The 71,942-nt window shown below is 46.9% G+C and overlaps 2 protein-coding genes and 1 non-coding gene across 3 annotated transcripts; all 3 read left to right on the top strand.

Annotated features, from left to right (window-relative positions):
• Window positions 1–17,856: 17,856 nt before the first annotated feature.
• LOC149351450 (uncharacterized) lies at window positions 17,857–43,532 on the top strand. The gene is made up of 3 exons (XM_089577026.1): window positions 17,857–17,973; window positions 20,225–20,427; window positions 43,250–43,532. The coding sequence occupies exons 1-3, from the start codon at window positions 17,872–17,874 to the stop codon at window positions 43,530–43,532; spliced, it is 588 nt and encodes a 195-aa protein (XP_089433152.1). The 5' UTR covers window positions 17,857–17,871.
• Window positions 29,572–31,475, top strand: LOC149351451 (uncharacterized). Its single transcript, XM_089583802.1, has 4 exons — window positions 29,572–29,598; window positions 29,706–29,873; window positions 30,247–30,424; window positions 31,303–31,475. Exons 1-4 carry the CDS (start codon window positions 29,572–29,574, stop codon window positions 31,473–31,475), a joined length of 546 nt encoding a protein of 181 aa, XP_089439928.1.
• A 5,923-nt stretch (window positions 43,533–49,455) lies between the features above and the next one.
• On the top strand, window positions 49,456–49,528 carry TRNAS-CGA (transfer RNA serine (anticodon CGA)). Its single transcript has one exon. It is a non-coding gene; the product is annotated as a tRNA-Ser (tRNA).
• The last annotated feature ends 22,414 nt before the right edge of the window (window positions 49,529–71,942 follow it).

The raw sequence follows: 71,942 nt of genomic DNA on the forward strand, positions 1-71,942 counted from the left end.
GAGGCTTCGCCATTCGCCCCGCCTGCTAACAGCGCAGCCTTGCGCCGAACAGTCCGTGCGCCCCCAAGTTCCCGAGCCGAAGAGGGCTGTTGTCCCCCCCCCCCCCCCCCGCGTGCGCGCAGCAATCACACCATCCGTGGCGCTCATGTCGCTGCGACACTGGCGCCCTTCCTTGTTAGCTGAGGCAACTAACTATGCGCGGAAGGATGCATCGCGGGGAAGCGAACCACAGGGGGCTGGCGGAAGCAAATCCCCACAGGATTACGATAATGTTAACGTTCTGCCATGCTGCTGGTACGCTCGAGGTCATAAGGCGTTGTGTATACAGAGTGGCTATTTTTTCTAGCACAACCTACCCTCCGTCCTTCAATAGATATGCCGTTACCTGATTCTCACCAGCTGCTTTGCCCCTTTGCATTGCTCCTAAGGCTCTTTTTACTTCCTCTTTCGTCACTGGCTGGATGTCCCGCTGCTGTGCTCTACTGCCTCTCTCATTAACGTTCTGATTACATTGGCTACTGTATAAATTTGTGTAGAACTAATCGGGTACTTTAACTATCTTATCAATATTGCTAATGACATTGTCCTCTATGTCTCTTAGCGCATAGATCTGGTTTTTAGCTAAGCCTAGTTTTCTCTTCACTGCTTTTAGGCTACCTCCGTTTTTTAGAGCATGCTCGATTTTCTCCATGTTAAACTTCCTTCTGTCGGCTACCTTGCTCTTATTCATTATTTATTATTATTATTATTATTATTATTATTATTATTATTATTATTATTATTATTATTATTATTATTATTATTATTATTATTATTATGGTTTCCGTGGTCATTTCCATGACTTTTTGAAGAGTTACTTGTGTCATCGTACTCAACTTGTTTGTATAGGAAAAAAGAGGAGCTCCCCCGTAGAACTTAGGTGTGGTGTTCCGCAGGGGTCTATTCTATCACCTTTGTTAGTCAATATTTTTGTCAATGACTTGAAACAAAGCATTACTTCATCTAACCTGTACCAATATGCAGACGACACACTTCTTATTTCTCGCCACATAGACTATTACGCCTGTGTTGAGCTGCTCCAAAAAGATGCGACTGCCGTATTAGACTGGTATGACTCAAACCTAATCAGCATAAATAACACAAAGACCCAACTAGTACCTATGTTTTAGAAGCCCTCTGAAGATTCTCAACTTAGATGCTCCTCTAAGGCTACATTCCTCTAACTGCTGTTCCTGTCAATGTTCGCCGGTTCCCTATGAAGAAATGGTAAAGTACATGGGTATTTATCTAGACTGTGACTTAAGTTGGCGCTCTCACCTATCTTATGTTTGTAAACAGCTGAGAAGTGTGTCTTGCCTTTTATACAATGTCAAATTATACACGCCTGTCTCGGTTAGAAGGGTGATACTACACTCATTAGGCTACTCAGTGTTGCGATATGGTATTTGCTGTTTTTTTAACTGTGCGGAATTTTGGAAAACGCGGGTAAATAATTTGTTAAAGAGTGCGTTAAAAAGTGTAGCGCACAACACTTCTGTGCCTAAGGAGGATTTGTTTCCTAGCTTTAGTTTCCCAAAATTTAACAATGTCTTTCTTCAGTATGCTGCCGTCAGACATATGTGGACTAACGAATTCAAAGTTGCACGGTCATCCGGTCATAACCTCCGTTCTGTCTCCACCTATGAACTACCAATTACTAGAACTAAATACGGAGAAAGCCAGCGCTGCTTTTATATCCCCGCAATATTTAACAGTCTACCTAATGAAATAAAGGTACTGAAGAATAAGAAGGCAATAAGGAAAGCCCTCATAACCTACACTGTCTTAAAGGAAAAGACAGTATAAAGGAAGAAGCGCTCCAGATGTGTTTTCTTGTGTTCTTAGGGAATAACGCTCTCATCACCTTCTTTTTTTCTCGGTTTTAGTGAGTAACGCAAAGCAAACCACTTGATCATTTCCTGTTGTTAATGACTTTTTTTGTGTTTCTTTGAAGTGTTTTTTTCTTTTCCTTGTACATTGTCAATTTGAAATGTTTTTCCTGAGTAGGTAAAAAAGAGATTTGCCGCCTGCTGCCGGGTTTTGCCCAACAAGCCACTGATGGCTTTGGCATGCCCGGAAATGTACTGTATTGCCTGACGGGAAATAAAATTATTATTATTATTATTATTATTATTATTATTATTATTATTATTATTATTATTATTATTATTATTATTATTATTATTATTATTATTATTATTATTATTATTATTATTGTTGTTATTATTATTACGTATTATCTTCCCACTTCCAGCACTTCGCTGCCAATTGTAAACTGCTGCTCCCTTCCGAGGCTGTTCAACATTACTTTGGTTTTTTGCACATAGATTCCTAGACCAACCGTTCAACTCTGCCTGTCTAAGTCACTGATCATGCTTTGAAATTAATCTCCTGAATGACTTAGCAAGACAATGTCATCAGCGAATCACAGATTACTAAGGAATTCTCAATTAACTCTTATCCCCTACTGTTCCCAGTCCAGGCCCCTGAATACCTCTTGTAAACAGACAAATACTTAGCAGCAATTCACGCCCACCTTTAGCACTCATGAGGTATAAAGAACACATATAAAGTGAAAAGTGTATCCTCATCTGGGTAAGGTGTTGAAGGTCGTAAGCGGTGGATTAGAGTTTCTAGACTTCTGTCGATTGACATTGGGATTGTAGACCGTGAGTGGGGGTCAATTTAGTAAAGCTTAGAAGTTATAAAATTTCGCTGGATCCCCATTTTTTCGCTCATACTGACTCGAATGTCTCTTAAAATACGGCGAATTTCACATCCTGATAATGGCAGGTCTGAAGCTGAAGCCTTAGCATAAGCTTGCCTGGCCGCTGCATATGTTTATCATTGGATAAGGCAATGTCCGGGTATTCCTTGAAAGACTGCTAAATGACGCATCGTTGATGCCTTAGTGAATTTTTAAGACGTTTCATAAACCAAACTTCTCTTCCACGCTGCTGTATAATTTGGGCTGTCTAGGAAGTTTAATGCAGTTTGCGAGTCACTGAAAATCACCCACATACGTGGATATCCAACGAATACTGTGAACTGTAATGCCAACTAAATTGCTTATATCGCAGTTGTCGTTGACACTGTCGCGTGAGCCAGTTTATGTGCTTGTCGCTAATTCAGCTCTGGAATTACGAATGCAGATGTCGATGAACATATAAGACTTGACCTATCAGTACAGACATGAATGTGACCAGGATACCGCATGTATATTTGGTACATGGTTAACTGGTTAGCAGCAAGTACCATCATGTCGCTTTTTTATCCCTTTGAGAGACAACTCGATCTTAGAGGTCAACAGGGGCCAAGGGGGTACGTTCAATCCCCCGTCCAATATTCATAACTCGGTGTTCTGAAACACTTAGTGAATTTCGCTTCCATCACGATCCTGCAGCGCGGAAAATGAGGGGTGTTTTTCCTGTTGTGACATTGGACGGAAAATGTGTCGGAAATCTCAGTTGCGCGCAAGAGTTTAAATGGAGGCTGCCATGCCTCTGTAATCACCAGAGAGCTAGCAGTCGCTGGCGGCACGCTTAAACACACCCGAAAACCTCTAGCTATCAGCCTCTGTAAGCACTCTTCTGTGGTTCGCGAAAGGCCGTGGAGTATCGGTGCAGAGTACGCAATCGTTTGTCGTATGAGAGCGTTGTGCATTTTGTGCAGAGATGGCGTTGAGCTGCCCCAAGACGAAGCAAAAAATCTGCGAAGCACATTTACCACTGAGTTCACCTGATCTTCTAGAGTTGGACGTGTGCGGTACAAGACAGTTGTCGGTCGAATACTACTCCCAGGAAACGGTGCTGCTTAACAGAGATCAATGGTTGCCCATCCAGACAGAGGCAAAAATCCTTTAGATCCTTTCGGGTGAAAGGCAGCAGTGCTGTTTTCGAATGCGAAAGCATCATCCCTCTTTCTTGCAAAAAATTGTCTATTGCGTCTCGGCCATTTTGTAATGGATGAAACTCGCAGCTGAGCCAGAAGCCCAAATGCAGACATCATCAGCGTACAGAGAACACTGCAAACCAGGTGGGAGCCATCGTGGTAAATCCGCCAAAACACAGTTGAAAAGAAAAGGGCTCGGTACACTGCCTGAGGAACTACGTGCATCAGGCGGTGATCTTCACTTTTCCCTTCAGTTGTCTCCATGTAAATTTTTATATCACTCAGGAAGTTTGAAATACATCGCAGCGCCTTCAACTCACACCGGTGTCTAGTAAGCTGAAGAGTACATGAACATGACTGAGAGTGTCGAATGCCCGCTTTGTATCCAAAAATACTGCAATGGTGACATTACCGCGACTTCGCTGATGCTCAACGCATGTCAGTGTTCATGATCGCATCCTTGCTGTTGGAGCTCCAATATGTCCATCTGGTATAAATGACTCAAACAATCCACACTAAAAACTACACCTCAAGTATAAATTATTGGTTTATTGGGGTTTAACGTCCCGAAGCGACTCAGGCTATGAGGGACGCCGTAGTGAAGGGCTCCGGAAATATCGACCACCTGGAGTTCCTTAACGTGCACTGACATCGCACAGCACACTGGCCTCCAGAATTTCGCCTCCATCTAAATTCGGCCGGGGTCGAACCCGCGTCATTCGGGTCAGCAGCCGAGTGCCGTAACCACTGAGCCACCGCGGTGGGGCAAGTATAAATTATGGGAATTATTTGAAACTCATGCAAGTTTCGGAATGTTGTCAGGGCTGGCAAATGACGCTGAACCTAGATAACACAGTCTGTATGACAATGACTAGAAAGAAAAACCCTCTGATTTACACCTACAGAGTGAAACATCAGACACTAAAAAGAGTTGGCGAGCACAAACACTTGGGTATTGTAATATCATGAAACCTAAAATAGAACAGACAAACTAGTTATGTAACACCCAAAGCACAATCCGCACTTATTCCTATTAAACGTTCCCCCAAATCTGCATCACCTGGCACCATGTTATTACCTTACCTCTCACTCGTTGGCCCTGTGCTTGAATACAGTATCATATTTGTTGATTTCCGTCTGCTAAAAATTGCATTGCTGAACTGGAAAGCGTGCAGCGGAAAGCGATAAGATTCATTTGCAACAAATACCGTCGTTGCAATTCCCCTAGCTCTTCTGCAAAGCCGGTCTTCAGACCATTCAAAGTCGCGCTAAATTCCTGTGTCTTAAATTTCTTTTTCTTCTTATAAACGATGCATTCAGTATTGATAAATATATATACGTGACCTTTTCGAAAGCTAAAAATTCAAGAACTAAATATAGTAAGCCCTTGAATGAATGCAGATTTCACAGTAACACGCTACAACTTTCCTTCTTTCCTCAAGCCATCCGAGATTGGAACCTGTTGCCGAATGATGTTGTCACCTGCACATCTTTAGATGCCTTTCTATACGGCTTGCCTAACCTACATTGGGTGTGCCATGATGTACTTGTTTGCTTTTAAGCAAACAAGGGAAGAGGAATGAGGGGCTCGTTATAAATATGACAGAAGCCAACAGCCACAGAAACCAAGGGGCACAGGGGATTTTTTTAAATTTATTTATTTATTTTGTGGTGTCGATCAATTTCGAATATTACTGAATATGTTATCGCTTAAAGCTAATTGATTAGAAAAGCAGAAGAAAAAACAACCACATGCCGCCGGTGGGATCCGAACCCACGACCTCCGAATTACGCGTCCGATGCTCTACCTCTGAGCTACGGCGACGGCTGTCGAACCTTCTGCTTTCGGGGGTATTTATGTTTACAAGTAACCTAACCTTGAGAGTGTTCATCAGCGCCACCCACGTTCATAAGCGGCGGACGTAGAACGTCCTGAGTTACCGCAGGTGTGACGTAGGACGTCATCGAACGGAGAGGGTGAAAGCTGCGTGAGGACCCTCTTATGCTTCCTATGGCGTCAAGGCTGCCAGAACCGAGGCCCTCGCTAAGCAATTAAGCAAACAAGGGAAGAGGAATGAGGGGCTCGTTATAAATATTACAGAAGCCAACAGCCGCAGAAACCAAGGGGCACAGGGGATCTTTTTTAATTAATTTATTTATTTTGTGGTGTTGATCAATTTCGAATATTACTGAATATGTTATCGCTTAAAGCTAATTGATTAGAAAAGCAAAAGAAAAAACAACCACATGCCGCCGGTGGGATCCGAACCCACGACCTCCGAATTACGCGTCCGATGCTCTACCTCTGAGCTACGGCGACGGCTGTCGAACCTTCTGCTTTCGGGGGTATTTATGTTTACAAGTATCCTAACCTTGAGAGTGTTCATCAGCGCCACCCACGTTCATAAGCGGCAGACGTAGAACGTCCTGAGTTACCGCAGGTGTGACGTAGAACGTCATCGAACGTAGAACGAGCCCCTCATTCCTCTTCCCTTGTTTGCTTAATTGCTTAGCGAGGGCCTCGGTTCTGGCAGCCTTGACGCCATAGGAAGCATAAGAGGGTCCTCACGCAGCTTTCACCCTCTCCGTTCTATGACGTTCTACGTCACACCTGCGGTAACTCAGGACGTTCTACGTCCGCCGCTTATTAACGTGGGTGGCGCTGATGAACACTCTCAAGGTTAGGTTACTTGTAAACATAAATACCCCCGAAAGCAGAAGGTTCGACAGCCGTCGCCGTAGCTCAGAGGTAGAGCACCGGACGCGTAATTCGGAGGTCGTGGGTTCGGATCCCACCGGCGGCATGTGGTTGTTTTTTCTTGTCCTTTTCTAATCAACTAGCTTTAAGCGATAACATATTCAGTAATATTCGAAATTGATCAACACCACAAAATAAATAAATTAATTTAAAAAAATCCCCTGTGCCCCTTGGTTTCTGTGGCTGTTGGCTTCTGTCATATTTGTAACGAGCCCCTCATTCCTCTTCCCTTGTTTGCTTAATTGCTTAGCGAGGGCCTCGGTTCTGGCAGCCTTGACGCCATAGGAAGCATAAGAGGGTCCTCACGCAGCTTTCACCCTCTCCGTTCGATGACGTTCTACGTCACACCTGCGGTAACTCAGGACGTTCTACGTCCGCCGCTTATGAACGTGGGTGGCGCTGATGAACACTCTCAAGGTTAGGTTACTTGTAAACATAAATACCCCCGAAAGCAGAAGGTTTCAGAGGTAGAGCACCGGACGCGTAATTCGGAGGTCGTGGGTTCGGATCCCACCGGCGGCATGTGGTTGTTTTTTCTTCTGCTTTTCTAATCAATTAGCTTTAAGCGATAACATATTCAGTAATATTCGAAATTGATCAACACCACAAAATAAATAAATTAATTTTAAAAAATCCCCTGTGCCCCTTGGTTTCTGTGGCTGTTGGCTTCTGTCACATTGTTTGCTTTTCGTTACTTTTAATGTTTGAGCGATTGTAAAGGTTTTGTTGTTGTTCTGTTTCATACCCTCTATGCTAACCAGAATGTGCGCATTTTTTTAGTCCATTTCCTGCAACAGCGCCCTGCGTGAGGCTAGCAGTATGTTGAAATAAATAAATAAATAAATAAATAAATAAATAAATAAAATATTGATGGGAGTACTTAATGCCGCGCTAAGCGGAGAGCGTGGCACCCATGACAAAGCGCTTTACCCTATTATCATTGTGGAGTTTTAGAATAAAGGGACCCTATCTATAAGAGGGACAAGGGAATAGCGTGGCACCATTGCGCATGAGCAGGGCAATAAACCAAGGCGCGTTATTGTTCTGCGCATGCGCACTGGCGCTCCACTGTCCCCCTAACCAATAGGATCGCCTCAGGTCTCAATTATACACCAAGCCTGACTGAAGCCATGAAAGACGGGACTCAAAACAAGGCATTCACTGCTAAAAACAATTAGAAACCCCGCCTCCTCGGAGTCGCCTAATGTTTTTGAAGTTAGGAATCATTAAATGGTATTATCCTTGTTTTTTTTCTGCGTCAGTGGAACGCTACCAACATTGTTGAAGCGCTGTATCTAGAGCGCGTGCCGCTGGTGCGTCATTTCTCCCGTGTACTTTTCAAGGTCCTTTTGGCTAGAACGTATACACGCTTAACCGACACATGGCATAATACAGCTTCATAGGTTCAAGCAGTGAAAAAGTTAGGGGTGAAATCGACGTCAGTCATATCTATGGATTCCAGCAAATCCCCACAGAGTGCAGTTCCGTTCAAGAGCCGCAATTATCAGGGATGCAAAGTTAAGCATATCCAGGCGAACAATTCAGAAAACTATTTATTTCCGAATTTACCCTAACCAGACCGCTTACTTCTTCAATAAGTTAAAAGGTCCTTGCTCACGTATAGTGTCGTGTGCGCCAGTTGAAAGTGCGCCCAACATTGGCACATATTGACAATAATGGCTTCATGTTTGTCCACGCTGCTCATTCGTTCATACTGCTCAATTTTGTAATTAGCACCTCCGTGCTAGCTTCAGGAAAAGATTAGGAGAGTAGACGTGCGAGAGCATGTGCGTGCATGCGTGTGGGAACGTGTGTGTGCGTCATCAATGAAGTCTTCAACCAGTATTTCGTAAGTCAGTAGGAAAGTGAGTTAACTTCTTTCCTACAATCGATATTTAACAGCAGGACAGCGTTTGGCACACGCTACGGACATTTTCACGGCGTGTCGTTTGTTGGCGAAATCATTTTCGATGATGTCGCTGCCTTTCGGTTACCGCAAAAATGATACCCTCTCTTTGAGTTTCGTTGCGGTCATCGCTTTTTTTTTAATATTTCTCATGATTTTTTTTTTTTTTAGCGAGATATGTTTAGCCGCTCCAGAGCTTACTTACTGAAGAATTTCTTTCGAATCACAAAGGGCACTCGGGACCTTTTCCCAATATGTTCATGATCTTAAAAATGTACCGTTAAGCCACACTGCACACATCCAATCCAGATGTGCCTGCTTAGAGAAATCAGCATCCTCTTGCCTTTCCACCACACAACCAGTTCTCATTCAGCTTCGTTTTCAATTATAACATGTTTTGAGGGCGAAACACGTCGCCGAAGTTTTCGCAGAGCTCAGCAGCAGAAAAACCTCCGAAACATTTCTTGCTAACCACCGCAATAAGAGGCCATATTCCCCTGCTGTGTTATTATTTAGGGTTAAACATCCTTCTCTGAGTCCAAGTCAGGGCGGTCACGCCCACGAATCGGCGCCGAAGAGCCACAAATAAGAAACGGGGAAGAGGGAGCTTGCTCTTTCTCTCTCGTTTTTGCAGTAGAGAGTCCCGCTAAGCCTGAGTGAGCACCAGGAGGTAGCGAGAGAGAAGGGCGCCGGAAGATGTTTTTCACTCGGCTCCCAACAAAATCATGGGGAATGCAAGCTCACGAGGGCTAGCTATACCGACGAACGCTTTTAGGCCGCCGGACAGGGCTTCGTCGTCGTCACGGCAAATAAATCATTCCACAAGGGAAAAGCGGCTCAGTTTCTCCATCCTAAGAATGTGGATAGATTTCGCCATTACACAAACGTGATTCGATTTGGGTGATTCGGATGCTGCTCGCGATTTCCCAGAATCGGATGCCTCTACGGTCATCTGCTAGACGTGGTGTACGAGGTAGCGAGGGGAAAAGCAATGCCGCATTTTTTATATACGCCTTTGCCCGTCAGATTCGCGGCACAAGAAGAATGAAGCCGAATAAGAGGCGAAAGTGTTGGGTGAACCTCTTCAAGACGAAGTACCGTCTCCCACGCTCTCTCGCGTGCACTGTACGGCTTCCTTGGCAGTAGAGCGCAACTACTTTGATGTGGTCGTTGAATCATGATCACACAAAAATTATGACCCAGGGCCAGGCTTTGGAGGGGTCGACGCAAGGTCACATCGGGGCAGCTTGGCTTCGCCTAAGCCTGCGGTGTACATTTTGTAAATTGAGGTTGGCACATGCCACCATTTGACCTTGTAATCTACTTTTGGGCCATTGAAGGTACCGCAATCATTAGAAGCTATTATTGGATTCTGCAATGCGTTTAAATCGGCTATGCTTTCACCTCACGAGACAGCTATCTTTTTGATGCACCCTCATTTGATGGGCACGAAGTTCCTTGGCTATACCCGAGGAACTTCATGTTCATGAAGTGAAGATCTCAGACGTGAGCCAGCGCATAAAGCCTATAAACGGCGAACTCATCATCAGCATCGTCATCATATTTTATTTCCATCGTGCGATACAGATACATACATAGATATCGGTATTAGTGGAGGAGGTCCCGAAGTAAACACTGTACGGGGGACCTGCAATGAGAAAATGCATAAGTTTTTAGTTAACTTACAAGACAGTTAAACAGCAATCAGGAGTGCAAAACCGAAAACTTATAATGCAGTGCTAACGAGAAAAAAGACAACAGACTAAAAATTCTAAATACACAAACAACGTCAAAGCGAAAAAAAAATAAAGGCCAGAAAAATTACGATAGTCGGTGGAACGACACATGGTATAAAATAAGTAAGTTTTTAAGGAGTGGTGGAATGAGTGCAAATTATAGCGTGATTTGAATTTTGATGGCAATGAATTACATACTGAGGTGCCTGAGAAGTATGCAGTTTCTTTTCCGCAGTTAGTCTCGGCCTTCGGTAATAGCAGGTTACGTTGTTCAGCAAATGTAGTGTTATTATTGTTAAACGGCTTTAAGGACTGAAATCTGCTAATATGATTATTACGTGCTCTAAAGATAATTGATGCCAACCAAGCATGAAGCTGTAACGACAACGGGAGAATGGTAAAAGTGCAATACGACTTAAGAACAGGTGTGCGATAATGGCTGAAGGTAATTATACGTAGGGCTTAATTTTGAAGGTGACGAATGCATGAAAGATATGTGTTGTATGTCTAGCCCCAAGAAGATATGCAATACGTGAGGTGGCTAAGTATGAAGGGAAAATGCAACATTCCAAGGGTAGGTATAGGTCAAAGCAATGCCGGGCTTTATCACGTGACTACAAAGAGCTGTTTTAGATTTAATAAGTTTGGTATGATGATGAAATTTTAATATAATATCTAAAACAACACCAAGAAATGTTGTGGAATACGACGGTTATACAAAGTTAGTGTCTAAGTACAAATGAGGGACAGGAATTAGTTCTTTGTTGTGGGAACGAAAACCCATAAAGGTGGTTTTTTGGGGTTAATTTGCAGATTGTTGTTTTGGCACCAGTCATGAATATTCGGAAGGTTGGTACCTAAACTGGCAATCAGCGAAGATAAATCAGTACCGGAGGCAGAAATGGTCTCGTCTGCATAAAGAATTGCTTATGCCTTAGTTAAGAAAGGTATTTTGGCAAAAAAATAATAAAAATAAGAAACAGGAAAGGGCCTAAAACGAATTCCTGTGGGACTCCATTTTCTATTAATTTTAGGTCATACAAAATGTTCCACCGAATTCAACAACTTGCTACCTCTCGGTAAGATAGCCACAAATTGGGTTAAGTGCAGGACCACAAACGCCCCCAGACATTCTAATTTTTGAAAGACAGTGTTACGGTTAATTGTGTCGAACGCTTTTGTTAAATAAATAAAGAGGGCACCAACAAGGAAACCATGATCAAGAGAAGCTTAATTTGGTCCGTGAATTCCATTAGTGCAAGTTTGATGGAATAGGTAGGTTCAAATCCGAACTGGTTCGGTGTTAAGAGGTTGAATTTGAAAAGATAATTTATTAGATATATGACAATTACTTTTTCAATCACTTTACTGAAAATAGATAGTATAGTAATGTGACGATAGTTCATTATACTACTTTGATCACCTCTCTTGAAAACCGGTACCAGTAGCGCGAGTCGGATTCCGCATGCCCTTTTTTTACTAATGCTTAAGTGACATTGGAGAGGCTTCCACATGCTGAACGGGAACCAGTTATGAAGGCTGTTTGTTTCCCTTGTAGCAGAACCAGCGCCCGTGGCATCCACATCTGATAGCTGTGTTTAGTTTCCTAACCAAACGCTAAAGATGGCTTCCACATAAAGGCTTTGGTCCGTGGTACCTCTTGATGCCTACCACGGTCGGATAAAGCGGGCAGACATCTCGCTCTGTACACAAGAACGTTGCGGTTTCCTCAGTAGCCTTGATATGACGACGCAGGTAACGTATGAAGCGCTGAACTGTCTAAAATACAGGCAAACGGTGCTTTTCTTAACGTGGGAAACCTGTCATCGCCTGTTTGCTCTACAAAGACCCGGATTTAGCCACAGCTCGGGATACCGCCTCCTAACGAATTAAGATTTTATTTTTGTTTTTCCGAATAAACGTTCAGTTGCGAGTGAGCGCTTGTGTCGTGTTGTCATCTTCTTCTTTTTTTTTTGGTACCTGCATCGCCTTTCAGCATTACAGCAGGGGGGCACTTTCACATTCAAAAAACAAGAAATCATGCACTTAACGCGTGAAAAAAGGCATCATTAGGTAGAACATTAACAATATGTGGCGGCAAAGCATTCCATTCGCGAACTGTTCGCAGAAAAAACGAATAACGGAGTACGTCACCTTTAAAATGTAATTCATGGAGCTGTAAATTGTGGTCCCTTCGCTTCGAGACATAGAATCTCTGCCGTCTTCGTCCTTTTTGTGCTCGTTAATCATGGATTTTCTTTTTGCCTCTTCCTTGCAGGTGTATAGTTTGTAAACTGAATTTTTTTTATTGTATGTCCTCAGCGGGGCATTTCGACGGCGCTTTTTTTGCGTTTTCACATTGTTAGTCTTCGCGAAATTCTTTGTATATTCTTTGGTTTTTCAAAAGTTTGAACGCACACATTTTCTCGGTCAAGCACATTTTTTTTTTTTTTTGCGCTGACGACCTTCAGTTCTCGCAAGTGGCGAAAAAAAAAAGAAGCCCGAAGTAATACTACGAGACCTGTCTGAGCTCAGGTAAACAACGTATCACTGACAAAGCACGTAGTTAGAATGCTTTTGCTCCAGCACCGAGCAAAGGTTCTATGCGTGGGCCCGTTTGTCCGCGATATTTACACTCGGCGAAATTGATCCTGAAGTGTCACCGCTGAAGAGGTGCCGCTCAGCATGTACCGGTGTTCACTGCCGAGAGCGCCGGCATTAATTAAGCAATATTTTTTGAGTAGGCCTATAGCTCCAAAAAATGCGTTTACCAAATTCCCAGTACCACCGTAGCTTCCATTGCTCCATGCGCTTAGGCGCAATGAGGGCCGACTCGCCGATGCAGCGAGTTTCTCGCCGATGCAGCCATGCATGCCGAAATACCATCAGGTGGCGGTCTGAGGTAGGCGTCCGGCAGTGTAAGAGGCTCAGTGCATGCGCAAGCGAACGACTACAATGTGAGAAATGTGCACTAATGCACGGCATTGTTTAAATCTCAATATTTCTTTGATTTATTCTATTGCTATGGCCTTACATTAATTTCGTTTCTCAATATGACAGCAATCTACAGGATTGGGCATACAAGAGGCTGCATTTCATTTGTTTTTCTGTTGTTTTGGTTAACGGCTGAAAACTGCAAGATCATAACCCGCCCCAGCCACGACATCCAGGCAGGAAGGATATTGGAAAATGCAGGCTTCCGTACCCTAATCAGCGGTACCGAGCGCCAGATAACAACGCCCGCATGATCTACACGCAGAGAATGAACCTGAATTCCAAATTATTCACCCCGAGCAGAATGTGTATAGATTTATACTCACAGGGTATATGGTCGCGTGTGCGAAACGCAAGTGTTTCCTCACGTCAACGTTTACCTGTATGCGCGCACTCAAAAAATAGTGAATGAGCAAATAGCATGCTTGGAAAAGGTTCGTTAAAATAACAGGGTCTGCGGTTAAGAGTGTCCTAAAGATCCGTGCAAACTATGCCTAATCGAATAACCTGATATTATCAACAGCCAGCTCCTTCCATAATCGCCAGTCTACATGACTTCCAATCTAAATGTAAGCACTCCGACAGTAAACCGAAATGAATCTTGTATACGAACGACAATTTAAAATGTCTATTTCAACGCAACGCACTAACTCGACCTTCAGCCCTCCCTGCCCTGCCTTATTACGCCCTCAATTAAAGAAAAAAAAAAGGTGCAGAATCTATGCATCCGCTTCAATCTCAAATAATTTGGTCTGAAGTGAAAGTTACGTTCAAAATCAGTTGGTAAAAATATATCTGGTGTTCATCAGACACTCTATTGCAGGCATAGGGCAACTGAAGAAATAATGCCAACACTGCGCTTTTCGCATGAAGGCATTGGGCGTATCTGCCATTAGGGCTACATTAAGCAATCTTAGTCTAAGCATGATATCACAGAGTTAGCGGAGAACAGACAGCCCGAACACTCGCGTCATTGGCACACAGAAGTGGTCACCCGGGTACGGCCCGAGCGCACGTAGGGACACCTTGTACATTGTTTGAGGGAAGTATCCGTAGCGAACTATACGAGCATACTTAGATTCAATGCGCCCACTTTCAATGCCTCTCATTTTCGAAGAAAAATGAAGACGAAGAGTGTTTATGATTGAGTTAATGCGACAGACATCATGCAAAGGAATCCATGGCAGTTAAATCAGCACCGCAAATGGAAAACTCTGTCACATAAAATACGAGTAAAAATAAACACCGTTTCTCATCACGGCATACACAAATCGAACGAATTTGCTGCCGATATTTGTACCTCCGCCTTTGTGCAGCCTGATTTCGAAACTCAAAATTCAATTAGTGCTTTGCTGTTTTTCTATTATTTCACATCATACCAACGTCACCTCTGCACCACTTGCCACAAAAAAAAGAAAAAATCAACTGCGCGTGCTCTTATAACACATAAGATAATAATTACTTGCTCTTTAAATTGCGGTGCTTGATTTTTCGCGATAGGCATTGATTTCTCTAAAGTCGTTTTTATTCATTGGCCACTTCGCTTGTGCTAGTACACATTCCAAGAAAGGAGTGCGAAGCAGCGAAATTGCTCATTTAATATCGTCAATGAAAGGTTTCCTTCTAGAATTCAAATTTTTTTGTTATGCGTTCAGTACGGCAGTTATTTTTTTTTTTACCTTTCCACTGCTCATCTACAGTCATACCCGGAAATTCTGGACAACAACAATTTGCACGGGAAAGAGTTTATGAAAGCAATTTTTTTCATATATTGTAATATTTTACTATAACAATAAATATATCCACAAATCGCCTCTCGGAAGGCCTTCATTTTTTTGCTGTTAACGCTTTTGCTATCATCAAAAACTTTCCCAATTTGTTTTCTATGACTGTTTTAACTCCTCGAAACAAGTGATGAAAAAACTTTTAAAGAAATATTCCGGTTCGCATCGTAAGAATGAACCATTGCTTTCCATATTTCCATGGCAGTTCCTTACAATTTTTGCAATATTCAAAATTTTTTACTAGAAATGCTGGACTTGTAAAGATCTGGCATATGAATGCCACATTTTATACCGAAGGCGGGAGACTTTTCAACTGCAAAACAAGTACAGCCGAGGACTCACAATGCGCAAGAATTCTTCAGTGAATAAAGCCAAGGGCAATTCCGTAGCAAAAAGTTTATTTCAACCGTATTCGCAAATAAATTATCATCATGTTTTTCCATCTAGTGCATGCTTCACTAATTTGCAGCAGTACCCACGACATGACGTCAACATCGGCGACGCCAAGTTCAACACCCGCCCTCACAGGCGCCACCGAAGACAACAAGCCGGGGAAAGTGCAAGTTTGTGCCAGCTGGAGGTTCATTTCTAAATGTTCAACAGTTCAAAAGGCCACATGCATCACAAAAAAAAAGTGTGCTAATGCAAGCACTTGCTTTTTCTCGAAGCCGTAGTTGTGTCGCCATTGAATGCAACAGTTGTTTTTGTAAAGTCTGGGCAGCACTACTTTTTTCTATCCTTGCGGGTCCCATAGGTGCAGTTCTCAAGCGTTTGGAGCAGTCGTTTTCTGGCGTGCTCTAACGCTCTATGGTGACCTCCATCGTGCAGTGGTCGCGCAAAAGCATGCCCGCATATGCGAAATCAGTCATGCTCTACTTTACGTTCATAGACCGCTGGGAGTCCTCCACTCCAGGCTGCACCACTCCTGGCGCAGTGGTGCAACGGTTAAGCGATATGCCGCTGTCCTGCGATGGATGATAGCTGCCATCAGCGGGGCTTGTGAGACCCAGGTTGTTCTGTACGATTAACTTGTCGCGACCAGTCACTAATTTAACTGCCAGTTGCCATTGTGGGCTCTTTGCGCACAATTCAGTGGGCAGATTGTGATGACGTCAAAAAGCCATGTGGCCTAGCTGGCATACCTAGGTGGCCCGTCTAGGTTGCTTCTCTGGGGAATTTTCGCTCACGCGGCCACCGCCACCGACGACGACGACGACGACGACGATTCCAGGTTTTTCGCTGAATGGGACTCTTAACGGCAACGCGTTGAACTGCGCAGACGAATGCGATCGCCTCCCGTTATTACGCGCAGCTAGCCCCGTCATAAAAGAACGCGCTTCCTCCTCAAGCCCACTCTGAATTTATACGCCGGTCCTTGACACATCGCTGCACTAAGTTTCACGTTGTGATCTCATGAGATAAAGTTGGGGTAAAAACTCAATTTCTTCATACTGGTGAACAGCGCAAAAAGGCCCAGATCTCAGCTGTACTCAATTTCTTCGTTTCGTAAACTGAATTTCTTCATGGTCACAGTTTAAAGAAAGAACGCTGCCTCGAGAAAGAATTGTACACAAAGCGGTCCGAGTGAATGATGCTCATTTTATTCTCTTTCTTTCTCTCTCTCTCGCATTTGTTGCTTCGTTGACAACGCAAGCTTAGATCAGCAGCTGCAAAACAAACGGACAGTTATCAGTGCGTCTGTCATTCAAGCGCGCGCCCCTCACCAAGCGCCCATCCTTTCATATATGCGCATTCGGAGCGTCGGAAGCACGAGCCTAGACTGACAACGGGTTTTCCCTCACAAAGTCCGGAACTAACGAGAGTGTGTACTCGGACGTAAATATAAAACCTAGCCATCAACTCAGTGCCTCGCGGAGGCAAAAAGAAACGAATGGCGAGGTAACGCCTACGGCACGCGTGGGACATCCCGTGTCCCTGCGCTCAGTCCTTGTCGGAATGAGCGTACACTGTCCGACGCGGAAGCGGCATACGTGAGGCCCCGTCGAGGATAAAAAGCGAACATCCACTGGCAATCACACGAGCACCGATAAATGGCACAAGTATGCGTTACGGTTGCCATCATACGACTCTTTGGCGGACCGATTGCTCCAGCAGCCAGAAACGCGGAGCGATGAACTTTTTTAACACGTATTTTAGGCATTTATATTCCAGAATGCGCATTATCCGCTCCCCTCACCACCTGAATGCGGTTGCCAAGCTGCACGTGGAACGAGCGCCATGTGGAGAGGGCGCGGTCGAAGCAGCCCAGCGATGGCATCGTGCACGCGACAGTGACGGCGGAGAGGGAAAGGCACGGGAAACGGCGCTCAAGCAAAAACGGGAAGCCAAACAGAAGAACGACAATCCCGCTGCGTTCGCGGTCGAACCGCATTCAACGCCGAAGGTAATAAACAAGGCCAACGAGTCAGCGACTAGTCGTGGCAGCGAGAAAAGCAGACAGCGACAAGCCCAACAAGAGGAGCCAACGACCACCGCGGTGGCCTCACAAAAGGCTGCGCCGGGGGGGGGGGGGGGGGGGGGGGGGGGGGGGGGGGGACATTGAGTGCGCTGATGCGACGAGCGAGTGCGGATGCGACTCGCCTGAATGCGCTTCGAACGCGCGTCCGGGACTTTCATCGCGCGGCACAACGCGGCTTCGAATGCAGAAGCGACCGCCACGGCCCAAAAATGGGGCCACCACTTTTATGAGCGTGGCCGTGTCCGGGACGCGGGTGGCCGCCAACCGAGGACAACGTCCGCCAAATGCATTTCTGCGGACCCGACGCCGGACGGCCGCCACAGTATCAGGAACAGCCCGGGAGTGCGGCCGACCGCCGGACGATCCAGCCTCCGACCGCCATGCAGGTGAGTGTCACGCGCCTCTGGGTTCTGACGAGCATCTGGCTAGATCAGGGCTAGCCAGCGGCCGCTGAAACAGCCTAAGCTTCCCGGTTGTAGTCGCTGAGTGCACTACGCGCAGTTTTTCAAGTGAAGAAATGTTCATTTGAACAGCTGCATGTAAGAAAACACCGTGAACACCGGGTACTGGTACTCCATTGGCGCCAATACAATTCAGTAGACCTCTAGTGTCAATACAGTTCTAGGAGACGGTAACTACAGAAATGGAGGCAGTTCTCCGACTCGGTAGCGCTAGTGCGAACAACCCTAAAACAGGGGAAAAAAATTGTCACCGAACACCTCTACGCTTCAACTGAGTTGACGTCTAGCTGTGTTCCGTGAAACCTCTTCTTCTAGTCCTTTTTGTTTTTCGCACTAGTTACCACGTCTGAGCTATTAAACAAGCCTCACCGAGTCCAACTTTGTTCTTTAGTCAAGTGGAAGCCCGCTTTGAACTGTCTTTGCGAGCCCCTTAATTTTTTTTTTTTCCTTGGTGCGAAACAAAAGCACTGTCATCAGAGTTCGCTGCTTCGTTCGTCGAAAGTAGCGAACGCAGCAGCTCACTAGCATGAAGTTCGGTGGTTTGAATCTACTACGTTTTACATTCAACAGCTGCGTTTTTAACGCCGTCTCCTGCAGCGCATTCCTGCCTTTTGAACAAAAAGCATCTATGCTGAGTAGTCCTACCGGCTTCTAGCGGTCATATTATACTCCTGAAAAAGGGCAATTTATGCACATCCTTCAGCCCAGTCCATGAGTTCTTAGCGCCGGCTCGCATCGAGGTAATTAAAAGGAGACCGATGGTATCACGCACTTCTTTACATGCTTTTGCATTTACGGGGCTAACCCTTAGCACTTCCGTGAGGGCGTCCTGACGGCACTGCTGGCGATGTTCATATTAATCATGAGACATGGCTCCGCTTTCGTACGTGGCCTTCCAGTCATAAGTTCTATTCTTTTGTTAGCATTCACCATAAAACCATCATGAAACGCATGGTGAATGCGTTTTGTAACGTATGCTTTAGACAATTGCTGCAGTGTCAACATTTTCCGTTTTAGCGTCTATTGTATGATCTGCGACTAAATCGACTCAAGAAACTGTTCTTAGTTGCGCAGCGATGCCGCAGCAACAAATGCAACAAGTGCCAGCAGATGTGGCATTCACCGACGATCTCGTCCATTTTAAGAAATAGTTTAGTGCCTGCTTTTCCTGCTCATGACATGTGTGCCGTTCGGTTAGTAGTGCCACATGAACTCTGTGTTTCTGATTTGTAATTATTTTGTTGGTTTTTGTTCTCTTTTCTCGTTTTTTTTTTCTTCTTCGTCTAGGTTTCCATGAATTGTTGAAATCTGTAATACTCAGTGCAGTGAGCAATATGTAGTGCTGTAACCCGTGAATTTATTCTCATTTTTTGTCATCTGTACTTGTTCCACTCCCCTCAATAATGTCCGCAGGGCCATGAGGGTACTTTAAATAAATAATACCGGACTATGCGACCCGGCCTATGTCGCTGCGGTTGGTCGCATTCTGTCAGTCTTAGAGGAACGCAAAGCTCTCCGGGCCTGCAACGTGTCCCCCTACGGGCTCTACGGGCTCGGGCTGGAGACCTTATATATGCTCCGTGCTTAGGCCTTTGGGAATTATCAAAGTGGCTGCCAAGATTCATTTTTAGCTGCAGTGGAGGTTCTCTGTGGCACAGCAACACTGCTGCTAAAAGCTAAAACCACAAATCTGAAACTACTGAGAGATTAAATATATGCAACCGATAGATCGAAGCCGGCGACAGGCGAACAAGAGTTGGTTAATACCCCAAAAAGTAGTCGCGTGTTTCTGGATGCTGCACTAGTTTTTTTTTTGTTACTTACATTATACTTTATAATGCACTTTGGTCTCAGCTAAGTCGACCCATGTGAAGCTTTAAGTAATGGCCGCCTACGGTGGCCATTATCGTCAACCGAGATGGATCAGGAGCAAGAGGGCGAAATGCTCCGAACTATATACTTTAGAATAAAAAGACCAGCTCCCTGCGGAAAATCTACCTCAGCAATGATGCTGTTACGCGTGATTGTGTGGGCTTTAACGACGTTATAGGATCGGCAGTGCACTCAGAGGCCGTTGGCGGAAGGGGACGCCGTGCGAAGCAGGCTACTTTCGGCCGCCAAAGCCCCGCCGCGAATGTAGCGGCTGCAGGAAATCGAGTTGTGCCGCTGTCCGCAGCGTGCCCTCTCTCTGGGAGCCCTGAGCTTGGTCCTGTTGCACTGGCTGCCAGCCGGCGGTGCCTGGCCGCCTCCACCCGCGGATTTCTGGACGGCGTACCGACGTTTCTACCCGGTGGACGGAGGCGCCCCCTGGACAGCCCAGTCCAGCCCTACCAGCGTCATATTCCCGCAGGGCAATCTTCAGCGTTACGCGCCCGACAGGTACGCAGTTTTGAAGTCAGCTTCGCATCTATGTGTCTGTTTCTTTTGTCGCTTCCCTTCTCGAAGCGACCAAGTCGAACCAGATGACTATGTAACATGGCGCTTTTTGTACTCTCTTTCTCTGCGCGGTCTCTCGTCCTGAGGAGGGGGGGGGGGGGGGGAAGCCCCTGGTTGCGAAAAGCACACCTCCTAGACGCTCCGGCTGGTTTTTCACGCCAGATAAGAAATAGGACCAAAGCACGGACATCGGTTGCTAGCGCACTTTTATTGATGCCCCTTTGTACTACCAATCAAGCTTTCTCACGGGTATTCGTTGCCGGTGTTGTTTGTATTAATATTTTTATTATCATTGATTTAATTACAATGATTATTATCTGAAATCTTCAACCATCGGAAGACTCATAAATCTTTTTTTTTACAAAGCTGCCTTAATACAAGGACGATCAAACAAAACGAACAGTATTATAATATAGAACGCGCCTGCCATTCGTTGCCAGTGTAGATCATCTTCCTGTTTCATGGATACAGCCGTGTTCCTAAGAAATAAGCCCTGTAAGCTCTCGGGGAAAAAAAGATCACGGCTTGCGTATTGGCTCCGAAAAAGTAATGCGAGCGTAGGAAATAGTAATACGCTCATTTTCCCGCTGAAAACATAAAGAAAGCGACGCAGGGTTCTGCACCTGTCTCGACACGGAGGACGCACGCCCTCTAACACCGAACTGTTCATGGGCAGGATACTCCTTTCGCAACGTGCAGCTACTACTGAACAGTTAATGACCGAGCACATAGCCTCTACAAGCTACCCTACCACCCTGAGCCGCATCTGTACTTATTCGAACAAAACAAGCCTATGCTGACCGGAGTCTCTCACCACCGCACCTTCCTATACCCGCTTCCACTGTTTAGCTGAGCCGTTCAAATAGTCCGGGAAATAGAACCACGCTTTGTGACACCTCCCACGCGATCACGCCGTTAGCCGTGCTAACGCCGTCCTGGCACCTTTCCTTCGCTCAATAGGATTGCCGATCGTTAAGTACACATCGGGAATAGGGTCGTCGCATTGCTCTCTCAGTGAACCGGCAGTCCATCGTTCGCATGTTCCCTACCACGGATCATAACTTTTTATGTCGTACTATAAAAAAGCCTCAAGAGGATCAGAGTTCTTTCTTTGCCTGTAAGGCGACCTGTATGTAAAAAGGCGCACGCTTTTCGAAGCTCCGGAAAGTGGCCCAAGCTCCGCAAGAAAGTTCGAGGACTCTGGCGGACACCTCGACCATCGGTAAAGTTCTCGCAGCGTATGTTCGCCTGTCTTTTTATTGCTTTTTTTAGTCCTGGCGCAATTCTTCATCACCAGACAACAACGATGATCATTACCACTCTCCTGATCTCATGTTCTCCCAACACAGCTTCTATCCTATGTGTTCACATCTACATAGACAAAAACACGGCGTGATCAGATGCGGCTAAAGGGATACAGTGCTGCACGCAAACAGCTGTCAGAGGTGGCAGTACTGTTGGATGAGAGAAGTCCAATTTAGCCCTTATGGGCAACGTGAAAAAGTCGACTGAACTTGACAGTGATAGAGAATTGTGCAGGTTGTTATCCGTTCATGGTTCAAAATTACGGCCCCAGCCATAGTTCTTTGACGATTGTGAAGTTCATCTCCATTTCCATGGGCTCCCGGACATGCGCTAATTTCGACCTCTCTAATGTAACCATTATATGATCAGTGAAGAAGCATTCTTTCCACAATGAATCTCACTCGTGCAGTTTTTTTTTTTTTTTTTGATAGTGATCAACTCACAAACTGCGGCGTGTTCAGCTGCAGAAGCGTCTCCTTCGCTGCCAGAGCTGAGTCAATTCCAGGGTGGCCTATGCGCCAAGTTCTCCTGCTGCCTTGTGTAGAGCGTTTAGACACTACGAAGGAATTGACAGCAGAAGACACGTCAAACGCACTGACCCCTTATAGCAACCGAGATGTCGCCGACTCTATGCGAATGGTGCGGCCCCTCGCACCCACATGTTTAGCAGTTTGTTTTTCTTGCTGGTTTCTCTACCAAGAAGGGTTTACAAGATCGCACTTTCTCTGGTCATGTCAGTACACCATTTAGGAAACTTGCTGATCTGGATGTGTCGATTCTTGAAACATTGCCAACATTATGTTATAAGGTCGCTGGAAATGTGACTGGTTTATTTATAGCAACGCGTTTTTCCGTAATTTTTTTAGCCACAAAGCGTTAAAGGTCCCGTTCAGCGGAAAACCCGGCGTTGTCGTCGTCATCGGTGGCGTGACCGAAAAATTCCCAGAGGAATCTCCTGACGTGACCTCGTGACCTCATCACAACCTACCCACCGTGGCAAGTGGGAATCTGCCCAGCGGATTGTGAGCAAACTGTCCGCCGTGGTTGGTGGCAGGTAAATTAATGATTGGTCGCGAGAGGTTGCTCGGCAAGAGCAACCTGAGTCTCAAAAGCGCCACCACTGGCTGTGTTTGAAACAGCCACCTGCCGGAGCGCGTATTGCCAAACCATATCCGGTAGGCGCACTCGAGCAGACGACGCCCAGAAGCGCGATCACGTGACATGACGCCATTTCTTTCGACAGCAAAAATGGCTGCTTCATGTGCGGATGCGGCAGTGGCGGCGGCCACGGTATTTTCTGTTGTAAACAAGTGGTTCCAAGACCAAGGGTCTATGCAAGCCGCCTCGTTGGATCCTGGTTACTGGCCTCTGAATGCTTAAAGTGCGTCAATTCCAAGGACCTATGCAAGCCGCGTGGTTGGATGCTTGATATGCGCGTTTCAACGGTCTTCAAACCGACGCAAGTACCAAGTGATGGCGATGTCACGAAGCGTTTATTTGAAGCCGTTTATGGTCGTTGTAAGCGTTCCTAATTCCTGCGAGGATGGCAGCGGCGAGTAACAGCTGTACAACATGAACTGGTGGGCGAGTTTGTCTGACATATCTAGTGAAGCAGCGTAACGGCACAAGGCCAAGGGAAGAAAGGGACAAACACAGCGCTGTGTTTGTCCCTTCCTTCCCTTGGCCTTGTGCCGTTGCGCTGCTTCACTAGAGTAACAGCTGCTCACCATGGAGAAAAGAGGCTGCTTACGATGAATTTCCTGTGCGTGTTAAGTTGCACAACACAGTGACAAATGCCCGCGTAGTGAAAGTGATTGCGGTCGGAGCAAGTGCTTCTCCTTCAAGGCGGAGAAATGCGCACGTGTGAAGACTAACTACGCACACAGTTTTTTCCGAATGCTGAAATTAACTCGGCGTTGTGCGGCTAGCCGCATTGGTTGTAATGGTTGCAGTGATCGCGACCGAAGCGAGCGTTGTTATACGACGTTGTTTTTGCTGTGTCGATCACCGATTTTGATGGCAGTTCGTGTAGGTACTGCGTTTGAAAACTGCCGTGTATGCGACGCGACACGATCTTGGCTGCACGGCCGTCGGACTACTTTCTTCCGCGGCAACAGCAGCGTCGCCATCCTTTTGCGGCTCGGTGCTCCATACAGTACATTTTGTGGTGATGTGTGCTCGGGTTGCGACGTGTGAAAACAGCGGTGTGTAGTGCAACAGTCTCTTCCGGAGCGCCGTCTTTTTTTTTCCTGCCACCTATGCGGACATATGTCTGCAACAACGTTTGCATGAAGAATTGGTGACAACACAAAATTCTCTGCATGATGATGGGCTGAACCAGAGTAGTAGGTTGCTGTTTAGGCTATGACATGGTGTACTGTTTAAAAAGTGCTAACTTAGCATTGTGGGTAGTGGAAAAGTGTCTGTGAGGTTACAGAGGTTATAATGTAAGCAAGTGGCTCAGTTGTTTTATTTTTAAGCAGCTGAATTCATTTTGTAGAAGGGAAGTCTGTGCCAGGATTGCGGGTCGCCAAGCACTGACAATGATTTTGACGCCAGAAAAAGAAGTGCTTTGGCAACCAGCAAGTGTGTGAGCACAAGGAGTCGGTGTGCCTGGCAGTTCATGGGTTAACACAAAATTCGGTTCACACAGTGCGACAAGCAGTATGATGGCAATTCCAGTGTGTAGCAAAGATATACAATTCAGGCAGTGTGTGACTTATCTATTCAAATCCAAAAATCTTTAACAGTCTTCGCACTCTGCATAATTGTGCGACAAGAATGCGTGTGACAATGGGCTCTGTGCGATTTCACTCTGTCCACTGTCTCATAACCGAGTTTCTATGCTAACGAGCAAAGTGAATAGAAAACGTTTTGTCCTCTGAAACACTGTCCATAATTTGAGTCCCTAACAACGGGGCCTATACTAATGAGGCATGCCCGTATACATAAAATTATTGTTATTTCTTAGTTGTCATGATGACATAAGTAAATTATGCTGTGTTTATTAACTAGGTGACCTAAGAAGTAAATTTGACTTTGCAAATAATGTAAGCTGATCAGAAGAATGTGTTGTATGGTAGAGCAGTTTGGTGGTTGAAGAATAACAGTTGGCTTTGCATGAGGCCACTTTGAAACTGCAGATAGGAAAATGAGCCCTGTGGAACTTGCCAACCTACGCTAGGAACAAAGACGACGAGAAAAAAACAAACACCACCACCACAGCGTCAACATGCCGTCTTGTCCACATGACCGTGCACTCAGCTCTGTGAAACTTACACAGGGCCACAACAGGACAGGAATCAGTGTGTACATACATATATCTTGTGCATGCCGTGAAAATAGCTTCCTGCCTCGTCATAGTTTGGCCCTTTTAGTGTCCCTCCAGTCATCACCTAGCACCTATGACCCTATTTGTGCCGTTGGCATGTGCGCCAAATCGTAACACACATTTTGCATTCTTGCGCTGCTGGAATTTTTTGGCCCATTAAGTTATGTAATCCAAATCAGCAAGACTTTAAAGGAAGCGTTCCTGCTATAGCCATATTGCTTTCATTCTTTGCAATATGCACTTTCACCTTGACTGCCACATCCCCCTCGACGCTTTTTTTCCTGGCTTTGAAAAACCATGTGATAAGATCCCTCACTTATGTAAGGCTGATTTTATCATGCTATAACTTGCATCCAATAACTCTAAACTAGATCCAAGCTTTAATAACCAGCCGTCGGCAGATGTCCCATGCTAATTCTTACGCATCCTGCTTTTTTTCTGCAATCTCGAGCGTACCACAAGGCGTTGACCTTGGACACCAGCTTTTAATTAAACATATTATGACCTTCCTTTCAGCCTTTCGTGACAAGCCTTCATTGATGACTATGAAGTCTGCCACCAACAATCGATACCAGCATTTAAATCCTCCAGAAAAATATTTAGGATGCTCTCGAACGGCCTGTTTGCTAATGTTATTAAGAATGCACTAATTTTTTTTTTTTACTGTCAGGATAACTACATTTTGCCAACTTAGAAGGTCTTGTCGAGAAAAGCATATTCACTGCATACTGGCTCAAATACTCAGCCATTAATACGGCTGACTGTGCAACGTGGTCTCACCTGTTAATCCTTATAAGCCTACCCAACCTAGGATATTCACAACATAACATGTCAGTAGCGTCACCGCCTTCCATGTTACTTGCATTCAGGAGCCCTGTACGGCAACAGCAGGGTATTATAATGCCACATGGCACAAATCTAATTTTTCTAAAATCCTGGGATGAATTCAGACCTCAGCCGCTTGGTTTATTCTCTCAGACTATTGTTGAAGCTCCAGTGTCGCAGCACTGAAGGTGAATATTCAAATTTCTTCGTCTCATGCAGAAACTGTAGGTTTTTTAACCTTTACCATCAAATAACCAACTATGACTCATGGCTCCTTCTGCAATAGCTGCTCAAGCACTGTTGTGCCCCTACAGTTAGCTCATGTCACTGCATTTCGAGGTTCATTTTGTGTTTGGCACGAAAGGCTGGAATAGTCTACACCTCACAAGGCTGTGTTTACTAACCTCTCTTCTTTTGAACTGGTCACTGCAGAAATCCACACAGTAAATTACATTGTTAGTCCAATGTTTTAGGGGAATCACTAAGTGTGGAGAACGTTTGTAACAAGAGAGTAATTACTCATTAGCATCCATCCAAGCGCCGTCATAAGGCTACAAAGAAAAGTTACACAGGTTCCACAGAAACTTTGTAGATAAAAGAAAATTCCCCCTGTTCTGGTGTTAGAACCTGAGCCACTGCCTTACTGAGGTAGTCACGCTACCAACCAAGCAAACCAGGACGGCTAGCATATGATGGGGCGAGCTCGAAGTGGGAGCGGTGTTGGTCCAATATTTTCGGGGAATCCCTCAAGGTTGAAATGATTTGTTATAAGGAAGTAATTGCTCATTAGCATCCACCCATGCGAAGCCATACACAAAGCCATGTACAAAAAAAGGAACACGGTTAAGACTTGCGTGCGAAATAAAGCGCAAAACATTTGGCACTTAAGATGTACATTCTGTTAAATCAAGAAACATGTCAAGAAAACCAGTAATTAGTACTCAAATATACCACAAAGAGTGCGTCAAGGGACCAAATGCAGATTACAATCGTAAACATATGTCCCGGATGTCTTTCGGACTGCAGGTGTGAATAAAGAAGTTCATCAAAACAAGTTTATTTAGCAGTATTGGGACGTTATGGCGCAGCATTTGATGACCATATGTAGTGCGTGAGAAGGGGGTCCACCAAAACTCAGGATTTCAGGAGCAGAAACAACGTCGTGTTCCTCGCACTTAGGCCTCGATCACTCCAACTAACGCCACGTATGCAACTACCTGCATAACATCAAGCTCATTTCAGCATTCAGAAAACACGGTGCACGTAGTAAGCTTTCGTGGGGGCACATTTCTCTGCCTTGACGGAAAAGCACTCGTTCCGATCACATTCACTCTCACTACGTGGACAGTTGTCACTTGCTGTGCATTTTATGAACGCACAGCAAATTCACCTTAAGCAGCTATTACTCGCCGCTGTCCATTATGACCCTTGAAGCAATTACGAACGCTTCCGACGACCACAAACAGTTCCAGATGAACGCTTCGTGACACCGCCACAGCGTAGGTTTTCCGTCAGTTTGAAGACCGCTGGACCACGCATATCGAGCATCTAACGGTGCGGTTTGCATGTCCTTGGAATCGACGCATTTGAAGCATTCATAGGCAAGTACCAGGATCCAACGAGGTGGCTTGCATAAACTCTTGGTCTTGAAACCACTTGTTTACAACGGCTTTAAAACACCGAGCCAACCGTGGCCACACATGAAGCAGCCATTTTTGCTACCGACGGAAGTTGCGTCATGTCCCGTGATCACACTGCTGGGCGTCGTCTACTCGAGTGCGCCTACGGGATATGCTTTGGCAATACGCTGCCGGGGCAGTGGCGAATCGCTGAACCGCTACACCACTGCGTCAGGAGTGACATGAGGACTCCCAGCGATCCATGAAAGTGGAGTTGAGAATGGCCAATCCCGCATACATTGACATTTACTCTCTAGCAAGGCAGGTGAGATCCGTCAACGATGGCGCTTAGGTAAACTTCCTGCGTGGGCATTACTTCTACAAGAGACTAATGCTCTGCCTCCGCTTTCTGGCTTTACTGCCTATTCCTGCCCAACTATAACAGACAGCCGTTGCAGTACTGCCTCCAGAACGCCTGGAAAGGCCGCCATGTACGTAGCCACTTGCTACCTCCAGACAGTAGTTCCACTTGCGTCATAGTGCAACAATTGGCAAGAAGTTTGTCTGTGCTGGTTCGCCTTCCCATCACTGACGTGATACTTGTCTCGTGCTACGTACGTCCGTACAGTGGCAGAGCGCCTCGTCTACAGCAAGGATGGATAGCTCACCTTCGCGGTGCATACCCGGAACGTCCTATCTTGGTTGGCGATGATTTTAAAGCCTCGCAGCAGACTTGCGGTTGTCCCTCCTCTAGTGTGCGGAGAAATGTTGTGCTAGAGACTTTCCCTGGGAAATTCAGAGTTTGTGCTTCTGAATTCCCCAGGCGTCGCAACCCGGCGGTGGGATCATCCCCCGTCTCATCCTTCCTCTTCAGACCTAACATGGTGGTGTGGTGCACGCCTTGTGTCCTGGTATTGAGAAATAGACTGTTAGGGCAGCGATCACCACCCTTTGCTTATCGGCTGGGATCCTGCATCCCAGCGTCACCGTGAGCGCTGTTTCCATGTCACAGAATGGGACTTGTTCAGGACGGCACTCAACGACTGCATTCTATCAGCTCCTTCTGATCTGCAGAAAGCTTTGTGTGCAGCGCTTCACACTGCCACTCATTCAAGTTGCGTGCAGGAAACCCGACTGCCTCCGGATCTGCACCTTCTTCGGCTCTGGGCAGCCCGTCGTCAGGCGGAACTGGCGGTCACTCGAGACCCACCTTTGTCGCAACACCAAGACACTTTACACCAGCTAACAGCTGCGGCACGCCGACATGAGAAGCGCATTTCTCGCCAGCGATGGCAGGACTGGTGCGCGTCTCTTGGCTCATCATCGACTACTGCATCGATATGACGCACCTTTCGTCTTGTGGAAATCGGCAAGCGTTCAAAAAACCGCGCAAGGTCACCACACCTTGCTTCGGGACAGACGCCAAGTCAGTTCGCTTCAGAGGTCGTCAGTACTTTATTTACAGCGTTAGACCAACCACCTTTGCCGTTCATCTACCCGAATACTCTCCCTTCACAAGCGGGCTCGCCTCCACGCAAAAAGCACCTTGAAGGTATGCAGAAACATTTCACCAAGGCTGAGTTTCTTGCAGCCATAGATCAAACGAAACTTCGCAAGGCTCCTGGACCGGATGGGCTTACATATGAGGTTTTCAAAAATATCGAAGGCCCGACATTGGAGTGGTTACTTGAAGCCCTGAACACAATTTGTACATCCGGAGACGTCCCAACATCATAAAAACATGCTGAAGTGGCGCCGATCTCTAAGCTCGGAAAGAATCCTAGCAGGTTAAGCAACCTTCGCCCGATATCGCTTACGTCCACACTATGTAAACTACTAGAACGGATGATAGCTACGCGGCTGTCATGGTGGCTGGAACGATATCGCTGATACCACCCCGCTCAGACTGGCTTTCGTCCACACTTCGGCACTGAGGACGGATTGGACCACCTATCATGCATGCGGCTGATCAGAGGCAGATGTTGCAAAATCCGAACACTTTTAACCATGGACGTTCACAAGGCCTTTGACAACGTCAGCCACTCAGCGATCTTGGCCATTCTACGTTGGCTTCGTCTCCCTACCCGAGTACGCAACTTTGTGGCTTCTTTCTTCTGGAATACCGTTCCATCACCATACAGATCGGCAAGGAACATGTTGGCCATTTCACCGTTAAGAGGGGTGTACCTCAAGGATCCGTGCTGGCCCCAGTGTTATTTAACATCGCTCTGCTTCCTTTGGCATGCCAACTGGCTACTATTCCGCATATCTTTTATTTGATGTATGCGGACGATGTAACCGTTTGGTCGGTACACACAGACCTTACCCGCCAAGAAGTAGGCCTTCATACCGCCCTGGACGAGACCTCTCAGTAGTGCATGAAGACTGGTCTGGCGCTGTCGGTTGAAAAGACAAACTTTATGTTCATCACAAACCGATGGGGTAGACGCCGCCTTTTTGGTCACACCTATACAGCTGTCCTTGAACGGCCAACTCCTTACTACAGCCTTGTCGATGCGGGTGCTAGGCGTCGACCTGGACAGCTCTCGTTCTGCAGCAGCCTGGGTTTAATCTGCCCGACAGAAGGCCGCCAGAACGCTGCACTCATTTCACCGAATTTCCCAGAAAACAGGTGGTGCATGCTCTAATATGGCTCGAACGTTAGTCCGCTCTGTATTGCAGCCTCGGCTCGTTTATCAAGCCCAGTTCCAACTCCTTACCGTAAGAAATTGGGATCGACAGGAAACAGTCAACAGAGTGGTCATGCGAGTTATCAGTGGCCTTCCTCGCTTGACACCTATTCACACAGTACAAGTGGAAGCTCAGCTGAATACGATTTATGACCTCGTGGAACAGCGCCGCAATGCGCGCAGCCTGAAATTATCAGAATCCCTGCGGCATCTGCCCTCACAAATTATGTTGATCCTACTTATTCGCTTTTTTACGAAACGCCTTTGGAACCTCCTCCTTGGCAGCATCCTCAGGCCACCGACAACCGGCCCCGACGTGTCACGCGCAACGCTCATAGTTCAGTGAGAGACACCGAGCCTCCTCTCCCAGCAGACTCCATAGGCGCACTTCAAGCTTAAGTGGACGCAAGCTCAAAGGATCACTTGTTGCACACCAGTCTTCTGTGTCCACCTCTGCATAATGCACGTCAGAAATCTTCCTACATAACGGAGGCGCCGCTTCCCTCTGTGATAGCAGAGCTAGTTGTCATTTCTGACGGCTTGTCCGCTTTAAAGGACCTCCTTTATACTGCACCGAACTGTCTCCTACATATTGACTTACCACAAGCAGTAGGGGCTCTACGGCACGTAGCCTATCCCTTGGGCATTTTTGGTTTGGTTTAGTTTATGGGGTTTAACGCCCCAAAGTGATTCAGGCTATGAGAGACGCCGTAGTGAAGGGCTCCGGAAATTTCGACCATCTGGGGTTCTTTAACGTGCACTGACATCGCACAGTACACGGGCCTCTAGAATTTCGCCTCCATCGAAATTCAACCGCCACGGCCGGGACCGAACCCGCGTCTTTCGGGTCAGCAGCCGAGCACCATAACCACTGAGTCACCGCGGCGGCTCCTGGGCATTTTTGTCGATGTGTGCACCTTCGTGCAATCGTATCCATGCCCAGTCCGAGTTGTGTGGGCTCGACGCAAAACGGGCCTTAGTGAAGCGGACAATGCGTCCCATACACTGCAAGTGCCTCACCCGCTTCCTGTACTGAAACTCTCGGCAGGAGACGCCGTCCTGCCTAACAAGGGATTTCTCCGCCGCTCGACGCGTGCTTTAATACCACCGTGTGGTTCCAACCTTCCCGGCGATTTAACTCGCCGTGAGGAGGTGGCGTTGAGGAGAATCCGGGTGGATGCTGCGCTGACGCCTGCGGTCAAGGCCAGCTGGACATCATAGACCCCGCTTCTGAATTGCCCTTTCTGCCCCGCTTCTGCTACAGAGGCAACGTTAGATCACTTCCTGCTAACTTGCCCCGGACTTCGGGAGGCACTGTTATATTTCGCTGGGCTAGTAGCGTGTTTCACCAGGAATCGGGTCCAGGAACACCGCCGCTGTGCCGATGGAGGAAGGAACGTGGGCCGCGGAAACGGGGAGTAGCAGAAACAAGAGAAAAAACTTTACTCACATATTTACAACATTATTTACAAACAGAGACAAACAGAGTAAAAGCTGAGAAGAGTCTCAGGGAATCGCTGCTCGATGAACGTGTCGAGCGCTTTAAATAGCCTCTTTCGTTTTCTTCCCGCCTTTTTGTCCAATCGTAGGGACTTTGTCTTGGGCGCCGCCTTTGAATGGAGCCAACGACGCTGATTGGCTGGCTTTGCCATCTTGTCGGAATCGGGTACTCATTAACGGCGCTCCCCTCTCCAGCGTCTGCCTCGGCTGAGTCGCTTGGATAAAATCTCCCGAAGGTGTCCTTTCTTCAGGTCACCTCCTCACCCACAATTGGACGCGCAGTTAACCAAACGCAGCCGTCAGCTGATGACCCTTCGGGAAGCCGGCCAGGGGGTCCCATGCCTCTGTTCGAGGAGACGCCCGAAGGCGAGCACTGGCAGCGGCGCCACCCGCGCCGTCGACAACAGAGCGAAGCACAGAGGATTGACAGCCGCTCGTCTCGGCGCGTGGCGGCAGGCGTTGAGTGCTGTCTCCCTGGTGGTGGTACATACATGGTCGCAGGAGTCGTCTAGACTCAAAGTGTCCGTCCGTCGTGTCGGGCGCCACTGTTCTTTTCAGGTGTCGCGTAGGAGCGCGTACTCGGAGAACGCACTGCTGTAGCACAACCCCGGACTGCCTCTGGGAATGGCTTAAGTGAAGGCGACTCTGGCAGGAACACACAAAGGGGGGGAGTCACAACAGCGCGCAAGCGACACCACGGCATTTAGGGTTTCCGCCCCAGCCGACCACCAGACGCTCGAACCTGGACCCATGGGCCCCAATACCGGCCCTTGTTGCCATTTGTAGCCGCCACCGGTCTGCACATGTATATATAACTCTTATGCCACAGGGCATATTTGCGCAATTAAAAAGAAGTGTCCCCTCGAATTTTTAATCCAGTTTTTGTTTAATGCGATGTTGTAATGCCGTTTCCGGTTTCTTCGTCAAAAAATTTCCTGACTGGTCGAATGAGCTCATATGACCTGAATTGAGCAATCAGTGAGCACCTCCAAATTGTAAATTCCCTGATTTGTCAATAGGATGATAGTGTCGTCAGGGTCACACAACCCCAAAGGAACCAATCAGAGAGCATCGCCAAAGTTGCAATTCCAAATGAGTGGTCGAGAAAGGTCACGAAACCTTGCGACGTCATCACAACCTTGCCATCATGGCACGTGGCACTGAAATTAATTCAAATAAATTAAATGCAGCTGCCACTTGCCCATCGGCGGGCTGCGCGTGAGGAGCTGCACCACTGTTCCAGTAGTGGTATGAGGACTCCCCGCTACATATAAATGAGATTGGGAGGATCGTGACGTCAACACCACGTGACCACCGGTGGGCCATATTTTGGAAGAAGTCCCCCGCCCCAAAAAAATTGACTAAGGTGGATTAGTAGGGATCAGCTGACGGATTAAGGTGAATTCGTGGATCGGATTAGTAGAATTCCATATGATAATCCAATGGAAGGTACTGGAACATTCTAGAAGGTCACGTCTCATGCATACCATACACGGCAAAGGATCTGGCTCCTACTGGAGTTTCAGAGGGAAAATTGCGAGAACACTAGACAGTTATTGCAGACACCATAGCAGGCAACCTAATTGCGGTCGGAATTTCTTCTGGTTAGTTTTTTTCTTGTAACAGAAACATTTTGATAACGCTCAGTGTCTCTAACATCACAAACGCTTAAAAATTTTACCTCTCAAACTTTTTCGCAGGCCTACAACAGTTTGTACAGGTTTTCACAGTGTTCGTAGTGTAGTAAGTCCTCGGCTAAAAAAAATTACATTCCTTATAGCCTGCGTTGCTTTGGGAGTTTAAACCCAATAAACCAAGCCAATAAAAAAAATTACGCATCACTGCAATAGTAAATACACCTACAAACGTGCAGTGAAGTCATGATCATGAGTAAACAATATGCTAAGTCATGCACTTGGCCTGCTGAAACTAAAAACGAAACTTAAAAGCCTGTCACTTTTAATAATCACTGCTCATATCTTCCAGTTTCACCTGAAGGAAGTCTTGTGACGCAACTTCACCTGTTAAACTGCGCCATAATAAAGTTTGAAACAGGCATAATTCACTGATTTGCGTCTAGCGACATGCAACCAGGTTTCCTAATAAGCCATCAATATACCCTGTTACGCTTAACTAAAATCGCTTTGTTCGCCACCGGAACACCCTTCAATTTCCGTCGTATTACGACGGCCTACGCTTTGCGTCTAACGAACAAAGTTTCTGCCGTTCACTGTCGTGAACGCTCGCTCTCTAGCTGTTGCGCCACAAGGCATTCATACAAGCATAATGTCGTGCCACGATTCTCAAGTCTGGTTATGTGGAAGTTCAATTAAAGTGTCTCACGTGAAGGAGAAGAAAGTTTTATCATGGTAGTTTTTCTTTATCTCACTATTCTGCGAACGCCTACATTTATAATTTCACGAAGACTATATGCAGATATATCTCATGCGTTTCTAAGCAATTGCCAAATGTACTAAAGGCTGCTTGAGCTGTGACTCCTAAGCCGCAGAAGAACACAAAAAAAAAGGACTTGATAATCGTATTTATGGATATAACGGCGCCAGTTTTTAGCTTAAGACACTCCATCTTTTACGCAAGAAAAAATGTTTATGCGAATCCCAGTCTGCAACGTGTCGTAATGTAAACGCAGTGGTCTCGGCCCTGTTAGCTCTTACTCACGCCTGTGCTTGCATGCAACCACGCCTTTCCAGACACTCTTGTCCTTGGTTCAATCCTAGTTGATGCTGCTGTCCGGAGTGAAAAATGAGCGCAGTTTTAAGTTCGGTTTTGTTCACTGCGCGTGAAGCATAGACTGCGATTCCCGCTTTCACAAAAGAGGGGTAGCTACATGCAGAGCTCTCATCTCTTGCCTTTTGTTAGTCGCGGCTCGTGAAAAGTCGGAGACTCTAAGTTCCGTGCGCGCAGACCACGTGTTCGCCACGTCGGGCTTGAAAATGCGCATGACACGCAGGCGCTTGGCAAATACGTTGCGAAAATACTCGCTTGGTTCGGGTTTAGGCGCTGCAGTCGGGGCCGCGTTACGCACTAGCTAGCCCATGTGGGCGCGTAACACTCAAAGTTGCGCGTGTGAAACAGCAAAAACAAGAAAACTGCGCGCTTCGCAGGCGTGTCGACGCTAAGAGCGCACCCAACGCGAGCAGAGCAGGAGGCTGTGCGCATGGCGAGCACGCCTGTCTCGCTGCTATGAAGATGGATACGCTGTGTCAAACTTCCTGGCTATGTCGTGGAATAGCGCCTGCCTTCTTGCTTTCACTCTTCGCATTCCGTTCAATGCTTGGACACCGCGTTCTTTCTTTGTTTCTTCCTTTTTTCCCCTTAGATTTTGAAGCCGGCCAACTGCTTCTCACATTACTCATACTCTGGCGCGACGAAACCTTTTTCGACATGTTGGCACGGCACCAAAAAATGGTGAGGGACCCGAACTATGCGGAAAAAAAAGGCCTCGTATACTGAACGCCGTACACAACCAGTGAACAGGGCATCCTCCACACAATCCCCGGTTATGCCCTGCGGATGCAAGGCTTTTTCCAACGCTAATATCGATATTTCGCTCACCACGAAATCGTTTTTGGTGCCAGTGCTTTCACGAAGAGTGCGTTCGTCCTCCTCGTAAACTCAATAAATTGCGGGAACTGGACGCAACGTCATTAATAATGCGCACCAATTTTTGTCTCTTTCCGTTATCCATGCCTCAAGGCGGAACCTGTGAGAACAAAGCTACGATGGTCATTGTTCGCTGATAGTTTTCGGTTATTGTGCTTCCTTCTTTTTATATCTATCCTTTTTTCTTTCACCTCATTTGTTATTCGGGGGGAGGGAGCGGGATGACTATATAAGACGTTTACCGACGAATTCTAACTTCCTCATTGCTTCTTTTTTCCCCTGAAAACAACTCAAAAAGAATTTGATAAATCTGCCATATATACTGCTACACGCTGACTTAAACGGTTGCTTTCAAAATCGAAAACAAAACATCTATATGGTAAATGTTGCTCTCAAATAGTGCACTCTATCAAGCGACAATTGTTTAATTTTGCGTTCCGCAATACTGCGTCCGAAAACTGTATGCAGCAATGGTAAAGAGTATAATACGACATGGTAAGAGGTTGCTGACGCTGGCAACGCCTTTTTCCATGGGCTATGGGCTTTTTCCATGGGCTACAAAAACACGATGCCAACGATTCTCTATGGTCATGATTCGAGAGCGAAGCCGGCGGCTCTGGGGCGGAAGTCCACTGGTCTTCATTAAACGCTCTCAGTTATTAAACGCTCGATCCCACAGAGAAGAGCCAATTTTTATTGGTTGCTAAATTAATCGGCAAAAAGTTATATAGAAACTCATGCTGGCCGTACGCCCGCGTTGCTCGGTACGAAAACTTACAGGGCGATTGCGGGTGTTGTGTAGGTTTTGAAGGTGAAAGCCTTTTATGGCTCATGAGTAGCGTGGACAGGATGTGTCGCGCTTTCACCAACGCATGGCCAATCCCCAATCCAACCCACAGCCATCCAACAAGCCAATCCATATTCCAATCTATAATTAAAGAAGCCAAACCGTAATCCACAATCCAAACCATAATCCAAAAAGGCACGAACTGTCAATGAAGTAAAATAGAAGAAAATTTGGGTCTAGGCGGGAATCGAACCCGGGCCTGCTGCGCGCGAGGCGAGGACGATTCCACTGCGACACGACGGTTTTTTGCCTTTAGCATGGCGTTTATTACACAAATTTATATGCAGGAAAGCGCTACATACATTATTTACAAAGTAATCAGCCAGCAGCCAAGCAAGTTGAATGGAAACACAACACCACACAACTAAAACACAGGTCTTAATACAACTAAAACGGCTGCAAGGAAAGACAAGACAACAATAACGGGAACCAGTCTGGTTGATAGTCACTGTCTTCGTAAATGTCTTTCAGCTGGCGCACCATCTGGCCGAAATCTGTGCTGGAGGAGACGACAGGCTCAGCATGCCGGTCCAACATGCGCGTTTCCCACAGGCTGTGCAGTCCGAGCAGGAAGATCATGTCAAAAGGGTTAGTGGTCATGTTGGGCGGCCATTAGGTAACACACACTGAGAATTCAAAACAGTCTTCTATCAGTGTCCATTGTAGAATGTCCCAAAATAACATAGCGTCTTTGCAGAAAATAAATCAGTGTTCGATGGTTTCAGGTGCATCACATAGGCGACAATTAACACAAGAAACAAAAATATTTTTTTGTGAAGCCATATTTCAACAGGTTCAACTCCGGCGTGAACTTTAAAGAAAAACGTTTTAGTACAAGGCGAAATCGGCACTTTACGCACTCGTCTCAGAACATGATGACCAATGGAATTAGAGTAGAGAGAGCGATACAATGGAGGCTTAAATAGCATAGATATCAATCCTTTGTATAAGAATAAGTACTCATAAGAAAAGCGAACTGCGAGAAAACGCACTGAGCCACAAACTTCCTTCATAAAACAAATAATATGGGCCGCTCGATAATATTATAAGAGACCACTAAGTTGGGAAGAAGGTTCACAAAGTTAGTTTGCAGGGCTGCTATCATAATTTGCTTGAAGCTGTCACATATAGACGCCACATAAAGATGTGTCAAAGCTAGTCCATTAGCAGAAACAGGCCTGAATATGCTATCGCGCCGCGTCGACTCAAAACTAGAGGACCATATGAACGTCGCAAATGTTCGGTGAAAGCTTTGGATGTAGTGTCTCGCGCAATGGAGTACCTACAAAACGGAATGATTTTTTGCTGCCAAGGACATGTTGCAGGCATGCGCGCGTCCAAAAATTAATAGATGGTGCGGAACAAAAGTCTGAGCATAGCTCTGAAGTACTGGGACCCGCTTCCTCCAGTAATACCCACTAGACTTGAATGCATGAAGGGGAACTCCAAGGTATTTGGGGGGACACGAGACCATTCAATTCCAGCATAATGAGTCGGCATTGATCCCCATGAACCGAACCACAGACCCAAACATTTAGAGCTATTTATTTCAGCGCCAGTGACAATGCCAAACTGCTCAATATTGGATAAAGTTTTGTCAATACTGGGTTTATCACCACGATGGTTCTTCTTTCTATATTGCATAAAAATCAAACCCGTTAAGGCACCAAATGCTTCATGTACACGCATACTATTCCACGATGCAGACACACATCCTCGACGTTTGTAGCTGAACAAAGGCGCGTCTAGTGAATGCATAGTAGTCTTAGAAGCGTACATGAGAAATTATGAGCACACAAGTTACAGGTGCCGCAATTTACCCAGTACAAGAGTACGTTTTCGGTAAATTTACTTCATGCTTGGCGTGTCGTAGCGCCATCATGCGGAACCCACTGAAAACCCCTCGCAATGTACGACGCTAGCCCAGCAGATGGCGCCATAATGCAAGCACAAATGCTTTCGTATTATCGCACGTAAGTTCTCGTAAGTGCCTTCTTGAATTTTTTGTGGGTTTCATCTGCGTCTATGCCTGCATGTGTAGCTGATTAATTTCTTCGCATTCATGTTTAACTACACAAATCATGTCCTTTTTGCTGAAAGAACTCCCCTTCCCCGCGGCAAATTAAATCAGAATTTGTAAGCCAAAATTAGTTACAATGACATGTCAAGTGAAGCGGGGTGCGACATTCACTGTTCGTTCAGTTTTAAAGCTTTCCCGTGTTTAAGCTTCGCATTCATTCAAACATGACATGCAGAAACGAATGCAGGGGAATCGACTGCAAAGTATTGCTATCTGTAGACAGCTGCGGTCTATTTTGTACGCAGAGTAAACAGTCCAGTGAATGTTGATAGCTTGCTGGGAGCCCTGTATGCATTTACTTAGGTTTACTGCCGAGCAAATGTACCGTCTTTGTCAAAAGTAACCACGTAACGGAGCCTGTTTCTTAGCCATGTAACAGGGTACTTATGGCACCCGTTAGGCTCTAAATTTGTGCTTGTTAAGGAGAACTCACGTCCTCACCTTTTCAGACATTTTTTTCCTTAAGGGTGATGTAGGCTATCCACTGCACGGTTCAGAAGCGAACCCCCTCTGCGTGGTTACTTTTGGAAAAGACTGTACAATGTAGAATCGCTTCGTCCTTGACCTCGCGGAGCTTTTAATCGGTCAAACTGTACGTACGGAGCAATTTTCGCCTTCAAAAAACGCATGGGAAAACTAATCTAAGCTTCTAAGATATTTATAGGCAGTCTTAACGCGTCGTAATCCAACTCTTTGATGCAGTGCGGCCAGCATTGAGTAAAGCTAAATCTACCAATGAAATTGTGCCAGAAAGGCGCCTGTGTTTCTCCTTACTTCGCGACGAAGACGAATGCAAGCTTCAATACGTCTATTTCTTTCTTACTTATCGCATCTACCTCAACAGGGTCAAATTTTTCTTTTGTATCTTGTCGGCAATTAAGCGCCACATATTGAGTATGCACAGCCGCGCGCATTTTTTTGGTTTCGACTGTCTGAAGATTCCCGATTTGTCTCCTTTCTATGCGCACCATTCAACACAAAGTGCGGCTGTTCTCGTTATTTTTACTTCTCACTCCTGGCCAATGATGAAAAGAGATCTTCGAAGTAACTTATTTTCTATGAGCTTATTTCAATGACTTCTTGGCACCCAATACCTACGCCCATAAAGAAATGTGGGGATCATAAGAAAAGGCGTACTGTATACAGAGTTCCCGATAAAAAAACGGCCCTTGGTTATCCATTATCGTCCTAGACACCAATCTGTCTAATTAAACAGAAGGTTGTTAACCACTTACGCCAGTGCTCGCTGCAGGAAAGCGACAATGGGGGGTAGAAAGAAACCTCTGCATCACTGCTACCGCCGAACAAAGCGGGCTGCTTCTCTTGCTTTGCGGAGCATAAGACCTCACCTTTAAGCTCGAAAGTTCAGCGAAGGATGCAAGTCGTGTAATGCAAAAGCCAATAACTGGGCAGCGCTATCAACATAAAGCGACCAGAATGTGCAAGGTTCTGAAGCAGTTCCATTCCAGGCTACAACGTCGAATCCTCTGCAGTAGTTTACTTCTCTGATTTCCCATTCAAAGCTGTTTGCACCTGCGCTTGTAAGGCTCACTGAAAACCTGCCCGGTTTCAACCAAGAATCGAATCCAGTTTCTAGAACATTCTGGTTGCCGCTGCGCCTATATGCTTAACAAGGAGCCGGTGATTCAGCGCGAAGCTAATTAAAACCACTTCCTATATAAGCTTAGGTATAATGACACGCATCTGGAGTGAACTCCGCTTAACGCCTTGAGAGAAGAAAAGAACATAACCAGCTGGAAATGCAGCGAAAAGAGACAAATAAGATCGCTTTCGCGTGCGGTCATTCGCTTAAGCCGCCCGCGGCCGCTCTCAGAGTGGCAGTTTTCCCGCAGAGCCGCGGGCTGCATTTTCCATTCTGTTCCTCCCTTTAACGCCGCAATGAACGCGTGCCCTGCGTGCTGTAAACGACGTGCAATTTGTACCTCATGGCGCCGCGATCCGTTATCGTCACCGTAATCGTTGCTATCATCGTAGCGATCATAATCATCATCCTCGCCATCACACCAGCCCGGAGCGCGTAAAAAATCATTTGCCGGCCGATTTTTGGCGAGTGAGCGTCTAACGCCAAAACAAGCGCGCGCGGCAACGTCGCTACCGTTGTTATTCATTATGCACGCGTCCTCTCTCGGCCCGCCCCTGCCCGCGGCTCCTCTTCCACGTGCAGCCCTTCTGTTGGCTCGTACGTCGACGCCGACAGTAATCCGCGAGAGCGGCGCGTGACGGCGTCAGCCGTGCTCACTGCTGAAAGAAAAAACCGGTAATGGCGCAAGAAACGGGGACACAGAAGGCACACAAAAGACAGGACTGACTCGGCGTCAGTCCTGTATTTTGTGTGCCTTCTGTGTCCCCGTTTCTTGCGCCATTACCGGTTTTTTCTTTTAACATGAACCAACTCGCCCAAACCAGAGTTTTACTTGACCATATGTGCTCACTGCATTCGGGCTCATGCTTCTGGTCAGCTCTTCGAACATGAAATACTGAGAAAAAAAAATTCTGACTTGGAGGCGCACTTCGTCTTGGCCATATTGGAGCTTCTCACCTGTTGGACAAGCCTAAAGTGGCGCATGCATATCCAACTTACTTCATCAAAGAAAAAATCGCCTCCAGAGCGTTCCACATGATTGATTGATTGATTGATTGATTGATTGATTGATTGATTGATTGATTGATTGATTGATTGATTGATTGATTGATTGATTGATTGATTGATTGATTGATTGATTGATTGATTGATTGATTGATTGATTGATTGATTGATTGATTGATTGATTGGGTGAGTGAGTGAGTGAGTGAGTGAGTGAGTGAGTGAGTGAGTGAGTGAGTGAGTGAGTGAGTGAGTGAGTGAGTGAGTGAGTGAGTGAGTGAGTGAGTGAGTGAGTGAGTGAGTGAGTGAGTGAGTGAGTGAGTGAGTGATTCATTCATTCATTCATTCATTCATTCATTCGTTTCCTTACTTGCATTCAGACTATTGCAATTTAAAACAAACGGACAGAAGTGCAACATACAAAGTCTTTCCAAAAAGCATTCAGCCAGACTTATTTTCTCCGGAACCTACTGTTCGGCTTAAGCTCATTTGTCCCTATGCTTAAACGGACTCCACTGCGCGTACGTAAGTCATCCCTCGCATCACTGTACGCGGATGTGCGGTGTGTCGCGTGCGGAATTGCAGAGAGACTTCATCAGAGCATTTGCATCAAGTTGTGCTTTCGGGTTAGGCGCTCTTTTTCGGAAACTTTTCGGGAGATTCATAAAGCTTTCGTGACAGTCCCGCCATCTCACACATGTCATTCTGATGACGTCGGCTTCTGGATGAACGCAAAGAGTAATGTGCGTTGTGAGAGACCTCCCGCTGCAAGATCGCCTAGAACAGTAAGAGGAGACAACACGACTTGGTAGATAACGTTGATCTTAAAACAGGACACTACATTATGCTTTCAGAACGACATATAACCATGGAATTAAGTGTTCGAGCTGCCAACAAAGAACTTTCATGAGCAGAAATGTGTCGCTAGCCTAAATTCGCAATTTTTCAATAATGAAATGTTACTTTCTGACTAGGCCCCATAAAACGGTAATTGAAAACATTAGCGTCATTTGTACCGTAACGTTCGCTGACTATAATTTGATCAAACGAAGCAAATAGAAATCGAAAGCAACGAATATAAATCGACTGAACATTTGCGTTCATGCAGGAAATAAACATTTTCGAACCCTCTTGCTTCAAGTAAACAAGGATAGCAGCATCCTAGCAAAAAGAAAATAAGAAAAATGGTGGCCATATTTCAACACGACGCATTTAATCAAGGGAATGTTCAAAATCAAAACGAGCTGAACATTTCACGTTAGAAAAGCCTATCTTGTCGTCAGTGACCTCTGGAGAGCGCTAAAGAGTCAGGTAAGTAGTCTTTGAGGTACGCGCGGAACGTGCTATGATCGCAATAACGTACTATGACCATAACCTATAGCATAATCACCGTGAGAAACATCCGAAACCGGACATGAGCATCTTTACTGATACACGCTCATGTCTCTTCCGCTCTTTCAGTTGCACTTCCTGATATCAATGCTCGTCTAAAACAGAAAGCAGCCTGCGTTCATAGAGATTCATGTACTGTGACAGCTATTTGTGAGGCGACGCGGTGAAATTTCATCTCGCGTCTTTCGTCTGCATGACGTCTGCACGTTATTTTGCTGCGGTGTAGCTGAATTAGTAGTGTAGTGTAGTGTAGTGTAGTGTAGTGTAGTGTAGTGTAGTGTAGCGTAGCGTAGTGTAGTGTGAAAGTACCAAAAGCAGTGTCATCGGCTTCTTCCTGCCTCTGTCTGTTTCGTAAGGATTGATTCTCACTTTTCAGGAACGTGCCAGGTCTATTTACGACGATAACTTAACGAGCACTGACTACCCCTGCGCTTGAGCCATTCATGTCCGTCAGAGTGAACAACTTTTCAATTTTGCGTTACATTTTCTTATGAGTGTGGCTGTCGTATATACCGATTTTCGATGGCCCATTTCCTGCTTTTGCATCCGTTAATAAGCGCGCGCTACACTCCAATGAATGGCCAAATGTCGTGTGAAAAGAAAAAAACGTGCCTAAGCAAACACGGTCCCAAGATATAGTCCTGATAACCTGACGATGATGGCGCAAGGGAAGCGTGGTGCTCGGATCAAAAGGCCCATTTTCTCAAGAATTTCGCTCCAAAAAAAGCTCAGCACCAGGTTGTGGCACAGCTTGCACCCATTGGAAAACCTGTGGGTGCACGGCGGCACGGGGTACTGAGCCCCGCACCTCAGATTCTTAAACCGCTTCGCCACCGCTGCGGTATGGCCTTAAGAATTCGATTTTTTTTTTTCGGTTAGTTGGACTGTGTCTATCGTAATCGACACCGCCGTCCTCCATACATTACCCCCTCTATTTGTGGCCGCAGGATGGACCCGTACCGGTTCGGCTTCACCACGGACCGCTACGGCCGAGGCTTCGGCTACAGCTGCAAGGACGTGTTCGAGTGCCAGGCGCTCAAGGAGAAACAGGAGCTGGCGGCCGAGAGCTACCGCACCTTCCCACGGGGCTTCGTACCGCCACCGCTGACGTACCGCGAGCCGACGGCCGATCGGCCGCTCGGCGGCACGGCACACCGACGCGCCCCGCTGCCGCCGCGCTTCGCACCGGCCGCGTCGCCTAGGCTGCCTCCCGTCGCTCCCTACTGGTGACAGGCCCCACCGCACCCGCCGCCGCAGCTCGGCGCAAACTGTGTCCCCGTGCGGCGGCTGCGACGGCGACCCCTGTTCTCTAAACTTCCGACACCTCAGACTAAAGAGTGACTCCCGTTGCAGCAGTGTGGCGTACTGTCGTAAATCCGGCAGGTAAAAAAAAAATTGCTCAAGACTCGCTTTGACTGGCTCGGTAGCGGACTCTGGAAAATACCAGTCAACTTTTAGTGGCGCTCAAAACTGCCTCTATTATTCTTGTAAGGCAACGAAAGACATGCGGACATCAGAACTGCGAAAAGTAACTCAGAATGCGCGCGGAGTTTCGGTTGCGCCGAACAGAAAAACTGCCCCTGTTGCTTTCGCTTCATCCCTGCCCTGCGCAGAGGACGCGTAGTTCGCGCAGCAGTGCCGACAGGAAGCGCTTGACAGATTGCGCTTCCCGGCGTCTGCTGTATCGCTCGCTTCATCGGCGTCGCCTCATCCGAGCCGCGGAGTCGACCGTGCAGCTTATTTAATAATTTTGTTCGCTTCTATATGAACAAGCCTCATTGCCTGTGTGCGAAACTCTACTTAGCCGGGCCTAGGGCAGACCGGCAAAAGTGGCGCCGGAAAGGCGGCGGAAGTGGTCCGTCTTCGAAGATTCCGCGGCTCGAACGGGGAACACGTTTGCGCATCAGTTCACCCGAGATATCGCTTCCTGCCCGACGACCATGACGAGTCTTTGCTGCTGGGTCACGGCTCGCGGACGTTCGGGCTCCGGTAGAGTGGAGTGAAATAAGCGGCCAAAAATAAGAATCGAGTCAGACCTTCGAAAAGTTGACGAAAGCGAAAATGAATTTGCGCTGCTCCTTTGAACGAGTACGTTCTAAAATTTGCGACCCCCCCCCCCCCCCCCCCATTCGTATTCATTATTTTTTACCCTCGTTACCGCCGATACAATTTGTTTTACCTTCGCAATAAATTTCACCAGTGCGAATGAAGTGTACCCAGTAACATTTTTCTGATATTCCTGGGTTCTGTAACAAAACGGCCTCCAGATGTCTTTTGCTGCCTTTACCTTTACGCAAACTCACGCGTGTGCGTTTCGTGACGTGCACGCCGAACACGTGGCACGGAATGTCTCTGTTTTTCGCTTGGAAGCAAAGGCGCGTGACACGTGGTGTGCTCTTTTCATTGAGCTCGTCTCGTCTTTGTGTGCATCAAAAGGGGATAATCATCGTCTTCCAGCACGCAATCCTACTTCTGATAACGTTCCAAAGTAATCACGGAAAGGGGAAAATCCTGTTACAGCCTGCGGTTGTTGCAGCTTAAAAAAGTGCCTTAATACGCCGCAGCGTAAGCATGTAGTGCGTATATTTGTATCTTGTAGTGCGTATATTTGTATCTGAATGTTGCCACCGCCACATGAGCTCTAAACAAGCTCCGAAGCGCAGCGCGAAAAGGAAAAAAAAGAAATAAAAGTTCTTGTTGATAAATTAGCATCGAGTTCCTCTCCCGCGAGCTCTGCTCGCATAATATCCTTCAGACTTGTTTGCTTGCTCCCGCCGTCTCACCGCATACCCATTGTTTCCGTCGGAGTGAACAGTTCCTGTCCGCACTGAAATCTCACGAGGCTCATTCTCTCTAATGAGAAATTTTCCCACTAATGGAAGCCCTGTCCTCTCGTCATGAATAACTACGCGAGCTTTCGTGGCGTTCTTTCTGAAGCAATTACAGAGTATGGCGAGTGAAAATAAAAAGAAGAAATACGAAAATCCCGCCTCAAAGTGCCTCATCGCGAGAGTAACTTCCGAATCCCTGCGCTGGCTCTCGTTAAGGTAATGTTATGATAACGGGCACGATAAAAAAAAAAGAGGTTGCTACTACACAAGGCAAAGTAGAGAGGGCGAGGGACAAAGGACAGAAAAGAAACGACAATTTTATTAAGTGGAGCCGCTTATACTTGAAGGAAACTACGGCGAGATGCTCAGTTATCGCGTGACTGGGAGCAAACACTCGGTAATTAAACCCCGCCTCGCGCGCACAGAGGTTAGCCGCTGGCCTAGCAGCCGCGGGGTCGACGTCGCAAAGTAGGAGGATATAAAAAAAGGGGAGGGGGGTGTGGCAGGATGCGGTGGAGGGAAGGGTAAGTGGCGCAGCATTGAACAAGGCGAGCTTGGACTCCACTTCGTAACGCGCCGTCGGGGAGAATAAGAGCGCGCGCACTGACGCACAAGCACGCACACAGACGCAGGCCGGCCGTCGGTAGTGAAGGGGGGATGGGGGACGGCGGGTCGAAAATGCCCACGTTGGTACCCGATGCAGCAGTGCTGCGCCTCACAGCACGCGTTCACGGCGAAACCGAAACGCAAACACGGTGCGGGTGGCGTGGGCCACAAGAAGAGAGCCGGCCGGGGAAGGTGGGCAGGGGGACGTAAAGGGGAACGTAGGGAAAGGAGGGATGTGCGGGTACCGGAGCGCAACCGCAAAGCGGGACGCGCAAACAGCTTGGCAGCACGTCGTTACTGGAGCGCGAGGCCAGTAACGACCTAGGCGGCTGTCTGCGCGCGGCTTGCTTTAATGCTTTGCAATTACAACTGGTGCTGAGCGTTACACGAACACGCGTCGCTTCCATTCCGACAAGACGCTCCGACAGCACTCGCCGAAAGCCCCGCGCATCCTGTGCCTTTTTCTCTTCCATTGTTATGGTTCGAGAGAGCACAAAAATAAAAGAAGGGAAACACGCTGCCGCGCAGCATTTTTCTGGATCTGCTTCGGCAAGCACGGAAATAGAGCTGCCCCGTCTGTGTGTGTTTGTGCGTACGTGCGCGTGTGCGCGCGCGCCGTGCAACTTGTGGTCGCCTCACCGGCGTCAGCTCCACAGCGCGCACTAGCCGATGCCTGCCGCGGTGGTCGCTCCTACAACGGCAAGCTGGCTTCGCCGCTTGCATAAATGGTGTGCAAAAAAGCACAGAGGCAGGACCTGGTCCGGAAGGGGGGCCCAGAACTTAGCATCAACTGGGGGCGATGAGGCTGCTTCTTGCGCCTCAACTCCCGCATTGGCGTTTACTGCAATTTATTCTGCTGCAGCGAACAAAAAAAAATTAAAGAGCTTGGGCTCAACAGTTTCATTAGGCTACTAGGCTCAGTTACTCACACTGAGGTCTTAGTCTTGCTGCCTGCATTAACTGTCAGTATATTACTGGTGACAGCCAATTATAGAACATTCAGCTGGAGCAGACAGGACGATTTTCGTCCGAAGCCGACTTGAGCAGAGTCACGGGGCCTCTAAGTTATTCTTTTAAGTACTTTACTTCCTTTCTTTTAAATCTAATTGGCTTTAAGCATGGTGAAGCTATGCTAGCACGGAATCCTTCTCTCATTTTCTTCTGTTTTTTTTTTTATCCTCCTAAGGGGATTAAAGAGTGTAGCAATAGTAAATAACAACACAATAACAGAGCAACAATGCTTGTCGAACGTAATCGGTGCATAGGATACCTCCGGTATGAGCGTAGACCGGCCGACGACCAGCGAAAATATTGTGCGAAGTAGATACACGAACAACGATCTGTAACACAAGTAACGTATTCCGCAGCCTTCTTCGGTTGGGCTGCCATTCGATCACATTAGCTTCGCAAATTTTCTGTCTTTATGTTATATTCGAGACGTACATGCAGTGTAAACACTCTCCCAAACACGGCATGAAAACCAGATCACTGCCCCTGACCGTCAGTAATTTGTACCACGTCGAAAACATTTACACTCTTCGGTCAAGCGTGGCTCTTTCAAGTGCCTGGCGGACGACGACGTAGTTTAGATAGCATTTTCAGCAGCGTTCTGCGGGGTGCTGCGAATATTCTCTTCGCTGCCTCGGATCTTGGTTAGTGGATGTTGCTCGCGATTCATTGCCACAGTTCTCACCTTCTTAAGAAACCAGCAATAGATGACCCGTTAAAGTAACCGAGCTCATAAATAGCAGTTAAAACAACCTCCGAGAGAGTCGAGCGCAACGAGAAATAAACAAGCAGACTCCGTTCTTGAATTGACGACGAGTACAATGAGCAAAACGTTCGTCATAAAAGTTAACGACGTTGAGAACGCAGTTTTTCCTCCGAGTTGTTTCTCTTTTTGCCAGGACAACTTGGTAATCCCTAATGTTTCACTTTATCATCGAACACTGGGGAGCGAAGCATGACTCGATCAATTCTCTAGCCTTTCATTTCATTCCACTTTCTTCGATACAAGGGACGCGAAGTTTTCTCGGTGTTGCTTTTTTTTTTACCTTGAAAATGTTAAGCGACTCAAAATAATGAGCAGCAGCCGCTGCCGCCTGCGTCAGGCCGCACAAGGCAGGACGTTCATCCAGTCGAGCAGAGAGAAAAAGAAGCTCGGCCGTGCGCATATACAACACACACACGCACGCGCGCGCGGCAAGAAAAACGAAAGGCCGAAGATATAAGCGAGAAAAACCGGCGGCGCCTGGGTGTCGGAGCCATTTGCATAGAGAGCTATCGATCTCTGCGCTCCCCAAAGCGCAACATGGTCCTCATCAACAAAAACAAAGCTCCCACACTGCTCTCTTACCCCCCAACGTGTGGGTCTTGGTTTGGGGCTAGGCCCGGCGCAAAAGAGCCTGCATTCCGCATTCATGCGTCCGAAGCCCACACGGAAGCAAACACAAGTTCATTTTCCCCGAATGAGGAAGAGAAGGGCGAGCGGGGTGGGAGGCCGGAGCATTAGTGTCCGCCTTTCCTCCGCTCGTGCCCCGAGAAGGAGCGAGGGAAAAGGACGTGTAAAACGCTGGTCTTAAATCTCGGCCAGAGTTGTTGCTGCTCGTTCCTGGTGGACCGACTGTTTGTAGAAGTCACTGCTTCCGCCCAGCAGCAGCTCGCGCGGTAACGCCCTCTACTACGCCAGCCCCTTCCCGGCGGCTCGTTTTTCTCTCCGCCGAACTGCAGCAGGCGCCCCTGTTTTCGTTTCCTGTCCCGAAGGCGCACATTCTTTTCGTGCAGGGCTTAAACAGAAGCTCAGTGGGCGACGATACCAAAGATCACGGGCTCAGTGTGCTCAGCTTTCTGGCGGCGAATTAACGACTGCGCCGGCATCGGGTCGAGGCCGCCCCGTGCGAGAGGCCAAACTGCTGCGCACTGATATTGGCTTTCTCTGTGGAGACACCAAACCGGCAAGTGTTCCGATGCCCGAGCAATACACTGAGAGCGCGTAACTCAGGGGAAGCCGTGACCTCAGGAACGCCACCCATCGCTCAGACGTTAGTCGGTTGTGGCGGGAAAGAAAGTATGCGAGCTTCATTCGTGAGTGAAAGCGGACCTCAGATGCGGCACGCGCCTCTATCTGCGCTGCGGCGAAGTCCACCTTTTTCTTTTCCTGCGCGACAGGCTCTGCTTTGCATTGTCTTGCCGCCTAACACCGTCAAGTCTGGCCGTCTCCAACCAATGTCGTGCTGGGACGCATCGCAAGATTTTCCGAAGCTTCTCTTCCGAAATATTGCATTGCACCTTCTGCGAATAAACCTCGCATCCTACCGGCGGCATGGGGTTGTTTTTTTTCTTCTGCTTTTATTAATCTCTCATTGATAGAAGCCCAAATTACACAAATAAAAAAGAAGACATCCCCTATGGTCTTTGGTCTCAGTGACCGTTGACTTCCGTCATGTGTGTCATAACGATCACCTCTTTTCGTTCCCTTGTCTGCTGAATAGTCCATCGAGGGCTTCGAAGCTGGCAGCTATGTAGCCACAGGTAGCATTAGAGGGTTCTCGCACAGCTTCCGCCCTTACCGTTTGACCACCTTCCTGCATGTCACTCGCGCTAATACAGGACGTATTATACTTCCGCCGCTATGGTCGAGGGTGGCGCTGGTGAACACTTTCAACGTCCTGTTACACTACACATAAATACCCCCGGAAGAATAAGATTCGACAGCCGTCGCCGTAGCTCAGTTGGTAGAGCCCCGGACGCGAAATTTGGAGGTCGTGGGTTCAAATCCCATTGGCGGCATGTGGTTGTTTTTCTTCTGCGTTTATTAATCAGCCATTCACGAAAACCACAAATTATAAGAATATAAAAACAGATCCGCTGTGCTCCTTAGTTTCGTTACTGTTGACTTCCTTCATGTGTCTCGCATGTAATAATTGTTCTACCTTTCATCTGAGCAAGAAAAAAAATTGTAAAGGTAGGCTTTTCATCTTAGCGCATGCATCAGCGAAAGCTCTTATGGCTTTAGTTCCGCCATGTAGCCCTGCATTCTGCCGTGGAATCATCCTTAGGTTGCGCATTCCTCCTACCTCGTCACATCCCCCTCCTTCTATGGTAGCCGCCCTCTGGGTTCTTTCCGTGGCAGCCACCTTCCGGCTGAGCATTCCTCCGCTCTCGCCAGTGCCTCCTCCCGAGCCCCTTACCTCCCACCCTCTTTTTCTCTTCCCACCCGCACTTTCATCTCCTTCCTCTCCCCTGAAAGGGGAACGGGGATTTCTCTCTCTACACTTATTTAGTTGAAATAAAAGTTCATAATTAAGTTAAATTAATTCGCTAATTAAGCGTTCACGGCGGACGTTGCGGATTCGACGGTCGAATGCAGGGCTATACCAGGAGTTTCAGGAAAGAGTGACAAAAATTTTCAAAAATATGTTTTTCGGGGTAAAAATATATGGCTTTTGCGGAATAGCCAATGTTGGCGGACACCGGAAAGCCAGTGAATTGTCTTAAGTAGCAAGCTGGTTAGCTAATTTCTGATAACTAACTTCTTAACTATCACAGATAGACAACTGGTTGCAATTAGATATTTGTAGCCGGTCGCTCGTATTAACCACGCCAGTTTTTAGAATTTCGAAAACGTGATTACTCTCACCGCTGTGGCTCGAAAAAAAAATCTGGCGGCATCGTGCGAAAATACATGCGCTTTCGAAAGCATGCCGACAAAGCAACACCTCCAGCGCACGTAACCAGTCGAAAAAGCCAAATTTTGTCGAGCCACAGCGGCAAGAGAAGTCGCGTTTTCGAAATTCTAAAAACTGATATGTCTATTACTGACTACCGGCTACAAATCTTTAATTGCAACTAGCCGTTTAACTCTACAAGTTAAAAAGTTAATTGCTAAAAGTTAGTTAACCAGATTACTACTGAAAAGGATTCACCGGTTTGCTGGTGTACGCCAACACTGGTAATACTATACCGCAAAAGCCATATTTTTTCCAGAGAAAGCCTATTTTCGAAAAATTTTTAAAGCTTTCGCTGAAACAACCAGTATGGCTAAACCCAAGCTACAACAGCTTTCGCTATAAAATAAATAAATAAATAAAAACCTGCCTGCAAGCGCGCAAATCGAAAAGGCCCGAGTTTTCCGAACGACGTCAACAAGCGGCGTCTGCTGCCGACAGAACCGTACGATCTCGTGCTGTCATTTATATACACACCCATAAACATTACAACATGGGATCTTAACGCTCTGAAGATGTGCGTCGGCTACGAGAGGCGCTGTAGTGGAGGGCTTTGGATAAAATTCCTATGACCTGGGGTTCTTTAAGTTTCACAGGGGTCGCCTGGCACGCTGACATTTTTGCATTTCGTCCTGCCATAAAAATTCTTATTAGACCGTCTGGACTTTTACAGCTCCAGGAAAAGCATCGTCAGCCCTTGACTGATGAGATCATAACGAAGGCTGTATACAGTGCCACAAAATGAGTTTATCGCTAAAAAAAGAGCACCGGTGGAGGCTGGCTTTATGAAGTATGCAATCTGGCACCAGCCCACAGAATTCTGTTGACCTTTCATGCAACTGTGTGTCAAACCTAAGCACGACCCTGCATCAAAAATGTTATCTTCTCAAGAGTCATTTCGCGATCATTTTGACGCCATTCGCAGCACATACCAGAACAACAGAAAGTGTATGCATACAGGGGAGAAGTATGCGTGCAGATAAATGTTGATACGCTGCTGAAGCCTATCTTCCTTGTCGACATCTCCCAATAACTCAAAAAGTGGAAAAAACTTATTCCGGAGTAATTAGCCACGATGGTGTGTATTTTTTCAGCATTTATCATTTTGATTAACTGGACTGTCCGACAAAAATACGCTTCCCTGGCGTGTACACGTCAAATAGTTTTGTGATTCTTGCAGTAGGCTGAAGTGAAAGCCTATAAACTCCCAGCAAGAACGACAAGCAGTGACAAAAGACGTGCATCAACTAATATTCCTGAGGGCACAGCTTTAAATTTCGAAGAAATCGTCCCGTGGCAGACTTCCCTCTCAATTTCGTAGCAAAGCAGGGTCTTTATAAAAAAAAATTTAACTTCCTTTTCGTCGCATCAGTGGTCTCTCAGTCTGCCTGTTGGTAGACCAAGATACGCAAATTGTCGGCTCTTTTGCCACATCACGCTGCCCGAGTGCCGACGGCGTTAGAGTATGCCATTAGAACTGTGCGCCGCTCCCTCTAGGCGTAAACTGTGCATGCATGTCTTGTCGTGAATAGCGCAATTGTAGCTGGCGCTGGGCAGTAGTGATAAAGTTGTACTAGACCTCTGTGTGTTGAATTTCACATTGAAGCGAACGCATTCTGCCAAGCCAATTCTTAGGTAATACGCGTTCAGGAAAGGTAAATCTAACAAACACTGTTCAAGCGGCGTTAACTCTTTTCGAACGTGTTGAGCCTGCTAAACAGAAATTAAATTCAACTGTAATTATAAACCAGACTTCCGTGCCACCGTCTCTGACATTCTCACAGCGTACCGTGAAAACTAAGACCATTAGCGCTTTCTGTGAGATGCGGCGATATGCTTATGACCTACGGACACAGCGAAATCGCTCTTAGCAACAAAGTTAACTTAATATGACGGTCACCTAAGCAAGCAAAGAACCCCGAAAAGGACTGGAAAAAAGTTTGTCTTCGGCTGTGACAGCTACGTGAAGTAGAAATACTCTGATGTGCAGTTTGTACGCCTGTACCACAAAGAGACGGTTCTTGCTCGTGGAAACTGTGTGGTGTCACGCTATGCGCACGCTGCTGCGTTAGGGTATTCGTTAGGGCTTTGCGTTATCGTTTGACGTAATTCTGCTTGCACACGGCATATTACCGAAAAGCACTGGCCCACTGCGCACTGGCGCTGTGTCTCTCACCCACGTCACACGACAAGTGCGGCATGCTCTAACAGTGTGCGTCCCTTTGCCACTGATTAGGAACCCAGACGTGGCTCAAGTCACAAAGACACTCTGTGCTGCCTGCCCTGCAGGATTCGCGGAAGTCTTGGTGGGGACGTTCTATGCGTTAATGTTCGTTGTTTCTTTAAATCCCCTGTTATAAGCCTTCAGCCGAGCCCGGAACGGACTATAGCCCCGAGACTAAGCCGACGATCTCAGTTACGTCTAGCTATTCGACAGAACCATGCCATTTGGCGGCAGCCGCTCACTGCGTGTTAGAAAGAAGAGCTGCTAAGTAAAAAGCCTCGTAATGCGGTAATGTACGCACTTTGGTATGCGCTGAAGTTTGTAGGATCGCCGCTAAGCTAGTGTTGTTTTTCACGGAACACGTGTTATGCTTTTTTTCCCGGATGAACGACGCAGAAGCACCTCGATGTCCACTTTGAATGCGCTCTAGATGATAAGCACAGTGAGAGACAAACCAAAATGCGACTCTACAAAACAAGATAAAAAAGTCATTATTTACAAGAAGTAGGGCTAAACTGTTTGGTCTGAGGCTTCTGAAACACGTTCCTTTGAAACAAAGCTCGTGCGCATTTTATGCTCCGCATTACGAGCAGCTGAACGAGGGAGTTCTCTGATCGCAAAGCTGCCATCAGGATGAGCGTATAGGGTGGCACTAAATTGTGCTTGAAAAATTCCTGGCGGCTAGGTGAGCCAATGCTATAATAATGCGAGTGGTTGTCGTGGAAGGATACGGCATGCTATCTCCAAAAACGAGGCAAATGCTATTGATGTTTTTACCGTTTGTGTAAACATATGCTTCCCCGACTGTGTATAAAAATACAAGAAAAACTCACTTCTTATAGCGGTGAAATCGGAAGGTTTGCGAACAAGAAGGTCATGGTGCAGAAGGATTCCGTGTAATAAACCCGTTCGGTACGCTCTTAAGTGAGTGAAACAACGTCGCCAAATCCACAGCGGTAACTCGGTGGCTTTGGCGATGAGCTGCAGATCCTGACGTTGTGGGTTCGATCCCGGCCGCGGCGGACGTATTTAGATGAAGGCGAAGTTAAAAAAAAAACGCCTGTGTGCTGTGTGATGCCAGCTCACGATAAAGAACCGCTGATTACGTAAATTTACCCGAAACCCTCCACTACAGCGACCCTCATAGCCCACGCATAATTTCTGAACCTCAAACCCCACAATATACAAAGCAACGTCGCCATACTGCCAGGTGTGGCTTTGGTCTGTAACCGCAAAGAAGCAGAGCATACGCGACAGGAGAGTGTCTAAAAAATTTAATAATGAGAACGCACATGCGATTCCAGAGAGCAGTACTGGGCACGGTGATAGCACGTCCACACTTGACAGCAGATAGCAGAAAGCGAGAGATTAATAGGCGAGCTCCAATGCAGTGATACAAATGCGTTCCCCGGAGCCAGGCGCCTCGACAGGCCGCGAATATAATGCTCCCTCGGGATAGAGCGGGACGCTTCCGCCAGTCGTAAGCGCCTTGAACGGATTCCGCAGTTCCCTTAGCAACGACTACAACCCGGCCTGCGAGTGGCGAAGACCGGCGAGGGAGCGCGCGCAAGCAGCGTGGGAGCTAGACGAGGTTTCGCGGGCACGTTGAGAAGACGAGCGCACGACGACGTGGAAGACAAATCCAGAGCGCATAGTGGGGAGAAGCGAGCACGGGGCGGCCCGAGAAGAGCAGAGACAAATGAAAAAGACACAAAAAACTCCGGGACACAACCACGCGTAAGAGCAAGATCGCGTTCGCTGCCAACCAGCGCGGAATGCGTGACGACTGTAAAGCGTGAGCGCGCGGTTGCGGCCGCCGAACGAGCGGCAGCAGCAGTGGGCCGAGGAGGAGGACGGGGAGCGGGGCAGCGTTCTAAGGTTGAGGAACGCGTGCGGGGGAGTTGGATAAAGGAGAAGACGCGGCTGTAAACGCCGAACACTGCGCCGGAACAACGGAAATTTGCCCCCAGAGCGAAGCCGGCAGCGTTGAAATGAGTATTGCGGCTGTAATCTTGTAGTGCTCGGCAACGACGGGGGAAGAAGGCAGAGAAGCGTGAAAGTTAGCCGACATGAACGGGAGATCGCCTTAAGACTGCCACCATAGCAGTGGGACCTTGGGAAACCGAGACGCGGGCCTGACGGGAGCGCTTGAGGGACCTCGTCCCACAACTCCATGCTCTTGTAGCCGAGCGCCATATAATCACTGAACCGTCGCGACGGGCAGGCAGCAACGTGCAAAAAGTGCAAGGGCCTTGTGGCCCCATAGCAATTATTATTCCCTTCAGGATCGTCCACTATGATATAATGATTCCCGTCGCTATACTGATACGTTTTGTGATCAGTATTCGATGCCTTGCGGCTGTTGCGAAGCGTGTGAGCGTCTTTGTTTTGGTGGGCTGCGAGCCACGAACCGCAGCGGCTGTTTGCATCGCTCTTCACTACAAGGCACCTTACGTTTCCCTCGACTCTATTGTTAAACGAAAAGAAAAAAAGAAAGGGACTCGTGAATGCGGTAAGAATAAAACTGAAGCAGTTTTGTTGGTGGTTGGATGGAACAAGTAGGCTTTCTTTTTTCTCACTATACTTCGTAATTAGCGACAATTCAGTTTCAACACGCGGAGGTCAAGCGTAAATCGTAGTTTAGAAGGCTGCTCAGCTCAAAATGGAAGTACTATTGGCGCAATTTCAACCAATGCAGGTTTGTTACGAATGTTTATCCGCGTTGTGAAGGAAACCCGAGAGGACTACGTCGCTACTGCTGAATACGTCGGAGGATCGTCCAGACAAATTTCTCGTGTTTAGCTTTTTGGTTTTTTTTTTTTGGTTTTTTTCGCCATAGAGGAAATGTAGGTGTCAGCGAGGCGCTAACAGAGATGAAAAACGTACAAAAATTCATTTAAAAGATCGAAACTAGCCAACTTATGAGCGATAATTTATTGATTATACCAGCAGCCGGCTGAACCGGTATAGAATAGCGGTTCCTTTCAGATTCCATTCTTTTTTTTTTTTTGCTCTCAGTGACTGGCTCTAGAGCGAAGCCACGCCTTCGCCATCGCAGAACTTGGGCGAATGACAAATAGGGAATGAGGGGCTTGACATCGCAAAGAGAGGGGGAAAAAGTATTGGATTGGAATCGAAATCAAATTATATATTATATTGAGCTTGGTGAAAATGTTCACCTACAACGTGAACATTTTCCGATTCTCTTACCTGCCTCCGCTAGATCCGTATTTTAGTTTGTGACCGCCGCAGAGGCTCAGTGGCGGTGGCGTTCGGCTACTGATTTCAAGATCGCGAGATCGAATCCCGGCCGCGACGACCACATTTTACAGCAATGCGTACATCATCTACTTGATATATCCCAATTAACGTAAGATTAATTAGCTAAATTAACTCATCAACATTCTGATTTTTCGCATAAGGGCACGAGATTATTTGTGAAGTTGAAGGCCCTCAACATAGAAGGCGAGCCCAATTTTTCAGTTTTCTAAATCGGCATTGCGGGTCAAAATAATTCATGCCAAAAATGCGCCTTTGACAGCTCGTCAAGTTCGCTTTCCCGCGTTCTAACTGATAAATGGCGTCACTCGAATTTTTAATGCAGCAAATAGAGAAGCAGCTCTTGTGTTTGATAAGGTAAAAGAATTTAACGTGATTTCGGTGGTAATCCCACGCATAGTGCGCAGCAACGCCCCCCGGTTAAATTTCAGCTAATTCTGTATACTTAGTTGTTTTTTTTTTTTTTTTGAGTGTGTGTTTGTGTTCAGCTTTTTTTTTTTGAATGTGCATATTATGAAATGTTTTGTTTATTGTTAATTGATATTTATTATTGTCTATCATTAACTATTTTTTATTGTGATCATGTTTGCTCATTGTTTTTTTTTTTTATCTTTTGTCCATTCGGCCCCCGTTTCCATGATGTGTGATCGGGGTGTAGGCCTTGTCAGGAGGCAAGCTTGGTCTACCTCCTTTAGCCTCACCTCGAGGGCATATTGTATATAATATGGCCAAATAAACCTACTACTACTACTACTACTACTACTACCACCAGCTTTCAAAAAAGTATTTTTGGTGCTCGATATTTCTAATCCCAATGCCTATTCAGAACATTTCAAAACTGTGTTTGTCTGCGATGCTGATGGCATTCAATTTCGCAACAAAATCTGGCCCCTAAAATCAAAAATTCAGAAGTCGATTAGAACATTTTAGTTAATAAATGGTCCTTTAATTGAGCTTTATCGCTTGTCCCCCTTGCTGCAGGATACAGCTGCACAGACCGCACCGCCATATCTCTCATGTTTTTGTTTTTTTTTTATTCAAACATGCAAAGATTAGGAAGGATCACCCGGTAAAAAAAAAATCGCTTAATGGCAAACTAAAGGGAAATAGCGACGGAAACAAGAAGCTACGCTAGACTGATAGATTACCGCCGGGAGCGCTACCAAGGTTTTTTTTTTTTTTTCCTCTTAATCGGAGATTAAGTTCCCAGCTTCCTCCCACATTTAAGCCCCTGCGCCACACTGGCAGTGTTTCGTCGTTTTTCTGGCGTAAAGCCTCCCAAGCTCCTGGAAAATCAGAAGTAAAGAATGAAAACTAAACCGCTTGATCCTCCGAGCAGACAGCCCTTTGTTACAATATTTATCAAAACCAGCCCCACTGTACCGTTCCCCGATGCTGTGAAGACAAGGTCAGAAATAGCGCGAAATACGCCGAAGGCATGCGATTGGCTTTCGCTTCTTAATCTTGTGCGCACAACGACATCACACAGGCCAACTGGGCGAGACGTTTCGCATTCTCGTGTATCGGCACCACTCGGCCCGCTGCTTTCTTTCTACTTAAGCGGTAGTTGTCCGCGGAAACAGCGCTACCCCGACAGTAGTGAACTGATCGCGACCTACGAAGGATTCGCCTGACCGAGAGCCGTTAGGCAAATTCGCGAGGTGTGTCACAACATGTAGTTCTCTTCTACGTAATTTTCTCGCTTACCCAAACTCTGTTCTAAGGATAAAAAAGGGCACATCTTCACTGTTGGGAGTCTAACCTCTCTACCTCACAGGTATTTTTACACTCCGAACGTTGTATGACAAGCAACCAATTAAGACACCAAGCACCGCTGTCGGAATGGTCATGTACACGACTTCATAGCTTATCTCCTCTCTACGAAGCCTAGACTACGTCGATCTGTGAGGAAATGCAGTTTATAGGTGAAAAAAACTACACAACTGACCGTGATTGGTGGAGATAGACCTCTGGTAATAAGCATGCACACAGCCGTCAATGGTAAAACTGGTCTGAAGACGCAAGACAACCAAGGCAACAAATTTAGTTGCTCCCAGTCAAGCATGTCTTTTTTTATTCCAAGTTTCTCCGCGGACCATTCCTTGAATACAAGTTTAATTAGTCGCGCTCAAACTGCTACCTCGCACAACCATTACATGTGCATAGGCTCGCCTCTGCGTAGCGTACTTCAGCAGTCGAGAAAATTTTGTGTTATCCCGCAGCTGCGGTGTTATAAGGCGAAAGCCTTTAATGGCTCATACTTCCGCCCGTCCGTACGGCGTTACATCCAGCCCCTGGGGTGACTCATCGACGATGACGGATGTCCACCGAGATATGCGTGGCAGTTACTGCGTAATTTCGTTTCCTCAAATACAATTTTCATTTTCTTCAATACGTCCCCTCTTCCTCTGTCTTCTTTCACTCCCACTTCCTCCCTTCCTCTACAAACATATGAGGGGTGTCCACCGAGATATGTGAGACAGTTACTGCGCAATTTCCGCTCCTCAAATGCAATTTTCATTTTCTTCACAACGGCCCCTCTTTCTCTTTCTTCTTTCACTCCCACTTCCTCCCTTCTTGTACGGTGCGGTTCGGGTGCGGTTCGGGTGTCGGGCGGTTCGGGTTCGAAGTTAAAGCGTCATTAATTAGCAGTTAATTAGTATTTAACCATTAATCCGTAATTAGTCATTAATTGGTAATTTGTCAATGCTTAGTCATTAATTATATGTGACGTCATCCCGTGGTGACGTCGCCAGTGCCACAAAGGCAGTCCCAGTGGTGCGGAAAACGCTTTCGCCTCTACGCACTTTGGGCAGTCAAAGTGTCCCCTGAATTTTTCTCGCTCTAAGGTTTTGGTCCGCGCTTTCTTCCGGGCAAAGCGGGGAACTACACTGCGCAGCGGGTCCGGCGATGGTGTCGACTCGTTAAAAAAAATAGAAAACGGCAGCTTTTCCGTTCCAGACCAGAAGGCGGATGCTGTGAAAGAGGCTTTGGAGAGAAGGAAATTCAGGGGGGAGGGAAGGTTGGCGGTACTTAACCTAGGCGGCAGTAACGCTATGGAAGGGCTTTAATGTCCCTCAGATGGAAAGCGCGTAACCGATGCATATTGCCAGTGTTCATCTGCAGGGTTGAAACCTGAAGGCTAGCAAGGGCGGTCGAAACCAGGTTGAGAACAGCGCAGGGGGCCTTGACAGAAAGGGAAATGCTGTAAAAAGACAGAAAGGTAGCGTCGTGGATTAGAGAACAAACGCGGGTGGATAACAACCTAGGTGAAGCGAGGCAGGGAAAATATATTTGGGAACGAGCGTGGTGAGAAGAACACATAAGCGCTGGTTATTTAGGCCGACGGAATGGATGCCAAAAGGCGAGAACACAGCCGGGTGCGGCACAGGGTAGATGTTTGCACGCACAGGGTGGCCGCGGGTGCTGCAGGAAAGGCCGAAGAGGAGGTAAGTGGAAGGTGCGTGTGTCGGGCTGCAGGCCTAGCTTGGTCGATGATGATAACGATGATACTGGTCAAATTGAAAGCGCCCATGCTATATGATTCCGGTCCACGTTAAGGAATCCCGGAGGGTGAAAATAAACCCCGAGTCCTCCAGCACGTTGAGCCCTACACATATGGCTGGAGTCTGAGGGGCCGACATGAGAAGAGAAAATTCGTTTTTTTTTTTCTCCGTTACTTTCACTTTCCGCTGTACTTTTCCTTACGCACTAAGCGCATAGCAGCGCGCGCCATGTCTGAGGACGAACTGATTAGGCAAGTCGGTCATTTATGTAAACGGAAGAGGAAATGTAGATGGCCTTTGCTTCCGACCTCTGCGACCCAGTAAGTTACGCAAGTATTCCACAAACATCCTACAAAATCAAAGCCAAAAGGCAGTTATAATGCACTTATGTGCCTGATGTATAATGGTTTGAATGGCTCGTCGCAGCGGACTTCAAAATGGTCATCAACGAATAAAAATATTTTAGGCAGAGAAAAGTCGCACACTGAGTGATTTTTTGAGCAATAACCTGAGGAATGAGAGAGAAATGTCCCAATCGAACAAAGAAAAAAAACGCGCGCATGCATTTGGAGCAGATTATGTGTCAGTAATTGTGCGAAATATATCTATGTGGGAGCCGTTGCTGGCCCCGGTAGATCATTTGGTGGCCCAAGGTGACTTTCATGAGAAGGACGATCCCTGAGAAGAATAAATGTCCACCTTGAAAGACTTTCTAGCCATTTTCTTTCCCAACAGCGTAAAATAAGTTTGGCTTCCATTCCTTAGTACAATACAAACATGGCTTCTTTCGCGATTCCTACTCATCATTTTTTTTTTTGCTTACAGTTGACCAAACGGCAGGCAACCAATGTAGAATAACACCGAGGAAAAGGGTTTTAGATATAGTAAACTCACCTTTGATTAAGAAGTCGATCCCTGCACGAATCGTGAAATGTTGCAAACAAGTGCAAGAAAAGACGGCAAGTGAGATTCAAACAGCGTAAAACTGGCCCGTCAAGAGCCCTTCCCAGTGTTTTTCTCCGTAGACGTACCAAAAATTTGCCTTCTCGTGATTAAAGTAAGTCCTTCGTCGTCCGATACAATGATGCACTCCTTTTGGCTGCGCTTTGCGTCACGCCTCCAATCAGAAGGCGGCGGTTGCTAAACACTGCAGTGGGCTGCACTTACACAACGCGGCCGCGCTGTGTGCAAAGGGAAGAAACAGGTCTCTGCAGCGACTAAATGCGCGCAAATAAGCTTCCTGCTGCATCAAGAACAGAGAACAGTTTTGAAGCGAAAAGCTTCACTACGAGGGTCGGAGCCGAGCTTCGCGTATGCCGGATATGCTGCAAAAGCCATATTCAGCGCATGCGCGAAACCGAGTGAAGTCACGCGCAGCGCAGGTGGCCGCCGACTCCGTAATAAAATAAAAAGAATAAAAATAAGCAGAGAAACGAAAATAAAAAAGGAAATGAAAGAAATAAAATATCGCAAATAAAAAATAAATAAAAGGCAAACAGTGTGCCATGAAACTAATATCTCGGTGCATGGACACCCGAACCGCGCCGTAAGGGAAGGAAAATGAAAAGAAAATTGGTTTTAAGGAAAGGAAACGACGCCTGTCTCTCTCATATCTCGGTGGATACCCGAACCGCGCCGTAAGAGCCTTAAGAAAAATGAAACGAAATGAAAATTGGTTTTAAGGAAAGGAAATGCATGTCTCTCATATCTTGGTGTACACCCGAAAAGAATGGACACCACAGTACATGTCTCTAAAGCAACCTTCTAAGACAGCACCGTATTCACTACACGCGTCTCTCCTCCTCCGCCTCCGTACAGGCAGTGTGTGGATGGCGAACGCCTCCACCGTTATGGTGGTGCTCCCGGTGCATTGTGCGCGAACTGCGACAGACATGACGTCAAACCAAGCGTAACTGAACCTTTTCGCTTGTACGAGGTCTGTTAGAAAAGTATCCGACTTTATTTTTTTTTTGCGAACACCTGATGGATATGAAACAAGCGCGCTTGCATCACGTGACCTTGAACCTTCATGCGCATGCACGAATTTTTTCCCGCCTGCCGATAGCGTCAGTCACTGGCACGCAGCATTTGAGTGAGGCGGTGCGCAGTGCTCTCGTCGGTTTTTTATTGCAAGGAAAATGGCGGAGTGACAGGAGCAGCGCTACTGCATCAAATTTTGCCATAAACTGGGCGACAGCCAAGTGGAAACCATTCTGAATATTCAGACGGCTTTCGGTGACGATGCTATGAGCAGCACACAGATTAAGCAGTGGTACAATTGATTTAAAGATGGCCGCACATCGGTGGAGAGCGAGCCACGCTCCAATCGGCCATCAAAATGCCGAAATGACCAGGTCATTGCCGAACTGAACGCTGTGGTGATGCGGGACCGTCGCGTGACTCTCCGAGAAATTGAGGAAGAGGTGGACATCAGCAATTTTTCCGCACATTCCATTATCATCGAAGATTTGGCCGTGGAGAGAGTTGCGGCGAAATTCGTGCCGAAGCTGCTCACGGTGGAGCAAAAGCAGCTTCGTGTTGAAGTCTCGCAGGACATGCTGGATTCCGCAAACAATGACCCCGACTTCATCAACATCATAATAACTGGTGACAAGTCTTGGGTGTACAGGTACGACCCGGAAACCAGATCTCAGTCGTCACAGTGGAAGCATTACACGACACCAAGACTTCAGAAGGCCCGCCAAGTGCGCAGCAATGTGAAAGTGATGCTGACTGCTTTCTTTGACACCCTCTGTGTGGCAGACCACGAGTACGCACTCCACAGGGTCAAACAATGACCAAAGAGTACTACAGGGATGTCATCCGTCGCCTGCTTTGTGCTGTGCAGCGCAAGAGACCGGAGTTGAGGTCAACAGGAAAGTGGTGCATCAATCACGACAATGCTCCTGCACATTCCTCGCACTAAATTCACACTTTTTTCGCGAAAAACCAGACTGCTGTAGTTCAGCACAGTCCTTACTCTCCTGATATGGCCTCCTGTGACTTCTGAATGTTTCCCAAAATCAAGGGGCCATTGAAAGGAGCGCGATTTAAGACAAGAGAGGACATTATGGCAGCAACGACAGCTGAGCTAAACTCCATTCCGAAAGGGGCCTTTTCGGAATACTTCCCAAAATGGGAGCACCGCTGGGAGAAGTGTGTGGAGTCCCAAGTAGACTACATTGAAGGTGACTAGGTTTGGAACGTTCCAGTTATGCAAGTTTTTTTTCTACGGCCAAAGGTCGGATACTTTTCTAACAGACCTCGTATATCCAGGCTTGACCACAGCTAAGCCACTGCCAATTTTTTTTAACTATCGCGGGCTGTGTGGAAAGAAACTCTGCGAGTAATTACTCCAAACTAAAGTTATATACACCACCTCGTGCGCTATCACGCATCAAGCGCGTGAGATAGACAAAAAAAAACTGTGTTCACACCTTGGACGTGTTTATAAGGACACGGCTAAAGAAGTTCTCGCATTTTGTCTCGACGACAGAACCAGGAAAGCGACTCTCATTTCCTTCTTGCATCCTGGACGGCAGTGTGTACTTCGAGAATCACGAATATAAACACTCGCGATCCGTGCAAGCGAAAAAAAAAAAAAAGTCCTTGCGCCGTACTCTTGACTACGCCGCTTAACGAGACGAAACTCGAAACGACCCCCGCTCAGCAAGGACGAGAGAGAGAGAGAAAAAAAAAAGTAGTCCAGTAAGATGTCACGAGAGGAGCAGGAAGATTTCGCAAGGCACACGTTCGTGCGTCTATCGCAGGCGCGGGCTGGCGCCCGAGCGCATTGACGAACTGCCGAGCCGATACGCTATGGAACGAAACAGCAATCAGGAAACCAACAAAAAATCGGAAGCTGGGCAACGTGGAACGAGAGGAAGGAAAGGAAAACGGGTTGGAGTAAGGAACGACCTAAAGGGGGGGCTGTATTATCAGCTGCGACGAAAAGCCGCTCTCCGCGGGGGAGAAAGGTGCGCCAGCACGCGCGTGCGTCATCGTCGGGACCTTTCGAGGGGAGCTAAAGGGTCCGCAGTGTGTAGCAACCAAGATCCAATTGCAGGTGGAAGTAAAGAGAAATTACTCCTGGCAAGAAACTAATACGAAAAGAAAAAGAAAGTCGCTGGCAGTGAACTGCGACCATCGCGAGAGCGGAAGGAGCGAGAGTTGAAAGCGCCTCATCGTGGGCCGCATAGCGAGCGGAGACCGGAATCACGCGAAAGCTGGCCGGGAAATGGGAGGTTGGGCTGTAGCAACGGCTGTGCGTGCGTGTGTACGCGAGCTATAAGCGCGCCGCGCTTCGCCGCGACGTCCGCTCCGCAAACGTCGTTTGTCATGCCTAGCTTGAAATGGACATTTGTTAGGGAAGCGCGGCGAAGACGGAGTGGCCGTCGGTCCGAGTGGAAGCATAGCGAAATGGAAGGCCACGTGGTCTGTCTCCCTCTCTTGCTTGCGCAATGCGCTCTCTGTCATGGGTGAAGCACATCCCTGTTTTGCAAGGCGGTCCCCTCCTCAGACCTTCGTTCCCCATTCGTGTACCGAAAGAAAGAAAGGCGTCAATTGTACGGCGCAGCTTTGGTACAGCGCTTCCCCTATCTCTTGCTTGGATTTCTTTCGGCACTGTCCCTCTCACTGCCGCTCCAGTATTGCGCATTTTCGGGATCGTGTTTCCAAATTTTGTTCCCTTGAGCCACCATGCGCAGTGTCATATCCGTACCACTTGCTCTTTGTACAATCCTCGCTTAGAAATCTTTCTCCGCCTAGACGATGCCACGGTGTTAAAAGAAGACGTTATGCAAGACACCTCGACTTAGTGCGGCTGTTTGTTCTATTTGTGTGATGCACCGCGTGACGTTTTAGTTCATTTTTCAAATTCAAGTAGGAACAGGAACGCGCTTAGGGGCGCCATTACGTATGTCCGGGTCGCAGGAGGCTGCAGAAAACGCGAGAAGCGGGCTTAAGGTCAGACATTCCTCTAAGACATGGGACGACCGTGGCAAGACAACGTTGGAATAAAAGATACGAAGGAGCAGTTACGCAAACCGCTTTTTCTTTTAATGGGTTTCGTAACTTTCTTCGCTTCTTCTAAAGCCTTCGATGCGCTCTAGAGCCTATAACTTATCTGTTGCTACTGTTATTGGCGCTTCGAATTCGCAGCGATTACATCCGTACGTGCGCCGGCGTTTAATCCATTCCCGTTCCTCGTAGAATAGATTATCCCTTCAGTTAGAGTATGGCAGTTTCAATATGCGGGCGAAAAGTGTCAGGACTGCGTGAAGGCAGCAAAGCCTGCGCCACCAGCATGGTCGACGCTTCCACAAATTCCCCTGCTTTCGAAGTTTGCGAACTAACCTAAACTGGCTCTTGATGTTGAGCATAGCATTTTTATGGACCACTTTTGATTTTGGGCGCTTCCGACATCTGGGGCATCAGGACGAGCCACTCGCGCTGATTTTAAAGTGTTTTTTACAGTGAGGAGTTTATCGCTCGCATCCGAACACTGGCGCTGTCATGAATGAAACCTTTGTAGTTACGCTAGATTAAACCGTAGCATTACCATGCCTTCTGCATTGAACTCTTCTGCAATGGACACCAAAAAAAAAATTCTGGAATCTCCATCGTACCTTGCAAATGAAGTGAACAGGCCATATCCGGTGTGCCACCTACTGCAACGCTACAAGCCTATAATCAGTCTCACAAGATGTTTGCAGCACTACGAAAGGTAGAGCTTTCTCGTCCAATCAGGATGGCGCGCACTACATTAGTGTGTTGCTACGCGCCTGTGGCTCGATCCACCTGACGTCCAGGTGGCTCGATCCATATGAAGGAAGGTGTACTAGTAGTTAGCTTCTTTCTACCCCTAGCAGGTACCCGTTGATGTCTTTTTATTCTTTCATCCGTTTGTTTTTGTACAGGCAGTCGCCCGTTCCAGACGCACTGGCCCCACTTTTTCTTTTTTTTGTCGCCACCTGTTTGTATCAGTTCCTCTGTTGTCACGTCACAGTTATTTTCAGTGTACCTGTCATGTGTATATGAATTTATTTACTCCAGCATGGTCACTACACTATTCAGCTGGGTCGAAAGCAGGCCGGGACAGCCGAATGTCGATGTTGGCGAAATGCAAAACAACCCCATGCGGTGCGTGAAAGTCAACGCACAAGCGGTCAAAATTAACCCGGAGCCGTCCGCTACGATGTCTGCCATATCTCATGAGAGACGCTGCGACGGTACTCCGACTTTCGCGCGTACGTTACCACGTTAATGGGGCTCATCTCATCGTCCTCATCACAACTCCATTCAGCTCTGCTGGTTGTGTCGTCCTCCAGGTTGACAACAACAGGCGGTCCTTGGTCAACAACATCGTCGATGACATGGTCCAGTTTCCTCATCCCATCTTCCTCACTAATAACATGCTGCACGTAATTCTTCCATTTCTCAGCAGTCACTTGCATGATGCCTTGCCAAACCAGAGGCTCCACGTCTTAGAGCTTGAACGTCTTGTTTTGACTGGCGACGAAGCTCTTGACATAGCTCCAAACAAGCTCTATCGGGTTCAGTTGCCAGTGGTAGGGTGGCAAGCGCACAACGAGACGGCCACACGGTATCGGTCCCCACCTGTGTTCACGTTGTTGACAAGCTTCATGAGCTCGGCCTTCACTATGTCGCTACTCCACGCGACACATTTTCCGGGCAGCCAAGTCTGTATGTCCTTTTTTTTGAGGCTAGTCATCCGCCGCACTTTATCCTGCTTCATAGAATGATATGGCGCGTTGTCCATCACTGTAACGCTGCCGCCTTCTTCGGGGATAACATTCGGCCCGCCTTCAACGTCTGCGTTATCCACTGGTAAAGCGTTCGCTCGCTCACCAGAGTTAGTTTTGCCGTCCTCTTGATGAGCGAATTCGTACTTGAACTGCCCCCGTTCTCGACGCGAAGCACTTCAACAAGCCAAGTGCGATGGCCTGCTTGGAAAAACAGCGCACTGTCGGTGTAGGGCACACTGGCGACACAACCGACTCGGCCGGCGGCATGTTGGAAAATGGCTACTTATCACTACCTCGCAGCAAGCCTCCGCAGAGCTGTGTTCGTACGGGCTTTGTCTGTTAATTTCACCAATGATTGAAGCACTCTATACCATCTAAACCTACCAGTCCAAACTATGTTTTCAATTGCTGTGCTTATTGTTTGATTAATAGTCCTACACTGCTCAAATATTCGAGGGACTACTTTTTGTGTTCCTGCAGCCCTGACTGGACGAGAGGGCTCTGCCTTCCGTAGTGCTGCAAACATCTTGCGAGACGAAGTATAGAAAGGTTTATTGGGGTTTAACGTCCCAAAGCGACTCTGGCTATGAGGGACGCCGTAGTGAAGGGCTCCGGAAATTTCGACCACCTGGGGTTCTTTAACGTGCACTGACATCGCACAGTACACGGGCCTCTAGAATTTCGAAAGGTAGCGCAGTAGTTTGGGCCACTGGGCTTGATATTCTTGGGGGAAGGCACAACGCGTAACCAATACCAAGGGACGAAAACATACAGACATAAGCTCTGGATCTTGTGTCCGTTTGTCTTCCGACGTCCCTTCGTTTATAATCGTGCTCCGTGCTTCTCACAGAAAAAGGTGCGTGCCTTCAAGTCGTTCGAACAACTTCGCCTACTGGCCGTCAGGTGGCTTAAATTAGTGCGTCGTAAGCACTAGAAGCGTAGCAGTCCTCTGAGATTAATCCAAAGGCACCGCGCCCAGACGTCATGCAGATTGGCGACTTGCAGCTTTCTCTTGAACGCACCAAGCGGACCACCGCACACAGCGCGCAGGAAGCCAGGCGGAGCTTTCAAATATGGCGCGAGCGGTCAATTTACACATGACGTCACTGCTCTACGATGGCAGCCGCCAACGCACACATTACTTTTCACACCCCGCTTACCACCTCGCATACGATCTGCGCCTGCCCTCTGCGCCCTACTCCTATCGCTGTAAAAGTAACATGAAAAGTTATGAAGCCCGCCAAAGCCTTTGTGCGCCAGCTGATCGCGCGGCAAATGCGCCTCCCCCCCCCCCCCCCCCTTTCTCTCCCCTATAGTGGCGGCGCATCCCGCGAGGCCTTGTGTACGAGAAGGTGAATATTTTGACCTGTTCTTAAGCTAAACGCTTTCCTTGGAGCTGAGGCCCTTGCTCGGAATCCTGACACCTTGCGACCGAGGTTAAGGTGAGGTTTGCACACTGCGTGAAGACAGATACGCAGTAATGAATCAATCAAACACACTGATCTCATGGTTGACTTTCCCCTGAGAAAATAAATGAGCATGTGTTGCTGATCTTTCCGTAGCCCCTTTACGGAAGTGCGGAGCAATGTCCGAGACTAAAGGACGCATTAAAACGTTCGCGTCGTGGATGTCTCGCGACGGAAGGCGCGTAACGAATCGGCCAAAAGCAGTCATGCAACATCTGCGACTCGCACGTGTGAATAAACGAGTTGCGCAAGGCTCTACCATAGTACGCTTGAGTTTATTATCATAATTTGTTAATTTTCCTGGGTTTCTATAATATTCTATTCAGCTCCGTCGATTCATGAAAACACTATAGAGACTTAAATTATCGTATAAATGAACTTAACATAAGCGCGCAAGCGCTCAGGAACAACCTGTCGACCAGTGCGATTAAGGCACAAATTATGTTTATTGACAAAGTTAGAGCCGAAAAAATTTCCCTTTAATATACAATTTGTCCGTATCCTGTGATCACAGATTACAAATGCTCGCTCTTGAGCGCTACTTTACACTATTGCTTGAAATTTGATCTTCATTTCACCCAGATATGAAAGAAAATCTGCCCGTGATTAAACATAGCGCTAAAAGCATGCTGAACCCCCTCCATATATACCGTATATAATATGATAATAATAGGATTTCCTTTCATCTATGAACAAGATATTTTTTGGCTGCGCATTCCTGTCTTTTTATTCACACTCAAATTATTCACTGCAATGCATCGGGTAGTACGGCTTGTCATTCAAGTGTATATTAAGTCTACAGCAAAAAAAAACTAAGCAGTGCAATTGTATACAGGCTTTCATGAATCCCGGGCAAGAAACGCTCTTCAGAAACTAAGTACACTCCCTGTAAACGAGCTGGCAAACATATATCCATCACCTATTCACAGCTCCAACTTGTGTAACACAGAGAAAGAAGTCTTACACCAATAACTCAACGTTTTTGTTTCGAAATAACTTATTGGCCACGAAGTGTCGGCTTCTCTGCACTAAAACCTATGTGTTTTCATGAAGCCCGGGCCATAAACACTCTTCACAGACTAAGTACCCTCCTCATAAACGAGCTGGCAAACATATACGCATCACCTATTCACAGCTACAACTTATATAACACACAGAAATGAGCCTTACACCAATAACTCAACGTTTTTGTTTTCATCGACTGGATCGAGTCATATCTTTTATGATTAGGCCACCGAATAGCGGCTGCGACGCACAGTTACAACAACATTGTTGAACGCTTCGTACGATGCGGGCGTGAATATGGAGAAGAGAGTTTTGTAGTTATAGCAATCACCTTTATTGCATAAACAATTGCATGGTGGTTCTAACAGTTTGCGAACTTCACATTATCTAGCCGTCAGTGAGGTGATCCTTGCTCATTTAATTGCTGTCCTGCTACATACTGACCTTGTGCACTGACTTCACACATCTATTTATTAAGGTAGTAGAGTGCTGGGTTTTCGAACTTCACGAATTTAGGGATGTGCGTGATGATTATTGCTCATTTAAGCGATATAACTACATATTAAGCCAATACACCCCTTGAACTTTTCTAGTCATTAAGGTAGTGCAGCCACATATAAGGAGTGTTCTTAACGTGGGTGTCATATTTGCTGATTATGTTGCTTGCCTCCCTATAATTACTAACAGGGACCACCAGCTTTTTCAATACGACATAGATTTCATATTATCTTGGTGCAATAAATGGCTTATGTCCCTTAACGTGACAAAAACAACTCTCTACTTTTATTTCACAGGCGTCACTGCGAACCATCTCCAAAGTACTTTATTGCTAACTCAGAAATCCCCGCTGTAACAACGTATAAACACATAGGCCTTCATTTAACGCATGATCTTAAGTGGACATACCACGCAACACAAATCACAAAAGAAACAAATCGCGTTTCGCGTCTCGGGTATATTCGGCGAACACCGTCTATCACCCCCATCGTTGAAATTATGAGCCTATGCAACAATTATACGTCCCAAACTAGAGTATGCCTGCTCTATTTGGGACCCTAATCGAAATAATCTTTCTAATACACTAGAAACAATACAAAACCGCGCTGCTAGGATCATCTTCTCTGCTTATTCTTATCGTGAAAATGTCACCAAACTGAAATGCAATGTTCATCTCCCAAATTTAACTAACCGACGTCACTTCGCAAGACTATGTCTATATTACAAATTATATTATAATGTTCCGCACGAGTATGTTATCATCCCTGCCTACCGCACCTCTAGCGGCACAAATCATGAAAAGACCACTTATCCTACCTGCCAGCTTATCTGCACATCAGTCTTCATTTTTTGTACGCACTCAGAAAGACTTGAATGACTTTCCGGGCGACCTTGTGCTCCATACTGACCCATCGCTATTCAAATCATCAATCGAAGCAATGTTATGCCCTGTAACCCATTACCTTAAGCAATAGCTCTTCAATGAGGCCTTTAAGGTAATAATAAATAAATAAATAGTCTGCATTTACATACTGTAGAATGGTGGCTTTTGTTGGGAAGCCGTTATCCCAGTTGTTTACGGGAATATTGATTCGCCTTTTTCCGTCTGAAAAGTTTTTTTTTGCTGTTCATCGTAATGACACCCATCCTCCTTGACTTTTTTTTATAGATAAATTGCGCAGAGCATTTTGAGGCGCTTAGGTTGTAGCGGGCAAATTGCTTGCTAACTTTCTATTCAGCTTACAGTTCTTTAAACAACCTGTTAGCTGAGAAATCCTGAACCATCGGGCAACCACAATGCGATCTCTGGTTTCCCCAGCCATGCGGATTTGGACGTGTTTAACGGTGGGTGCCTTTATCCCGCGTCATCCTTTCTGCACTTCTTCCCTTTTTTCTTCCTTTCTGCGACCATATGAAGCGCGAGTTTAAGCATGCAGTTACTCTTGTTTTGGTGAAACGAAGAACTCGTAATATGGTTCCTCCTCGTACTAAAAATAAACTCGCAGTTTTAAGTGCCTGTTTATGGCTCCTAAATTTTACTGTTTTAGTGCTCTCATCCTCTGCTTCAAGCGAGGAACAAAGCCTCTCATTAATTCAGGCCCATTTTCCTGTCTCAGGTGCGCCGACCTGCGATTTTGTGTTACAGGTAAAAAAGCACATAGAAGCAAAGCTACGTGTAATCAGGAAATATTTTTTGCCACCCTTGACCTCGTTTTGAACAAATTTAAGACGATTATCATATTCGGGAGGCATGTTCGCCGGAACGCAAAGCTCACTCAGTGAAAACATTCAACGTGGAGAGAACAAATAGCTCGCATAAATCATCATTTCGCGTCTCCTCTGTCTTCCCAACGGCTCTAGCCTTGACGCAGCAGGTATATTAAATTGCAGAAATAAAAACCCAGCCGAAGAGATAAATGCTCTTTGTTTACGACACCCGGATCTTCAACGCCCGCATCTTCAACACGAAAAGCTAACGCATGAATAGGCCGCCTTGCACAGGTTATAATATTCACTGATGTAGTGTGGTATTGGAGAAGAAGCTTCGACAAGTGAACATTAAAAATGAGAAAAAAAAAGGAGGAGGAGACAGAGGGGGCAAGAGAGCAGAGTTCCATATGTTGGGCGTCTTCCGTTACTCAATTAAACAAATAAAGATAAAAGAATTCAAGGAAATAAAAATAGCAAAACGAAAACATGAACGTTTTTCACGCTCACTGGGCCTGTTTTCCATCTCCGGCAAGTTGCAAGCATACGTTGTGCTGTGTAGCAGCACGGGCCATCACAAATTAATTTTCATCAGCGAATCTGAAGGCTTCGCTCGTTTTGCGTTTAATAGGACGCAAAGATAAAGCAAACTAATAGGCATTAAAACAAAATTTCTCCGAATGTGATGTAGAAACCATTCCTAATGTATCCCTTAAAAAAAAATTGGAGGCTTATCAAGGTTAAGCCCAGTGGATGCGAAGCATGTTAAGCAGCTGTCTCAGTGTGGACGGGGCTAAGTAACGGAGACGTGGGTTTAGGTTAATCGTCGTACTTTATTCTTTGAAGCCCGACAAACACACTCTTATGGTCCGTAAATGCATGACTCTTGGTTTGCACGTCACTTATTCTGTATTGTCTTTGCGCGCGCCGCTTCATCCCTGGCGTGACGTCACATATCACGTGATGCAGCGATGGTGGCGCCGCCGCCGCGTCGCGCGCGACGGCGCGAACCGAAGCGTGGAGG

This window comes from Amblyomma mixtum, chromosome 3, assembly GCF_055824585.1.
Source record: "Amblyomma mixtum isolate Tamu chromosome 3, ASM5582458v1, whole genome shotgun sequence".
Taxonomy (NCBI): Eukaryota; Metazoa; Arthropoda; class Arachnida; order Ixodida; family Ixodidae; genus Amblyomma; species Amblyomma mixtum.

Excerpts from the sequence above, each read along its gene's own strand:
- LOC149351450 (XM_089577026.1), top strand. The coding sequence starts at position 17,872 with ATGCATTTCTGCGGACCCGACGCCGGACGGCCGCCACAGTATCAGGAA. Across the intron at positions 17,974-20,224 it reads AGCCTCCGACCGCCATGCAG|CGTGCCCTCTCTCTGGGAGC; the intron begins GTGAGTGTCACG and ends CGCTGTCCGCAG. Across the intron at positions 20,428-43,249 it reads CAGCGTTACGCGCCCGACAG|GATGGACCCGTACCGGTTCG; the intron begins GTACGCAGTTTT and ends TTGTGGCCGCAG.
- LOC149351451 (XM_089583802.1), top strand. The coding sequence starts at position 29,572 with ATGGACGTTCACAAGGCCTTTGACAAC. Across the intron at positions 29,599-29,705 it reads TTCACAAGGCCTTTGACAAC|ATCGGCAAGGAACATGTTGG; the intron begins GTCAGCCACTCA and ends ATCACCATACAG. Across the intron at positions 30,425-31,302 it reads TGACCTCGTGGAACAGCGCC|GAGACGCCGTCCTGCCTAAC; the intron begins GCAATGCGCGCA and ends AACTCTCGGCAG.